Raw genomic sequence first — 62,511 nt, forward strand, 5'->3', positions numbered from 1 at the left:
AGAAGAGTCGAGATGTTTACTCTTTAGGATAGGTAGGCTAAACGATGTGGGTTCAAGCCCCCAAGTCTAGCTCTAGATGGATAGGGTCATAGGATTAAGCATTGGATATTCTTTGACTCGATCATGAATATGAATGTGGTGGCATCTCAATGTGAGGTTGCCTACGTACCCGTTCGGAATCAGGTCGAACGTAGGTCTAACCGAATTTTGAACAAATGTATGTACACCTCAAAGAGGTCTTTGAAGGGTTGTATTGTGGTTAAGTTGATGGTTTAAGGAAGAAAGGGGTGAAAGGCTCAAGACCCGAGAGAAGCCCCGCAAGATATGCAATTATGTATTGGACTTTGCAAGTTTTATTTTTCAACTTTTTTTTGTTTTGAGTTTATTATCTTTTTTTTTCATTCTTTTTTTTTCATTCTTTTTTTTTTCATTTTTTTGAATCAATGTAGGCAATCTCGGATCATGCGGTCCATCACTCACTTAGCATTCATGTTTCTCAGGTACGGTACTAAGCACTCGATGAGAGACGCAATTTGAGACATGTTCATATCGGAGACATTGGAACACTTGCCTTTAGACATTGTTTTTTTTTTTTTTAGTTGAACTTGCTTTTGAAATCTTACACAATTTGCACACCTTCCCATCCCAGGGTTAGGTGAATGTGGGTTGAATAAATAAGGCCAACCGTTAGACGAGGCTCAAAGTGGTAGATGAAGAAATGGATATGTGATTGAAAATGGTATAAAGGAATTGACATGGGTTGCAAAGGTGCCTCAAGTCATTGGTGTACCTTGTGTTTAGTTCAAAAATTGATTTTTTTATTATTATTTTTTTTAGAATGAGTGAATGAAAAATTCTATGATCAAGATGTAAAGGAAATTGCTCATTTTATTAATGGAATAAAGGTGAACGAAACACATGAAACATATAAAAAATTGAAATGAAAAACCTATGCTAGACATGAATGGGGGAATGGAGATGATTGATAAAAAAAATCATGAAATCTTGCACAAAGGATCTGTTGTGCGCCTTGTGTTCATTACTTCTTGCCGTCTGGAGGGACAGGAAGTTTGTTTGCATCCACCAAGTCTTGAATGACGTCATTCAAATTCCAACATTGCTCTGTAGTGTGGCCCCTTCCTTGATTGTACTTGCAATGGGAATTGGGATTCCATTTAGCGCTCCTTTCTTCAAGTTTTGGCTATGGAAATGGCCCAATAGGTGTGATCAATCCTTCCCGCAAAGGCGATCAAAGGTTGCATCATAAGTCATTCCTAAAGAAGTGTAAGTTCTTTTCTTCTTGGGCAATGGAGCATCAAGAGCTGACACTTCATTGAGATCAACTTGGCTTATATTGTTGGTAGTATTTTCGTGCTTAGAAGACGAAGAAGAAGGATGGTCGTTCTTCTTGTTTTTCCAAGTGTTATTATTGTTACTACCGACAGTCTTTATTAGATCATCCTTGATATTGATGCCAATGTCATATAAAGCTTCAAAAGTGTTCAAAGGAAGAAATTTGAGATGTTTCTTGTACTTGTGAAGCAAATTTTGGATGAAGAGGCGAATCATCTCTTTTTCTTTGGGAGTATCTACCAATAGTGCAGCTGTTTCCCTCCACCTGTTCAGATAAGCGATGAAGCCTTCATTCTCTTTTTGTTTGAGAATGGAGAGTTCACGTTCAGAAGTTTTATCTTGAATGTTACACTTGTAACGATTCATGAAACTTTCGGAGACATCTTGCCAAGTCGCAGTACACTTGGCATCTAGGGAATAGAACCATTGTTGGCAAGCATTGATGGGTGTCATAAATGGCAAGCATTGATGGGTGTCATAAATGGCACCCATTTGATGAGCATTTAGGTTGATTTCATCCTCTTTTCATAGCTTTCTTGCTCAATAAATGCTTAGTTTTATGCTTTGTTGCTTAGCTTTACCTTTCCTCTCTTAGTTTATAGTTTTTGTGTATTTCGTTGGATTTCTAGCCTTTTCTCCTTTATTTAGTCTATTTCCGTGGTTGTAGGTATTGTACGAGGTTCGGGTCTTGATATTGGTGATATAATAAGGAGGAGAAAGCCTTTGGATCAAGCTCACGACATTTTGAAAGCTCAAGATGCAAGGAAGTGGAAATTCCAAGTCCTAGCTCTTGCGCTCTCATGTCGTGCTACCTTGAAGAAGTGGTGAACCCACTAATCAAGAGAATTATCTACTTCCACTCCTAGTGTTCATCATCTTCATGGTCATGAAGACCTTAGCGAACGCACAAAGCCGCGAGAAGATCGAAGATACCGAGAATGGCGCGGGTGCGCTGCCCTGTTGCTCGGGCGCGCAGATCCCTTGCGCGGCCGCGCACCTGTGCTGCACGGGCGCTCCTCTGCGGGTTTCCGTCTTTGCTCTTCTTCGTTTTGCGCCTCTACAAATACCTTTTGGAACCCAATTTTTGTAAGAAAGTTTTATTTTAGATTTTGATCATATTCTTAGCTTATTTGAGAGCTTCCCTCTCTAGTTTTAGGGTTAGTTTTAGGAGTAGATTTTAGAAAGAGAAAGTGAGGAATTTCAATGGTAATTGAGAGATTGAAGATTCAATGGTGACAATTGTATTGGAGATCTTCTCTATTATCAATGAGCATTTCTAAACTCTATCTCATTTATTGCTTTGTTTAATATTCATGTTTGTTTGATTTGTTTTGGATTTTTTTGGATTTTGATGTTTGATCTTTGATTAAAGTAATTGATCTTGATAGATTGTTGATTCTTGTTTTCTATAGTTGTTTGTTGATTTGATGATGATGTTGTTAGAGTAGTTTTCTTGCTAAGGTTATGGTGAAGCTTATAGGATGTGATGGATTGATGTAAATTGGAGATAATTGATGGAGTTGATGATGTGATTAAATTGGTTGATTTATCATGTGCATGTGTGTAATTCTATGAAGAATGGCCAACGTTGATTGTTGCACTAGTTTGCTTTGTAAGTTCACATTGATACGGATAATTGATTTGTGGCTTGCATTTAACGATTGAGGTATCTTGTCACGTTCCTTGCTAGAGTTTATCGTAGTTGACGCTAGTTAGACCTCTAGGAAAATAGCTTGATATGCTCTTTTGGTTGCATTATTGGTTTTCCCTCGCATCACTTGACTTAGTCAACTTCCTATCCCAATTTGCTATGTTCATTGCTATTATATGTGAATCCTAATCCCTAGCACTTTATTTGTTCGGTTTCCTCGTTTAAGTAGTTGTTAGTGTCACCTCCTTTCCTTCGTCTTCGACCTAGCTTAGGCACCCAAATTGAAAGCTCTTAGACATTACTGTTCCTTTGGGTTCGACCCTTGACTTACCTCTATACTTGTATTTAGGTTAGTTAAGTGTTTATACATTTTGTTTGGCTTAGGGAAGATTAGTCCAACGACCTAGTTCACCCCACGTCAAGCATGTTCTAAGGAGAGAGGGAACACCGTAGGGAAGAGTGTTACGCCCAATCCCTTAAAAAGCATGGTAGTAGAGAACGCCTTCAAATGGAATATTGGATTGTAAGTAGGCTTGAACTTTGGAATATCAGCAGTGGAGAACTTTTAGGGACTCTGTCCTTCACATCCAAAGGAGTGGGAGGCCGTTCCACATAGGTGAAATCCTTAGAAATCTTGCTAATTTGTTCTTTGATCTTGTCCATTGCAGTGGCAGTAACATTGTTTTGCTCTACTGTGTTGCTTGTAACATGTTAGAAATTCTATCAATGGACTTGTTATTGTTCTCAATATCTTCCTTAGTGGCCATTGGGACAAACTGAAAGTAGTTTGAAGGTGAGGAGTCACGTGGAGATGGCAAAGTTCTCTTTAAACGCCTCTTAGGTCTGAGAGATTGATGTAGTAATGACTCGAACCGTACCAATTGACATGGGGGCAGAACTAGGTCGTTGAAACTTACCCTACCCTAGGCCAAACAAAATTTGTAATCTCTCAAAACATCCTTATACAAGTATAATGGTAAGTCGAGGGTCGAACCACTAAGGAATGGAGGGCGATCTTATATTGTCAAGTCAAGCTATTCCGGAAAGGTGAGGTAAGGGTGTGAATGCTAAACAACTAACGAGCTAGGTTGGGACAAATGTAATAAACACTAGAGCTCGGGATCCACATATACTTGTAACGGATTTCTCTAATTGGGTAAGAGTTGACTAAGTCGAGTGATGCGACGGAAAACCAATCATGCAACCAAAAGAGCATATCAAGCTATTTTCCTAGAGGTCTAACTAGCGTCAACTACGAAAAACTATAGCTAGGAATGTCACAAGACACCTCAATCGTTAAATGCAAGCCTCAAATCAATGGTTCGTATCAATGTGAACCTACAATGCAATCTAGTGTGAATAACTAGGGTGATCAAGCCTAAATCAAACACACACATGCACATAATCAATTAACCAATTTAATCACATCAACAACTCCATCAATTTCCCCAAATTAACATCAATCCATTACTCATATATGCTTCACCATTACCCTAGCAATCAAACCACTCACAATCCAAAGAAATCAAGATCAAAACAAAGCTAAACAACAAATTCATAATGATCAAATTAAACAAACTAAAATCAAATCACAATTCAATCAAACTTCAATCAAACTTGAACATTCCACATAACAATTGAAATCAAACTAAAGATCAAACTGAATATTGAATTAAAGAAAAGGAATCCTTACAAACTTGATCAAAGATTAAAGGAAATGGAGAAATCTTCAATCATCAACAATCCACCATGAAATTCTCTTACTAAAACCTAGAGTTTCTCTCTCTAAAAATCTCTTTAATTTGATCTAAAAGTAATTCTAATCCTATTATAATGATTCTCTCTCTAAAAATAGAAGGAACAACTATATATAGTAAAACTAACAAGAGAAAAGTTAGTTATATCATCCAAAAGAAACCCCAGAATGTGCGGTTGCAACAAGGGAGAGGCGCGACCTCGAGAAAAGGGGTACGGAATAGGGGCCCTAGCAGGCGCGACTACACCTGCATCAGACGCTCCCGCGCCACCAAGGTGCGCGGCCGCACCACCCTCGTGCGCGCCCGCACCTGGCAGCAGGGGAGCAATCCTCTTCTTCGTCCTAGCTCATCCTCGTGCGCTCGTCTTGGTGATGATGATGAACACTAAGGTAGGCAGTCTTGAAATGGCCATTTTGGTGGGTTCATGCCAATGATGATGCCCCCACCGCATGCATGCACCGATCTCATGAACTTGCTCCTTGCATTACTTAAAAATTGAACGTCAAATGACAATCAAGAGGCATCCAAAATGATGAGATATATGAAAAAAGGCCTCGGGAATCCTCAGAACACGATCATAACCTGAAAATACACGAAAATAAGCAAATAAAAGGGTAAAAGACCAAATAAACAAAGAAATGCACAAAGAAAGAAAAGTAACTAAGGAAAGAACAAACTAAAGAAATAAAGAACAAAACTAAGGAAAACTAAAGAAATGAGCTATAAAAGAGCATGAAAATCATCCTAAAAGAAGCCAAATGAGTGCCATAAATGACAATCATCAAATTCCCCCAAGCTAAACTTTTGCTCGTCCTCGAGCAAAACAAAGCAAGAAAGAACAAGGATGAAAGACTTATAAAAAAATAAAAAGAAGACTCAAGATGAGAATATACACTAAGACTCAATGTCGTAGGAATCACGGTTTTTTTTAGCTACAACAAGCCCTTTAATCCCCAAAGTCGCCTATGAGGACGAGTGAGGTCTTGTAAAGGTTTCCTAAGAGCTTGACCTATAACTCTCATAAAGAGAACACGAGGAAAAACAAAAAGGCAAAATCAAAACAAGATAAAAGAGAAAGATAGAAAGCTCTACGAGTTGGACTTTTTCATCATGACTACAATTCAAATGAATGAAGAACTTTCTCAAAAATAAAAAGAGGTGTGCACATTTCAAGATATCCAAGGTTGATAAAAGAATAAAACATGCTAAGCAAAGAGAACTAAGTATCACACTCCACTTTCATCCCATTCATTCTTACCGCGTTCTCCCTACTAGCTTCAAATCAACCTCTAGTGAGCATCCCAATGATTCCTCGAAGGAACCGAAAAAAGAAAAATTTAGGCTACTCGACATCTTGACTTTGCATCCCCTCTCTTTAGGCTAAAACTCACATTCCTCTCCTTCGATGAATGACTCGACTACTTAGGTCAAAAGGGCTTTCCTAAAGGTTGTAATGCAAGGGCGAGAAAGGGTGTAGGTAGGCTAAAAATTAGAAATTGGTGGTTTCCTAATCAATGAAGCAAAAGAATGGCCAATTCTTAGGATCACAATCAAGTAGTCACCAAACCAAACAAAAATACATACACCTTATACCCCCAAGCTTATTGAAAACTACATTCACAAACATATACACAAAAGGCGTAAACGCTCCTTCCCCAAGCTAAAATGAAGCATTGTCCTCAATGCTTAATTAGAAGGAGAAAAGAATACATCAAAATATTTTTGGATTTTCATTCTTCACTTTTTTTTTATTTTTTGTAATGCCTAGTCCTTGCCTCTATAACTTTCGATGGCTTTTGAACTTTGCACTTCCTTTGTCCTTGCCTTTTTATATTGGACGACTCTTTCATTTATTCACTTGCCATTATTCACAAAATATACACAATACACGAACTTGCTTTCATTTTGGACTAATAAACAAACTTATACACCACAATCTCAATAATATGACCATTTGCTTCACAAAAAACGAATATGGAACAAAAAGAAACAAAAGGCTCAAGAATCTAAAGATGTGGTTGTAAAAGAAGGGAAAAGGCTCAAATGGTTAGCAAGAAGGGAAATGCAAACCCAAAAGGAACAAGAATTGAAAAGAATTATCCTAGAAAAACAAAATTTACCACCCCGAAAAGATGCCTTTGTCCTACCTAAATGGCTCGGTCTCGGATTCAAGAACTATGAGTCAAGTTTCAAGATTAGGTTTGCAAAAGTCAAAGATCCATGCCGCTCATGCAAATATATGTAGAAGGCTTGAAAAACAATGAACCTCACACGGATGTAGCAAAAACTCACTATTAGCATCAAATCAACCATAGGGAGCAACTACCAACATGCCATAATCAAGTAGAATCCGGCTTCATGATCCTCTTAGTTCTAACAAACTACCTTAGCATAAATTATTTCTTAAATCAACTTAACATAATCTCAAAATGTGCAAACCTTTATTATTTAGGAAGTGAATCATTCAAAGGCAAAACTCAAGTGATATGGAGTCCAAATCATAAAAGAAAATAAAAGAAAAAGCCTCAAAACTATAAACAAAGCAAGAGGAAGATAAAGAAAAGAAAAATAAAGGAAAAGGGAAGAACAAAGAAATAGGAGAAGAGAGAAATGAAGAAAAGAACAAGAATGCACATGTAACACATAAATCCTAATCGTAATTCAAGTGATCTAATGGCAACAACACCAAAAGATCCCAAACACGCAAGGTGTTAAACACATACATCCTCGAACCTTTCATCTCCCCAATACTAATCCTAATCTAAGCAACCAAGAAAATAAAAGAAAGAAAAAGGAAAGGTCTCACCGGATAATCCATGCTTAGCCAAGAATAAAGAGTGAAAATAAGAGTCACCGAATAAAACTCCAAAATAGAAGCAGGACAATCATAGCCGGAAGAGAGAAATAAAGAAAACTATATACAAAGAAAATCGTTAATAACTTCCAAACAAAACTAAAAGTTAAGAAAAGAAAAGAAATCATAGAAAATAAAGGCGAAGAACAGAGATAGAGAAATCATCATCAGAAACAATCATCAATAACATAGACAGATATCACACATCATCGGCAGAATGACAGCAGAAATCATCAGGAAATCATCAGAAGAAAAACATCATCTTCAACAGATAGCAGCAGAAAGGAAATCCGAACACAAATCTATACGGAACCATCAAAGCAAGGGGGAATCATGTAAAGCACAAATAAATATAATAAAGTACCCCCAAGCTTACATGATCTACCCCCCCAAGCTAAACCTAACAATAAGGCATGAAAAAGCAAGACTGGAGAAAATCAAGCAAGAAGGGAGGGTAGCCGAGTCAGTCTCACTCGGCATTATGGAAAGGGGTAGACTGAGAACTCCCTTCACCATTATCAGAAACAACACGGCGGACCACATCATCCGCAACTAAAGCAATTTTTCTATTGGTCCTAAACTTCCTCATAAGCAAATCTAAAGCATAGAAATGCGACCAATCATCCAAAACAGGTGGACCCGAGAGTCTCCACCTCCCATCGATCTCAGGCAAGGGAAAATGGTTAGGGTTACCCAGATCGTAAGAAAAATCACACCCCCCTGACCTCTTATAATAATAGTCCCCTCGGGTAGTCCCCTGGATTGCACTAGGTGCCACATGGGGCCCCTCCCAATAGGGGTAACAAAGGCAGGGTCCGACGTTCATATCATAAGGTTCCCATTGAGGAATTGGTCCCTCTTGGAACGGTAAGTAGGGGTAGTTCAAATATGGTTCAATATCTCCTCTGGAAACATGAAAATCATAGATTCTCCTAGCATGGTAGTCATAACCCCGTCAAAATCATTACCTTAAGAAGGGGAAGATAAGGCGAGGGAAATAGCATCAATCTTAACATGTAAGCTAGACAAATCAATAGAAGGAGAAGAAGAAGAAGAAGGAGAGTTAGAAGTACCTCCCCGAGAACTCGGGGGAACACGACACTTAGGACGAGGGGTAGGCAAAGGAACCCTACGAATAGAATGATCAATGGCCATCTTGATTGGCCACCAAGGCAAATTCAAATTTAAATCATGGACCATAGCTTGGGGGTGAGGAATGAGACACCAATCCGTAGTCCGACAAATTTTCCAAACAAACAAATCCTTCTTGGTAGTGCGCTCCAAATAACTTTGATTGATCAAAGCATAGATGCTTAGAAGATGAGAAGAGGTCTTCTCCCTCTTACCATGTGTAGGCTCAAGGGAGTTAAGCATAGGCCCATATTTCTTGTAAAGTGAAAGCACTAAGATGGTGATCATGCCGCCTACTTGAATGCTACCCGAGAGGAAAATCCCATCACGAATATCGGTAAACCGATCAAGTAAATGAGAGGCAAAATCTATGACTTCCCATTCTTCTTTCCATGGCTTATCCGCGCCAAAGCCAACTTAACTCTTCTTGGGATATGGCACTAAGGGATTTCTTAGAGAAGAAAGCAGAGGTGAGGGTACGGCTAAAATACCTCATAGCCGCGTAAATAATCGAGGCCGACTTGGAGTATTGCGGCCGATAGGCCTCTTCATCAGCTATGTGACTCCACCATATATCCTCACAATACCTATGATCCTTTTGCAAAGTTTTGAAAGCCGAATGGATGTACGGTGTCCCATTAAATGGCTTTGGGAAATGAAATGCCTCATTGAGTTAAGAAAGTGGAATTGAGTGATCATTGTTAAAGACTTGGAAGGTTAGAATTAGAGGCGAATCACCATGCTCATCCTCGTGAACCTCAAGAGAAGCGAGGAACTCGAATGTAATGCGGTCAAATGTTGGTGCATTAAGATCAATGAAAGCCTCAAGCCCTAAGTTCCGAGCCAACATCCTAACGTCCTCATTAATTCCAAGAAAAGTTGTTGCCGCCCTATCATAAAATCTTGTGGAAAAGAGCTTTCGAGGTGACAAGTTGTAGAAGTTGTCCCAATGTTCTCACTTGGTGAACTCGATGCCATATGTCTCCTTGATGTAGGATGGAGGAGAAACCACATCCCTATGATTAGAGCACTTCTCCCTTTTTGCACGACGAAGGGGCGCCATCTACACACCACAAGCAAGATAAAGGTTCAATAACAAGGGAAAATGATGAGCAAAGACAATGCATGATAATGGCAAATCCCATAAGGACCAAAATAATCAAGGGAATAAGAAAGTATTCACAATCAACTGAAAAATGCACTTTTAAAACCACAATTATAAACCATAATCATGAATAGTGAGCTACAACATTTAATTTAACAATCCAAACCCTTATGGACATCATCATCACCAAATCAACAACACCTAATAAAAAATGCAACAATGGTACTGCCAAAATTTTCAATAAACTCAAATAAAATCAACACCACAAAGTCATATATTTATCAACAATTCATTAGCAACACAATCAAATGAAGCAAGTAGTAAGCAACATGGGTATGCTAATAAGGGTAGTACCAAACCAAATCAAATCTCCGTGAACAATAAAGGTAGAAAATTTATCATAAGAATAAAGAAATCATACCTTTAATTGATGAGAAATCACAAAGAAATGGAACAAGGAGCACTATTACACACTAACAATCCCAAATTGCAAACCTCAAAACTTCAATAAAAAAGTACCAAGAAAATCTCAATTAAGAGAGAGAAAATCATTATGGAAGTGCAAAAATTGAGACTAAGAGCAATAATAAACTAGATGATTATAAATTTGATGAATTTCCAATGACTAAATGATGATGGAGGTGAAGATGATGCTTGAGTAAAAACCAAAGAAAACATGAGTGAGAAAGTAAGGTAAGAGAGAGAAAATGAAAGAGAATCGGAGGGGTTTAAGAGGGGGAAGACGAGCAGGGGCGCGCCCGCGCCATAGGGCGGCGCGCCCGCACTGGGGGGGTGCGCAGCCGCACCTACCTCGTGCGTGCCCGCACCTCCTTGGGTATGAACTTCTCCTCTTTTTTTTCTATTTTTAGTGCGCACAACGGTGGGCACACAATTTATGATGACGATAAACACCAACATAGGCAGTAGCAAAACCCCATTTTAGTGGGTTCAAAACTAGAATTTCATGAACCCACCAATCTCCATACTTACACATTTTTCCAACTCATGAATTTGGACATTTCTACCTCAAAATTGGCACCAAAATTGTTGGATGTCAAATCAAAACCACCTACAACACAAAAGAAAACAAGATTAAAAGAGAATAATGGCATCAAAGGAAAAAGAAAAAAAATCAAAGAAAAATCAGAAAAGGGTGAGAAACTCGGGTTGCCTCCCGGTAAGCGCTTGTTTAACGTCATTAGCTTGACGTTCTCCACCCTTCAAGGTGGATCTTAGAGAGTCATATCATGAATGACCCCAACAAAAACTCCCTCATAGTAACGCTTAAGCCTATGACCGTTGACCTTGAAAGTCCTTCAGAGGTCCAATTGAGAAATTTTAATAGCACCATTCGGGAAGACCTCTTGAACAACAAATGGACCGGTCCAACGGGACATCAACTTTCCGTGAAAAAGTCTCATTCTTGAATTGTAAAGGAGCACCTTATCTCCGAAATTGAACTCCTTCTTCTCAATGAGCTTATCATGCACCTCTTTGGTTCTAGCTTTATACAAACTAGCACAATCATAAGAATCCAAACGAAGCTCTTCCAATTCATCGAGATCTAACCAACGTTGCTCACCCGCACTTGCCAAATCAAAATTGATCTTCTTTATAGCCCAATGAGTACGATGTTCAAGCTCAACCGGGAGATGGAAAAATTTACCATAAACCAAGTGGTAAGAAGTGGTACCAATAGGAGTTTTAAAGGCCGTTCTGTATGCCCACAAGGCATCATCAAGCTTATCTGACCAATCCTTCCTATTTCTTGCAACCGTCTTCTCAAGTATCAACTTGATTTAACGATTGGACACCTCAACTTGCCCACTAGTTTGAGGATGGTAAGGGAGCCCAAAATGTTGGTTTACCCCATGTTTCTTCAACATCTTTTGGAAAGCACTATGCACAAAATGAGACCCATTGTCCCTTATAACCGCCTTGGGAATGCCAAACCTTGGGAAGATTATATTTTTAAACAACTTCATTACCACCTTATGGTAATTTGTTCGAGAAGCAATGGCTTCAACCGATATTGACACATAATCAACGACAACAAGAATGTATTGATTCCCATATGAAGAAGGAAAAGGACCCATGAAAATTATTCCCCAAACATCGAAAATTTCCAACTTAAGGATGGGTTGTTGGGGCATCTCATTTCTCCTTGAAATGTTCCCGGTCCTTTGGCATCGGTCACAACTTTTAACAAATTCCTAAGTGTTCTTAAACAGGTATGGCCACCATAATCCACATTGAAGCACCTTAGAAGTCGTTCTAGAAACACCCATATGTCCACCACTAGGATCTGAGTGGCACATCTTCAACACATTTGGTATTTCCTCATTTGGCACACATCGACGTAACAAACCATCAACACCTCTCTTATACAAAATTGGCTCATCCCAAACATAGTGCCTAGCTTCTCTCTTAAGCTTCTTTCTACGATTCTTGGAAAAAGGAGGAAACTCCCCACAAGCAAGGTAATTAACCAAATCGGCAAACCATGGGAGTTCCTTCAAATTTATAGAATACAAGAAGTCGTCCAACATTCTATCTTCAATAGGGGACCCATCACCTTGGACTTGTAAATCCTCAAGTGTAGATAAATGGTCCGCAACCACATTTTTCGCTCCTTTCTTGTCTCGAATCTCAAGATCAAAAGATTAAAGTTCAAGAACCCAACGAATTAACCTTGGCTTAGATTCCTTTTTCCCAAAGAGGTATTTCAAAGCCGCATGATCGGTGAACACAATAGTCTTGGACCCCAACAAGTAACAACGAAACTTTTCAAAGGAATGGACAATTGCTAAGAATTCCTTTTCCGTTGTTGTGTAATTCCTTTAAGCACCATTGAGGGTCTTCGACATGTACTAGATGACATGGAGCTTCTTATCAATCCTTTAACCCAACACACCCCCAATAGCCGTATAACTAGCATCACACATAAGCTCGAAAGGCAAATCCCACCTAGGGGCTTGGACAATGGGAGTAGAAGTCAAAGCTTTCTTCAATTTGTTGAATGCCTCTAAATAATTGTCATCAAACACAAAATCAACATCTTTTTAGAGAAGGTCATTGAGGGGCTTTGCAATGAATGAGAAATCCTTGATGAATCTTCTATAAAAGCCAACATGCCCCAAAAAATGATCTCACTCCCTTTACATTCACCGGGGGTGGAAGCTTCTCAATAAACTCGATCTTGGTCATATCCACTTCTATTCCTTTATGAGAGATTTTGTGTCCAAGCACTATTCCTTCCTCCACCATGAAGTGGCATTTTTCTCAATTCAACACTAAGTTCACTTTCTCACGCCTTGCTAAGCATTTGCCAAGATTCTCAAGGCAATCCTCAAACGAAACCCCTCCTACGGAAAAATCGTCCATAAAAACCTCCATTTCTTCCTCCAACATATCTCCAAAAATGTTCATCATGCATCTTTGGAAAGTTGCGGGAGCATTACAAACACCAAAAGACATTCTCCTATAGGCAAAGGTCCCATAAGGGCATGTGAACGTTGTCTTCTCTTGATCATCGGGGTGAATTAGGATTTGGAAAAATCTCGAGTAACCATAAAGGAAGCAATAAAACTTGTGCCTTGTTAGTCTATCAAGCATTTGATCAATGAATGGAAGGGGAAAGTGATCCTTCTTGGTGGATGTGTCTAGAAGTCTATAGTCTATACACATACGCCAAGCGGTGACCGTCCTAGTCGGAATGAGCTCACGTTTCTAATTCTTGACTACGGTCATACCCCCGTTCTTTGGAACGACATGAACGGGAGAGACCCACCTAGAGATTAAGATGGGGAATATGATTCCCGCATCCAAAAGCTTGGTGATCTCTTTCTTCACTACCTCCCCCATTTGGGGATTTAGCTTACGTTGTCGTTCAATAGAGGGAAGGGTGCCTTCCTCAAGCGTTATATGATGCGTACACAAAACGGGGCTTATACCCTTTAGATCATCAATGGTATAGCCCAAAGCACCTTAGTGCTTTCTCAAAACATCACATAGCGCTTGAGCTTATCTCTCACTCAAGGATGCACTAACAATTACGAGATAAGTAGAATTTGGGCCTAAGAATTCATACCTAAGGTGTGATGGCAGAGGTTTGAGCTCTACCATAGGCAACCCTTTACCTTCTTTGGTCGAGGCCACTTGCAAAGCATCTTGACTTGAGATCCCCATGCAAATTTTTTCCTCACTTCCTTCAATGCTTCCATCAAGCAAATCTTCATACAATTTCACATCCTTGCTAGGAGCACCTATCTTTTCTTTTTTCAACAAAACACAATCAAGAGGATCATTAGATGTTAGCAAGTTCTCATGCATGGATTTCACAATATTATCAGGAACTTCAACACTCATGCAATTTTCAAAAGAAGAAGAGGGATATTTCATACCTTCATTCAAATCAAACTCAACTACCTCCTCTCTTATCTTAAGAGATATCTTATCACTCTTGACATCAATCATAGCCCCCGATGTAGCAAGGAATGGTCTACCAAAGATGATAGGGATAGTAGCATCTTCATCCATTAAAATACTACAAAATCTACCGAATTGACAAATTTCCCCACCCTCAAGGGAACATCTTCTACCTTACCCTTTGGGATCTTGATCGACCTATCGGCTAATTGCAATGTAATCTTGGAAGGTAAAAGTTCCCCTAGCTCTAGTCTTTGATAGACTGAATATGGCATAAGGCTAACACTAGCTCCTAAGTCACATAAGGCATTATCAATTTGAATCTTATTAATAGCACAAGGGATAGAGAAATTTCCGGGATCCTTCAACTTAGGTGGCATCTTATTCATTAGGATCGCACTACAATTCTCGGTTAGGGTAACTGCTTCCGCCATATCACATGTTCTCTTTCCACTCAAAATTTCTTTAAGGAACTTAGCATAGTTTGGCATTTGTTCTACCACATCGGTGAAAGGAAGAGTAAAATGAAGTTGCTTAAGCATCTCTATGAATTTCAAAAATTGCTCATCCAATTTGTGCCTATTATACTTTTGGGGATAAAAGAGCTTGGGCTTGTAAAGTTCTTTCTCTTTTTCTTTCACTCTTTCTACTTGTTCCTCATCAATTTTCTCAATTAAGGGACTCTCATCTCCCTCAATCTCAATCGGGCTCTTGCTAGTAATCTCTTTAGCATCACTCTTCTTAGGTACTCCACTCTCAAGGACACTACCACTCCTAGTAACAATTGTATCCATAGGGTATACTTAGAATATAAGCTCGATGAAGTCAAAGAAGAAGAAGAATTCTTAAATTCCTTAAAATCACTAGCCAATTGAGAAAGTCGGTTTCCTAACTCCTTATTTTGAGTCAACGTGTCATTAAACTTCTCATCATTCACGGCCATGTAGGATCCTAGCAAATTGGCTTGTTTCTCAAAAACCTCTTCCAAGAAAGTCCTAAAAGAAAATGGTTGATCATGAAAATTATAACTTGGGCCTTAAGTATTTGGAATGGATCCAGGTGGGGTACCTCTTTGAACATTAGGTTGAAAATTTTCCCTACTTTGATTATTCCAATTACCCCTAGCTTGATTTTGGACATGATGTTGACTATTGTTACCATAACCTAGGTTATGATCCCCATGCCCTCGACCATGACTTTGACCAGTATAACCATGATTGTTATAGCTACTACGAATCTCTTGGACTCTATGATTTCTACAACCACCACTTTGATTATAATTATCATAGCTTGCTTGGTTGTGATAATTCCTATTTCCAACATTTCTTTGACCCTCAAATCTAGGTTCAAAATTATGATTATCAACATAATTCACATGCTCATTTTCAATCCCATCACATTCATCACAAGGAACATTGGGGCACATAGAAGTATCATTATCATTCATTCCACATAAATCACAAGGACAACATTCTCTAATCATGCAACAAGAAGAAGGAAAAGTGTTAGGGTAAGAAGGTGTACCTCTCCCCTTATATTGGGAGGGAAGAATCGGAGCTTGCAAACAAGAACTCTCATGCTTGGCCTTGAGGGATACAACCTCTTTCCCTAAATCCGAAATTTGAGTGGTCAAATCTTTGATGGCATTGAGTTGTTCGATCGAGCACCCCTTGCTAGTTGGCTCTTTCTCCACCTCTTGCCAATTCATATAATATCTCACCACTTCATCTATTTCATCCACCACTTCTTCTTCCGTTTTGTTCATTATCGGGCCTCCGGCTCCGACATCTAAGCTTGCTCTTCCTTGAGAACTCAACCCACCAAAGAAGATTTGTATAATTTGGTAGGTAGGAATCCCATGATGTGTACACTGTCGTTAATACTCCTTATACCACTCCCATGCATCATAGAGACTCTGATTAGACCCTTTCTTGAACCTTTGGATCAAAACCATAGATTCCGCCGTTTTCTTTTGTGGGAAAAAGCGAGATAAGAAAGTCTTGGTAACTTCATCCCATGTCCTTAGGGACCTTGGTTTGACCTCCTTATCCAACCACTCTAAAGCTCTTCCAATGAGAGAGAAGGAAAACAACTTGAGCCTTATAAACTCTTGAGCAACTCCGGCTACCACAATTGTATTGCAATACTTCTCAAAATCCTTCAGATGATTGAGAGGATTTTCACTTTTTGTACCACCGAATTGTTTCCTTTTGATCAAGGTAATCATAGATGGTTTTATTTCAAAATCGTTATCCAAAACCAACAATGGAACAATCCCACTCTCATACTTGTAAGCACACGGAGTTCCCAACTCCTTCAATGTCACGCTATGAGCTTTTCCCTTGTTCACTTGCACACACAATCTCAAACAAAATTATTAGTAACACGGCTACAAATGTAGCCTAAAGAAATTTTTTTGTGTTTTTGAATAAGATGGAATAGACTCAACAACAATACAAAATCACAACACCATTCCCTGGCAACGGCGCCATTTTGACATGGGGGCAGAACTAGGTCGTTGAAACTAACCCTACCCTAGGCAAAACAAAATTTGTAATCTCTCAACACACCCTTATACAAGTATAATGGTAAGTCGAGGGTCGAACCACTAAGGAATGGAGGGCGATCTTATATTGTCAAGTCAAGCTATTCCGGAAAGGTGAGATAAGGGTGTGAATGCTAAATAACTAACGAGCTAGATTAGGACAAATGTAATAAATACTAGGGCTCGAGATCCACATATACTTGTAACGGATTCCGCTAATTGGGAAAGAATTGACTAAGTGGAGTGATGCGAGGGAAAACCAATCATGCAACCAAAAGAGCATATCAAGCTATTTTCCTAGAGGTCTAACCAGCTTAACTATGATAAACTCTACCTAGGAATGTCACAAGACACCTCAATCGTTAGATGCAAGCCACAAAGCAATGGTCCGTATCAATGTGAACCTACAATGTAATCTAGTGTGAATAACTAGGGTGATCAAGCCTAAATCAAACACACACATGCACATAATCAATTAACAAATTTAAATTAACATCAATCCATTACTTATATATGCTTCACCATTACCCTAGCAATCAAACTACTCACAATCCATAGAAATCAAGATCAAAACAAAGCTAAACAGAAAATTAATCATGATCAAATTAAACAATCTAAAATCAAATCACAAATAAATCAAACTTCAATCAAACTTGAACATTCAACAAAACAATTGAAATCAAACAAAAGATTGAATTAAAGAAAAGGAATCCTTACAAACTTGATCAAAGGAAATGGAGAAATCTTCAATCATCAACAATCCACCATGAAATTCTCTCACTAAAACCTAGAGTTTATCTCTTTAAAAATCTATATAATTTGATCTAAAACTAATTTTAATTTTATTCTAATGATTCTCTCTCTAAAAATAGAAGGAAAAACTATATATAGTAAAACTAACAAGAAAAAAGTTAGTTAGATCGTCCAAAAGAAACCTCGATATGTGCGGTCGCAACAAGGGAGAGGCGCGACCGCGAGAAAAGGGCTACGGAACAGGAGCCATGGCAGGCGCGCCCGCATCTGCATCAGGCGCTCCCGTGCCACCCAGGTGCGCGGCCGCACCACCCTCGTGCGCTCCCGCACCTGGAAACAGGGGAGCAATCCTCTTCTTTATCCTAGCTCATCATCGTGCGCTCGTCTTGGTGATGATGATGAACACTAAGGTAGGCAGTCTTGAAACGGCCATTTTGGTGGGTTCATGCCAAAGATGATGCCCCCACCTCATGCATGCACCGATCTCATGAACTTGCTCCTTGCATTCCTTCAAACTTGATCTCCAAATGACAAGCAAGAGGCATCCAAAATGATGAGAAATATGAAAGGAAGTCTCGGGAATCCTCGGAACACGATCACAACCTAAAATTACACGAAAACAAGCAAATAAAAGGGAAAAAGACAAAATAAACAAAGAAATGCACAAAGAATGAAAAATAACTAAGGAAAGAACAAACTAAAGAAATAAAGAACAAAACTATGGAAAACTAAAGAAAAGAGCTATAAAAGAGCTTGAAAATCATCCTAAAAGAAGCTAAATGAGTGCCATTAATGACACTCATCACCAATCTACCCCTGCTCATTGACCAAGTGCTGTGTAATGAAATAAATTCATTTAATTGTTTGACTCATTGATCAAGATAAGAAAGGAAGGAAAAAATAGACATTTGAAAATAGGTGAGAAAACTCCCCTCATTTTTTTATTATGACGAAAAAAGGGTGCATGAACCTTGTATACGATCATAAACGACCTGGTGCACGACTCTAGTCGGAACATAAAGAAAGTGTGTGGACTGTACTTGACTCGTGAGTGATTAAGTGATGCTATAAGACTCGTGGTATGATCGTATGGCTAGACATGAGGACGTTGTGAAAAACAAAGACCCAATGACCAAATAGCACGAAAGACTAAAAGACAAACTAACTTGATTAATTTTGTCCAATTTGAATGTTTATGCTATTTACTAGGTGAAAACGGTCCATTGGCAATCGTTAGTCATAAATAACATCAACAACCATCAAAGACAAAGAACACATGTTAAGGTTAGCACAAAAATCGATCAAAAGAAATTGAGAAGAGGACTAGAATTCTAGAAGAGTTATGACTCATGGGTATAAAAAAATAAAAATAAAAATAAAAATCTATAATCCTATGTTATACGAGTTGACACAGATTAAAGGACTTGTCTAAGACTAGCTTGACACTAAAAGATATAAAAAAAATTAAAAGAAAGAAAGTTGAAGCTAAAAAGACTACTAAACTGGACAGGCTGTAGTATATAAGTTACAACTTTAGATTTGTCACTCTGATTGAGACGAAACTAACTCTAAATCAAAGATAAAACTCATGGGTACAGATCCATAGGTGGCACGACACGTAACTCTTTCTAGAACTCCGGCTACTACCAAAACAAGTTGACTTTTGTTCAGGATACGAGAATAGGAATCCGGGTTAACTCAATTAAAAAAAATCTATGACTCGACTCTAAAAAAAAAAGGGTTTGATAAGAGAAAAAAAATAATTAAAAAAAAGTGAATAAAAAAAATGCACATATAAGCATATTGTAACGCATGATGCAATGAAGTACGCAACCTAAAGTCAAGTTCTATGTTCGACTATGGTCAAGCTTTTGGGTGTCAAAGGGTACCATGGTTAAGAGTGTGGACGCGTTAGCAAGGCAGCCTCCCTTGAGAGTGTATGCCAACGGGCGGCTCCGCGAGTTCGTGATGAAATCGAACTCGACTCCATTGTTTGAGTGGGTTTAAAAACTCGGATGAACCATTATTGCCATGAGCGTTTTCGGGTTGATAGAGCATAAATTCCCCGGGCTAGCCACATACGTAGAACACGTAATATTGTTGCAAAATAGGTAAGCTAAAATACATATGCATATGTGACAATGCCAATTAAATCATAGGAATATTTTTCAAGAATCTTTCAAGTCTCATCCCCTCATCTCAATTAAAAACCAAACACTCAAATGGATAATAACCAAGAATCCTCCTAGTGGAGTCGCCAAATTGTAGGCGTCGTTCGAAGTGCGCCTACGTTAAAAGCATGTGGTGAATATGCTTGGAACTCATAAGAAGTGGGAATTGACATAATAAAATTAAGGACAAGGAAAGTAGGGAGCCACTCAAAAGCATGTGTCGCAATGCTTAAATCCGTTCGGATCCTCCTAGCGATTGTTGCATATTAAAATTATGAAATATGGCAGATGGACGTTAAAACCGCCTTCCTAAATGATATTTTGGAAGAAACTGTGTATATGACACAGCCTGAAGATTTTGTCGACTAAAACAACGCTGGAAAGGTATGCAAGCTTAAAAAAAACCATTTATGGATTAAAGCAAGCAAGTAGAAGTTGGAATCTGCGATTTGATGTAGCCATTACTAAGTTTGGTTTTATCAAGAATCCAGTTGAGTCTTGTGTTTACAAGAAGGTCAGTGGGAGTTACATCGCCTTCCTAGTCTTATATGTCGATGACATTTTGCTCATTGGAAACAACATTTTATTGTTAGAGTCTGTAAAGGCTAAGCTTGAAAAATATATTTCAATGAAATACTTAGGGGAGGCTCAGTACATATTAGGCATCAAGATCTATAGGGATAGATCAAAAAGGATGATAGGATTGAGTCAAAGTACTTATATTGATAAGGTATTAACTCAATTCGGCATAGAAGGAGCCAAGAGAGGCCACCTATCCATGTCGCATGGCATAACCCTAAGTAAGAATTAGTGTCCAAAGACACCTAAAGTGCGAGAAAGGATGAATCAGATTCCATATGCTTCACTTATTTGATCGATCATGTATGCCATGATATGTACTAGGTCATATGTGTCGTATGCCATGAGCGCTGCGAGCCTATACCAATCAGATCCAGGAGAGGCGCATTGGACTGCGGCCAAAAATATCCTAAAGTACATGAAAAGGAATAACGATAAATTCCTAGTGTATGGTGGTAGAGATGAATTAGTATTTGAGGGTTATATCGACGCAAGCTTCCAGACAGACAAAGACGACTTCATGTCACAGTCTGGGCACATATTCAGTCTCAATGGAGGAGCGTTTAGTTGGAAGAGTGCTAAGCAAAGCACAACTGCAGATTCTACAACTGAAGCTGAATACCTGGCAGCATCTGAGGCAGCTAAGGAGCCAGTTTGGATTCACAAGTTCATTGGTGAACTTGGTGTTGTACCCTCCATCGAGGGACCGATAGACCTCTATTGTGACAACAATACAGCTATTGCTTTGGCCAGAGAGCCAAGAGAACATCATAAGGTCAAACATATCAAGCGAAGGTTTCACATGATTCGAGAATGGAAATAAGAAGGTGAAATCAGAATTTGTAAAGTTGGAACGGATGACAATGTAGCCAATCCACTGACTAAACCTTTGCTTCAAGTGAAGCACAACAAGCCCGTTGAGGCAATGGGAATCGGGGGACATTGGAGATTTGCTTTGATTTCCTTATTTTAGTGTTTTAATTAATTTTGGACAATTTTAATGTAAAGCACTATGATGAACCATCCAATTTTTAGAGTAATTAAATTTCTCATGAAATTTAAATCACTTCATTGACTATTTAATTGTGGTTTAGAATTAAATAATGAGTTCATTCGATTTTTGAAATATTCAAAATAGGGTATCAAGACCAGTCTTGGTAAGGAAACACCTATTAAGTGAACGTTGAATATTATAATCAAAAATTATCCCTAATCGAGGTCATTTAAACAATAGATGATTAATGACAAGTTGAGATTAGTGTGTATTTTGATTTATAGAACCGTTTCATGTGCTACAAGGACATGATTGTCATGAATCATTTACACAGGTATTAGTTTAGAACCATAGTGGATCGACCTATGAGAATACTTTAAGAGATTAAAAATTGTCATAAGTATACTTCACATTATTACTATCGAAACCTTTTTTCCTTGACCATGAGTATTGTGAGCTTTCTCGTTTGAGTACTAGTCCGCTTTGATGATTGTCAAACGTCTGCCGTAACAGGGGATTATAACGACATCACTTGGGCGGCTAGGTCCTCTATGTTAGAGAAGCTACATTACAAGACTGGAAATGTTCCCCAATAAAAAATAGGGAAGATGTCTTTGTTGCTTACAAGGTCTGTTTTAGAAATCATCTGTTTATTGATAGTCGGACTCGGAATCAAGAAACACTTCTAGACGTAATAAGGATGACAAAGGAAAAAATAAAAATATAATATTACCATAAAGTTCATGAAGAGTCATTAAGCAACAAAGGAAAAGGGCTATACACTAAAAGCACACTTGTACGGAAGGACAAGTGGCAGATTGAAAGGAATAGTGTCCTTCGAACAAGTATATTATTCTAATAGTGGGTTCAGAATTATTAGAAAGCTAATAAATTCAGTAAGGTCAAGTGATCGAAATGCCTGGGTGGAGGCTGCTTCCGATCAGTAATATTAATGCATAATTAATATTACAGCTTATTCTTGACTGAACCCTTCGAGTCACACGAAAGCAGACAACGAACACTAGTGGAAAAAATCTTATTCATAACAGGCTATTTGTAACGGGCAAAGCTTTGCCCGTTACAATTACGATATTCGTAATGGGCAAAATAGTGTCCGTTACGAATACTTATTTATTTGTAACGGGAAAAACAGTGTCCATTACGAATACGTATGTATTTGTAACGGACAAATTAGTGTCCGTTACGAATAAATAAGTATTCGTAACGGACAAATTAGTGCATGTTACGAATAAATAAGTATTTGTAACGAACACTATTTTTCCTGTTACGGATACTTATTACACGTAAATGCCCAAACTTGGCCCAACTGATGAGAGAAGCCCAAAACTTGACTTTTTAGGGTTTCACCTCTTTCTCAATCAACAGTCCCTCACTCCCTCTCTCTCTCTTTAATTGTCTTTTGGTTGTGTTATTTGACATGATTTTCTTGGGATTAGTTGATGGGATTTCTGGGTTTTTGAATTTGGTTCCGAAATTCGATATTTGGGAATTTTTGGATGTGGGGGTTGTGTTAATTGTCATTAGTTGTTCCGTTTGAGTTGATTTTATGATTTCGGGTATTAACTATTGTAATTCTTGTTGTATGTTGATATGTCCATTTTATATAGTGTTTTATCCCCGTCCCTTGGTCGTTATTAGTAGTGTTTTTGGCTCTTTCGGGCCACTTTTATTACTAATTTGTGTGTTCTAGTGTTTTCGTAGTTTTAGTTGTATTTTACAAGAAATTGCACTCTTAGAGCATTTTCCCGAGCTTTATGGATCGACAACGGAAGCTAGAAGGACACGACCACTCTTGAAGCCCAAGATCGGTGAGAGTCGGTGATTAAGGGCTCGGTATGTGATACCGGGGCTATTGGATCAATTAATCAAGACCCAATAAGGAAATCCAAATTGGGCCGAGGAATCGAGCCCAATCGAAATCGAAGTCTCAGAGAAGAAGTCGGGCCCGATTGGGCAAGCATACGCCCGATCGGGCGAGTGCACGCAAAAGTAAGCCTCAGGAAGAAGCGCGCCCGATCGGGTGAGCGTAGGCTCGATCGGGCGCAGCATACCAAGCAAGGGCAGAGTAAAAAGGCGGGCCCGATCGGGCGGCCCTTCGCTCGATCGGGCGCGTGTTTTTCTTAGTAGCTGATTAGTTTAGTTTTAATTTCTTTTTTTGGGAAAGCTTTAAATACGATTATGTACGGAATTATTAGCTTACCTTCTTTCTTAGACTTTCTCTCTCTACTTAGTATTTTCTCTCTCTTAAATTCTCTCTAAACTTTTGTTCTTAATACTTCCATTAATTCCAGATTTATTCTTAGTACAATTTCTTCCCTTTTAATTTCAGCTATTTTAATTGCTTTCTTGATTATGCTTTTAATTATTTACTTGATTGGCTTAGTTATGATGATTAGTGAGTAGTTCCATTCTAGGGTTTATGGGGATCCATAATTAATATAAAGGGATAGTTTGTTATTATTGATTATTGATATTCCATGATAATTTCCTATTGAATTGTTTTAATTCTTTGCAATTAGATTATGAATCGAGCAGATGTAATTTGATTGTGAATGTTTAGCAATATTGAATTGATGAATCGAGCAGATGTTAATTTAATGTTAAAGGCTATTTTTAATAGGAACTTAGGTCTAGTAAATTGCGAGAGCCTGTTAGATCTATGTTGATTAATAAATTGCGAGAGCCTGTTAATCATGTTATCAGTGCATTGTTAATTATTAATTATCTATCCCGGAATATTAATTATTGGTGAACCTGTGACCCTAGGCTTCCTTATTATTGTTTCTTTTCTCCCTAAACTTATTCTTCGTAGTATAGAATTCATACCTAAAATTATTGGTTACTTAGATAATTTAGATTATAATAATTAATTAGAATTAAAAAGACCTGTTTCCCTGTGGAGTTCGACCCTACTTCCCTATCTACTTTAGTTAGAGATTTAGGTAATTATTTTTTGATTAGGGGACACGACTTTACCCTGTCAAAATTTGGCGCCATTGCCGGGGAAACGGTTTTATTTTTATTTCTGATTGTTTTTGTAGTCTAGATTATTTCCCTTTTTGTCTCAGAGAGCGATAGTTCTCTGAGGCAAATCTCACATTTGATTCTAGTTTTTGTTTATGCTCAGGTGTTCCAGATCAGGTTACATCCCATTCGATCCTGAGATCGAAAGTTCCTTCCATAGACAGAAAAATTTCTACAAGCAAATCCTGGCGGATTCTGGTGATAATAATAATAATCACCGCGATCCTCCAACTGATTCTAGCGATTTAGAGACATCATCAGACGCAGAATCAGAGATGACAGCTCCAAAGAATCTTAGTGATTATTCACAACCAAAGCTTACGGATTTTCCACATCTCACCCCTCCTCCTTCTCTTGATGGGGTTCAATTCGAAATCAAACCTCAATTTATAACGATGATAGAGAGGAAGCAATTCAGTGGAGCCAAGGGTGAAGACCCGAATCTTCACATTGCCGACTATTGTCAATATTGCAACACCATCAGGCAAGCCGGGGTCACTCAAGACCAAATCAGGGAGGTTCTTTTTCCCTTCTCTTTAATTGGAAAAGCTAAATTGTGGTTTAATGGCTTAAATAGAACTACACTTGGTATAACTGACTGGGAAACTCTTGTTTTGAATTTCTATAACAAGTATTATCCTGCAGAGAGAACAGCAGTACTACGGAGTGCGATTCAAAACTTTGCCCAAGAAGCCGATGAATCTTTATATGAGGCTTGGGAGAGGTTCAAGGACTTACAAAGAGAATGCCCTCACCATAATTTAGCGCAATGGCAGTTAATCCAAGCCTTTTATAACGGCATTGGAAATTCCTCTAGAATAATTTTAGACTCTGCAGCTAGTGGGAGATTCATGAATCTTAATGTTGATGATGCAGGTCAGGTTATTGAAGATATGGCGATACACAATTCCTAATATGGGAATCCCAGAGGCTTTGCTAACAAGGGGAAGCATAGTGTCGACTCTGTATCCTTTTTGCAAGCTCAACTAACCTCTATTTGCCAAAAATTAGATAATCTGAGCACTGCTAATGTAGCTAATGTTTCTGCAATTAATAATAATTCTAATGAGGCTTTATGTGAAAATTGTGGTATTGTAGGTCATTGGGAGCAAGATTGCAGGAGTTCCGTGTATCAATTTAATGCCTTCCAAGCTTATAGGCAGAATAACCCATACTCCAACACCTAAAATCCTGGGTATCGGAATCATTCGTACCTTTCCTACCGGAGCACTAATGTTCAAAATCCACCACCACAAGAACCACAGGCGCCACAGCAGCAGAAATATTATCATCCCAATGCTAGCCAGAAGAACTAGCCACAACAACCCTCCCCATCTTCTGACCCTTCTCTTGTGGAAATTAGAGCAATGTTGGCTAATATGCAAAAGCACATGGAGAGCAGAGATGCGATAATTGATCAAATTATAGCGCATTATAAAATTATGGATAATCAAATTGCGCAACTCTCCGCTACTCTACAAGCCTGCCAACAGGGAGCCTTGCCGGCACAGCCTACTAGGCCTATGGATCAAGCATTTGCAATTACTCTAAGGAGTGGTTCAAACTATGAAGGGCCCTCTATGTCCAAAGTTGATGAACCTGTTTTATCAAATAATGCTAATCTTGATTCCATTAAACCAAACAATGTAGTTGATAGCCCTGCAGGGCTAAAGGATACAACTAACATATCTAATTTTACATTGCAGGGTACAACTCCAGAGAAGGTGGCTACTCCAGACAAGAATCCTAATGTTCCAAATCCAATTATCAAACTCCCTTTCCCCAATCGTCAATTGAAGACAAACGTGGATAAGCAGTTTGGTAAGTTCCTGGAGGTGGTAAAAGATTTGAAGGTAAAAGTTTCCTTTACTGAATTGATCACACAAATCCCCTCATATGCAAAATTTATGAAAGAAATATTGACGAGAAAAAGGTCTATTAGTGAGGTAGAGACAGTAGCTTTCACTGCAGAGTGTAGTGTCGTACTTCAGAATAAGTCTCCACCAAAATTAAAAGATCCGGGTAGTTTTTCTATCCCTTGTCATATTGGCAATCTCTTAATTGATAATGCATTATGTGATTTGGGTGCTAGTGTTAGCGTCATGCCATTATCTGTGTGTTCTAAGTTGAATATGGGTAAATTAAAAGCCACCCATATAACTCTACAAATGGTCGACCGCTCTTTCAAATACCCCTTAGGTGTTTTAGAGGATGTCCCCGTTAGAGTAGGTAAATTTTATATGCCTGTAGACTTTGTTGTTCTTGACATGGCTAAGGATATGCAAACCCCAATTATTTTGGGTAGACCATTCCTTAACACTGCAGGAGTAGTCATAGATGTACAAAGTGGTAAGTTAACACTATCAGTAGGGGATGATAAAGTTATTTTTAATCTGAATAATGCCCCTAAAAGCTCCATGACTGAGGAGAAATGTTTCAGTGTTAATGTGGTTGTAAATTATTCTAATAAGCCCCAAGTTCTTGAAAAAGATCCCTTGGAGGAGGTATCTTGTGTCGCATCCTTTTCAGATGAGATAGATAAATGGCAGAAGGAAGTCGATGCAATAGAAAGAGCACTCTACAATGTTGGTCTTGGTTTTGAGGGTGAAAAGGTGGAACCGTTAAAGCAAGTTGTGCGAATCGAGCCTGCGGTAAGTGCTCCGCCAGATCGAGTTGCAAGTGTTGAATGCAATGACAATTTGAAGCAACACTCGATCGAAGAAGGATTTTTAGTGCGTAGCATTGAAGATTCCCCAATCCAAGTCAAAGAGGATCCACCAGATAAGGTGGTTTGGCGTCCCATAGGGTATGTCAGAAAGTTGAATCACAACCTGAATACCGCTAGACCGGGTGAGAAACCACCCGATCAAGCGTTAGGCCAAGGGTCCTAGATATTGTACTTGGTAAGAAGGTCGTGTGGGACCTAGATAAACCAGCGCTTTGCGGGAGGCAACCCGTATTTCATGCTTTCTAGGCTAGTTTCCCTTTTCCTTATTTTTGATTTTTATTTTAGAGAGGCGAGGAGAGTGATATTTCACCAGTTATAAGTGTTGTTGTACAGGTATGAATTTGACAGGTATAAAGACTTAGAAAAATTTGAAGAAGAAAAGAAATCGGAGAAAAAGGAGTGCAGCCGAGTTGGGCGCGCAAGCAGGGTTGAATTCGGAGGTATTTTTGCCCGATCGGGCACATTTTTGTGGAAAATCGAGTGAAGGAAAAGAAATCTCGGGCGACGCTCGCCCGATCGGGTGAGCAAAGTGGAGAAATTTTTCTTCGTGTTCGCGCTCGATCGGGCGGAGCTCGCCCGATCGGGCGCGCAACTGGAGTTCTGGAAAATCGTTTGTTCGCCCGATCGGGCGCGACTTCAGCCACGACCCCTTTATTTTCTTTTCTCTTCTTTCTTTCCTCACTTTCTCCTTATTTCATCTTCTTCATTTCACTTTCTCTCTCTAAAACCTCCATTTTCAAACCTTCAACCTACACTTCAATTCAAGATCTCCTCCAATTCTTCCATCAAAACTCAAAAATTCTTACATATTCCAACTCCTCTCATCTTCCTCTACAATCTACACTAATTTTCCACTACTTTCTCACAAATTTTCTCAAACCCTAAGAGAGAGAAACCTTCAATTTACTATTATTTTACAAGAAGATGGCCTTAAAACGTTCTAGGAATCAAAGGGGTGAGAGTTCGAGGGCACCACAACCAACGATCAACCCGGATCTTCAAATTTCGGGATGGGAGGAGGTTGTCATTACCTCGGAGGAGCAACGGGTTAGAATGGTCAACCTCATCGATCGCCAGGTAATCTCTACCCGTTTTATTCATCATCCCACACTAGTTAGGTTAGGCCTAGATAAATATTTGGAAAAATTGTTCAAAGGTATAGGCATGAGTGGTTTCTTTCAAATGTGCCATGATACATATGACTACTTAACATTGGAATTTATTTCAAGTTTTAATGTTATTAAAATGAATGCACTAATTACTCATGTACAATTCCGATTATTAAACAACGATGTGAGACTAACTCTTAAAGAATTTGGAAAGTTGTTTGATTTAAAATCGGATAAACCAATTGAACCCTCTCAAGACCACACCGCCGTGGTCTATAAGAGGCTAACTGGGGAGGATTTAGTGAACCTCCAGCATGCCAAAGGGACGTGGATTCAACATCCCGTCCCAAAACTTTGGCAAAGATTTGCCGACCTCACTATTTTTAGGAGGCATGAACCGGCAAATGTTAGGAGAGATGAATTCGAACTATTGGCATCCTATGTAATTCCTACCGCTGAAAAATTGAACATACCCCATAGGATAGCCAATCACTTCCAAAGGGCGGCCAATGCGGCCGAGGCTAGTAGGTCTAGGGCACCTATTTATTTTGGGGGATTAGTGACCCACATTGCTAGGAAACACCTAGGTTGGAACCCGGATGGGCATAGGAAAGTTGTGGGATCGAACCTCATGGACCTACCCTATTTAGGGAGTTTGAACTGGGTGCAACCTGTGGGGAGTGATACTTGGTGGATAGTCCACCGACAATCGGGTAGGAGAGACCAAGCCTTTACCCTACCCAACCCCGCCTTGACCAAATTTGAGAGGGTAAAGCCCTCTTATACTTTCAAAATAAATGGTCAAGGTGAGGTTCAACCACCTCGCCCTTCACCACAACCCCACCATTCCCCCATTCACCATTCACCACACTACCAACCACCTCCACCCTTCACCTATGGCATACCCACTTCCTCGGTCGATTACAACGTCGACCCCAATGCCCCATATGACTTTTCGGCTTTTAGGAGCCAATTAGACCGCATCGAGACGGGGCAAGGGAGAGTTGAGGGTATGATGCAAAACCTAGACTCTAGGTTAAGCGTCTTAGATGGGCAGGTTGGTTACATAGAGAGGAACCTAGGGAGGGGCCTTTATCCCATGTATGATTATTACGCCCGTCGGGGGGCTATTCCTCCCGATTCACTTACTCCCGATTGGTTCCAATAACCCCAAGGAGGGTATTCTCACCCCGGTGCGTATGGTACTTATGTGGACTACTCTTCGGTCCACGGATATGGGGGTGATGCTCCTTTTGGGGGTATGGGTGGGAATGTGGACCCTAACTACTTTGCAGGTGGTTCGGGGTATGGAGGTGGTGGCTCTAGCAATGGAGGAGCCGGTTCTAGCCACGGCGGGGGCTATTCGAGGATGGATGAGGATGAGGAGTAGGCTACTCTCCCAAGTCAATGAGGGCATTGCTTGATTTGGCTTGGGGGGGTGTTCTTTCACTTGGTAATTCTCTTCCTTTTCTCTCTTTATTTGCTTTCTAGTATAGTTTTTATTTACTTTCCTAGTGTAGTTTTTATTGCTTTCTTATATATGAAAAATACAAAAAAATTGAAAAATAAAAAAATTCAAAAATACGTTCCAGTGAATTGTAAATCATGCTTCCCTGTGCCCCTTGATTAAAATTTTTCGAAATTGTTTTGATTCTTGGTTTTTGATGATAAATATTGTGGATTAGTTGATCATGATTTGATGTTTGATTGCCTTGGAACCTTAACATGCATCAATTTCGCCCAACTACTTGTTAATATAGTGCTTGACTAGTTGATTTGGTAAGGAATGTGTGATAGTTCCATAATTCCTGGTATGCCAATGAATTTTAGTATTGGTTTGCAACTATAAGTAATGTTTATATGATTCATTATTATGCACATTGAGGAGGACGAAGGCATTTGTTCTTTTAGGTAGCCTTCAGATTTATTTAGATACATTTGTTCCCTTCTTGCTACCCATGTTGTTGCCTTGACTTTTTATTGTTTATAGCCACATTACAAGACTTAATTGCCCCATTGGTTACTAGTCCCAAGCTTGGCTTGGGGGAGCTATTAGTGAGTGAGGTGAGGGAGTTTGTAGTGTGCACATTATTTGCACAATTTGGGTGGGTTTTGAAAAGTAATTTGTTCTTGATCATATTTTTGTTTTGATGAGTTTAAAAGTTGTATATATTTGAGAAAAATAAAAGTGTGATGAAAAAAAGAAGTTCAAAAAAAAAAAAGTGAGAAATTTGAAGAAAAAAAGAAAGTGAACTTCTAAGAAAAAAAAAAAGAAAAAGTGTTTGATGTTCAAATGTTCTAAGTGAAGGTTAATCAAAAGAAAAGAAGGAAAAAAAAGTTGAGTTTCAATGTAAATATTTCAAGTTATGAGTTCAAAGTTTGTTATTCACTCTTGTTCCATATTATCATATTTTTATGAGTGAAATTGTAAGTGTTGGGATTGTTTATATTGTTTGGAGTATATTTGGTGGATTGTTGTTGGAGTTGGTTATGTTGGAGATGTGTATGATCATTATTTTTTATCATGGGTTTATCAGGATTTGGCTCCCTTTTAGCATAGCTTTTCTCTCACATAATCCCAAATTTATCCTACCTTTACCCTAGCCTTACATTACAAGCTTAAAAGACCTTCCGACCTTGTGCATAGAAGTAATGTAAATGTGAAAGTGTTGTTTATCAATGCAAGTTATGACTTGGCATATTTCGAGTCGACTAGTAGGATGAGCGTTCATTGTTTTTATACACACGAGAGTGTGAGTTGGGAGGGCATTGTTCACATTAAAGGGGTTGGTTGGAGAGCGATCGAGTACATTCTTTACTCGCCACATAAATGAGAGTTGAGTGTGTGAGCACTAGTCTTGAATTCTATATGCTCTTGTGGTTTGCTCTACTTGACAATTGTTGGGGAGGAAGGGTGATTAGATGAATAAGATTGATTGATGTTGAAGCGTGTTCATTAGATTTGCCTTGAATCGTCGGTTTTGGATTTGATTATTGGGGTGAAGTATGTTTTATATGTTCATTGATGAGCTCTTTGCTTAGGGACAAGCAAAGGTTTGGCTTGGGGGAGTTTCATATGTCCATTTTATATAGTGTTTTACCCCCGTCCCTTGGTCGTTATTAGTAGTGTTTTTTGCTCTTTCGGGCCACTTTTATTACTAATTTGTGTGTTCTAGTGTTTTCGTAGTTTTAGTTGTATTTTACAGGAAATTGCACTCTTAGAGCATTTTCCCGGGCTTTATGGATCGACTACGGAAGCTAGAAGGACACGACCACTCTTGAAGCCCAGGATCGGTGAGAGCCGGTGATTAAGGGCTCGGTATGTGATACCGGGGCTATTGGATCAATTAATCAAGACCCAATGAGGAAATCCATATTGGGCCGAGGAATCGAGCCCAATCGAAATCCAAGCCTCAGAGAAGAAGTCGGGCCCGGTCGGGCAAGCATACGCCCGATCAGGCGAGTGCACCCAAAAGCAAGCCTCAGGAAGAAGCGCGCCCGATCGGGTGAGCGTAGGCTCGATCAGGCGCAGCATACCAAGCAAGGGAAGAGTAAAAAGGCGGGCCCGATCAGGCGGCCCTTCGCCCGATCGGGCGCGTGTTTTTTTTAGTAGCTGATTAGTTTAGTTTTAATTCTTGTTTTAGGAAAGGTTTAAATACGATTATGTACGGAATTATTAGCTTACCTTCTTTCTTAGACTTTCTCTCTCTACTTAGTATTTTCTCTCTCTTAAATTCTCTCTAAACTTTTGTTCTTAATACTTCCTTTAATTCCAGATTTATTCTTGGTACAATTTCTTCCCTTTTAATTTCAGCTATTTTAATTGCTTTCTTGATTATGCTTTTAATTATTTACTTGATTGGCTTAGTTATGATGATTAGTGAGTAGTTCCATTCTAGGGTTTATGGGGATCCATAATTAATATGAAGGGATAGTTTGTTATTATTGATTATTGATATTGTATGATAATTTCCTATTGAATTGTTTTAATTCTTTGCAATTAAATTATGAATCGAGCAGATGTAATTTGATTGTGAATGTTTAGCAATATTGAATTGATGAATCGAGCAGATGTTAATTTAATGTTAAAGGCTATTTTTAATAGGAACTTAGGTCTAGTAAATTGCGAGAGCCTGTTAGATCTATGTTGATTAATAAATTGCGAGAGCCTGTTAATCATGTTATCAGTGCATTGTTAATTATTAATTATCTATCCCGGAATATTAATTATTGGTGAACCTGTGACCCTAGGCTTCCTTATTATTGTTTCTTTTCTCCCTAAACTTATTCTTCGTAGTATAGAATTCATACCTAAAATTATTGGTTACTTAGATAATTTAGATTATAATAATTAATTAGAATTAAAAAGACCTGTTTCCCTGTGGAGTTCGACCCTACTTCCCTATCTACTTTAGTTAGAGATTTAGGTAATTTTTTTTTTATTAGGGGATACGACTTTACCCTGTCATATGTGTTTTGTTTTGGGGCAAGTGTTGTGGTAGAAATAACGCTTGTTCTTTGTGTTTTCACTTCCTTTGTTATTCTCAGAGGTTATTTATTTATTTATTATAAAATCCTGTGATTCCTACTGAGTGAAAAACTGAAAATATTATTGTTATTTGTAACTTCACTACTAATTATTTTCTTCATGGCTAATTGGTTTGTTGTTTAATAATGGCTTTCCTGTGTGGCTGCGAGATATTCCTGGTATTGAATTTCGAACAAATAATGCACTTTTTAAGGTAAGCGTTAATGTGTTATGTAGTCTCTCTCACCTCTCAAAGAAAAATGGGGTAAATATGCTCATTAATAGTCATCTGCTGCATTTCAGATTTCCTCAATAATTTTGATTGAATGTTTCTTCAGGAGAAGATGCAAAGATTTGTTACAATGATTGTAAACTTAATGCGGGAGAAGAGTTTGTTCTCTTCGTAAGGAGGGCCACTAGTACTATTACAGGTTGAGTGATTTTTAGTTTCGTATTGAAGTAGGATACTAGTTTTCTTATCTATGTTTACATACTTCTGCACAAAGACCCCCTTCCCCCAAATAGCAGCAACAATAAAGCTTTAATCCCAAAATGATTTGGGGTCGGCTAACATGAGTAATAGACTTAGCTCCTGCTATATATGCTTTAAAGTTTCCTTAGTTATTTATGAATATGATCTAGTTCCATGCTGTTACCTTTAGTTTTTTCAAGTATCAGATCCTGAAATTTGGAACTGTTGCTATTATTTGACCTACATGATCAGTTAATATGTTTCACATCATTGCTAAATTTGGTATACAATATGCTTAATATTGTTTTGCAATTACACAACTTTACAGGTTTCTCTAGGGGCCTGAAACTGATCTGGAAACAGTACGTAAAATCAGAGATGCAATTAATAATGAAACAAATGTTACAATTCAGCTGATTAACTACACAAAAACTGGTATTCTTTACTTTGTGAACTTTGCTCAACTATACCCCCACCCTCATCCCCTTACATTAGGGTTGGGAATTGATTAGGTGGAATTTGCTTGGGATTTCCTAGTGCTTCTATGTACTAAAACACTGATTTTATGTCAATGAAGTTTAAGAGGCTCAATAAGGATATTACTCTATATTACTTGTGCTATAATAGTTAGTTACTTTCCTTCCTTCAGGTGACTAATAATATTGCTAAAATGTCTGTATAGTCGTGATACCTTCTCCTGCATATAATCCTTTTAAATGAATCATGTAATTGCAAGATTCCATTTGTTTCCTGTATTGAAGCATCTTTGCCATATTGATTCAAATACTTGCATGATGTTAACTCTTCCATACTCTAGAAATAAAGTACTGAAGGGAAAAGGCATGGATTTACCAGTGTTACTATGTAGCAGTGTATGTTTAATCACTAAATCAGTTTTTATTATCTAAAATCTACAAGTATAAACCTTGGAACAAGCTTCTGTTTCCGAATCTATGGGTAAATAAGTTGCAGATGACTGTGATTTACTGAATTTAGGGAAAAAATTCTGGAATGTGTTCCATTAACAGCTCATGCGTGACCAAAAGATATAACTTTATTTACTGCCTTCAATAATTGTTTGTAAATTGTCTCCTACTGATTATTAATTTATATTGTCTTAAGCCCATGTCATGATTTGATTCAATGTTATTCTCTTAACTATTCCTTGTGTGTTTGTCTGTGAGTAGGGAGAAGTCCAGTACTTTATTGGGTACAATTTGATGGTACTCAGCATGTCGAACCACTTTAAAACAGCATTCCGGTAGCTACTGTAACTGAGAGTGAGAAGCTGGTAAGTAATTTAAATCAATTCACCCCTTCTTTTCTAACAATGTTTAAATTTTGATTGCTCTTTTATGACTTTTAGCTATAAGCACAATCCTCGGATTTAAGGGATTGCCCGTGCTTGCCAACTGAGGATATGGCCTGTACATATTTAATATGCATTTTTATATCTGTTATTAGAAACTGTACACTAATATCAATTATGCATAAATGGCCCAAAATTTAACATGCTCACTACATTCAATTCAGGTGAAAGAAACTGCACAAAGTGTTGATGTTGTAGTCAGAGAACTTCCCGATGCCAACAAGGTGAGCAATAGGATTACATAGCAAGATAAATAGTTCATTTTTCTTCAACTCAAACGGTAAGTTTGACTTTATAATTTTATTCAATGTCATCTGCAGAAACATAAGTACTTGTGTGTGGGCAAATCATTCAAATTTTGTACGAGCTAAACCACATAGGAAGGAATGTGCCTCATGGAAATCTATTCAAAAGGTGAGATGTAAAGGATATAATGTTTTTTTTGAAGTTTATATCATCCATCCATTTGTATATAGTTCATACTTGCAATATTACAAAGCATATAATAATATACAAACATAATTTTTCTATTATATGTTTTTTTATATAATGGACTTATAATGGGCTTCTTTATGCTTGATGTTTATTTATGAATATGATTGAATCATTGTTTCTAGGGCGTTTGGCATGATATTAGATTGTTCCAATAGAATATTAATACGGGGTTCAACTTCCCATGTACTTCGTGTAGCATTTATAGCAAAGATTTCATTGTGATAAAGTATGATTTATTGGCTCATTCAAGAAATTCGCTCCATATTTTTTGATCAAGTACTATACTATATACTTTAGTTGTGGTCCAATTATTCTACATCATTTTTGCACGTACTTTATAAATTCTGTTTTTTTTTGTTATTAAGTTAGCCTGAACACTTAATTTAATTTCCAAGATTGTTTGATTTATTAAGTTAGCTTGAACTGTTTTACTACTAGCGTTTTGCTTAAAAACTCGTGAATATCAATGCCTAGTGTCGTTGATTGCGCTTCTCTTTTCTAACTTGTTTGTCAACTTGATTCCTAAATTTTATAGACAACAGTTTTGCGTGGGGTACCTAAGAAGGCGGTTGGCCCTGATGGGGTACCGATAGAGGTGTGGAGGTGTTTGGGTAAGATTGGTATTGATTGGTTAACAAACCTTTTCAACAAGATATGGACGGCTACAAGGATCCCACAAGATTGGAGGAAGAGCACCTTGGTCCCGGTTTATAAAAACAAAGGAGACGCTCAAGATTGTTCTAACTATCGAGGAATTAAGCTTATGAGCCATACTATGAAGTTGTGGGAAAGGGTGATTGAACAAAGGTTGAGGGCATGCACAAGCATTTCAGATAACCAATTTGGTTTTATGCCTGGGAGATCTACTATGGAGGCAATCCATTTGATAAGACAAATGATGGAGTTTTATAGGGTAAAGAAGAAAGATCTTCATATGGTCTTTATTGATTTAGAGAAGGCATATGACAAGGTGCCAAGAGAGATACTTTGGTGGGCAATGTTGAAGAAAGGTATCCCACGAAGGTATGTAGACCTAGTTAAGGATATGTATCGGGATGTGTCAACAAATGTGAGGACATGCGGAGGGTTGACAAAAGATTTCCCTATTACAATCGGATTGCATCAAGGGTCTGCATTAAGCCCTTTTCTTTTTGCAACGGTTCTAGATGAAGTAACTAGACCAATTCAAGATGAGGTTCCATGGTGTATGTTGTTTGCAGATGATATCGTTTTGGTGGATGAGACTAAGGATGGGGTTAATGTCAAGTTGGAGCAATGGAGGCAAAGGTTGGAATCTAGAGGGTTTAAGCTAAGTCGGAGTAAGACTGAATATTTGGTATGTCGTTTTGGCACTCAGAGGGGGACAAGCAATGAAGTGGTGAGTTTGGATGGAAAGGATTTGACCATGAGTGAATGTTTTAAGTACCTAGGGTCGATCATCCAGAAGAATGGTGACATTGATCAAGACGTGACCCACAGGATTAAGTCAGGGTGGCTTAAATGGAGAGCGGCCACGGGAGTGTTATGCGACCGCAGCATTCCCTTAAAGTTGAAGGGAAAATTCTACAGGACTGCCATAAGACCAGTGTTGCTCTATGGTACAGAATGTTGGGCTTCTAAGAAAGAGCATATTAAAAAGATGGAGGTTACGGAAATGCGCATGTTAAGGTGGATGTGTGGAAACACTTTAAGAGATAGAATCAGAAATGAGGTTATTCGCAAGAAAGTAGGTGTGGCGGGCATTGTAGATAAATTAAGGGAAAATCGTCTGCGTTGGTTTGGACATGTAAGACGGAGACCCGAGGGTGCACCGGTGCGAAGAGTGGAAGAGTGGGACCATGGAGGGATTAAACGAGGAAGAGGGAGACCAAAGATGACTTGGTTGGAAGGAGTGAGGAAGGATATGAAGTGCATGGATTTACGTGAGGATGAAGTTTTGGATCGTAAGGGATGGAGGAGAAAGATTTATGTTGATGACTACACGGAATAATCAAATTTGGTTCATGTTAGCCGACCCCACTTTTGGGATTAAGGCTTTGATTGATTGATTGATAGTTTTGCGTGGCTCAATTAATTTGCATTGTGTATATAGTCCCCTTCGAGTGAGTCGCTTCTTATTATCTTGAAAAGTCTAATACTACGTATTTTACTTGTATCATTATCATTAATCATTATGTAGTTAAATGGAGACAATGGATTATGTCAAACATACTCTGTTTTTTAAGAAGAAGTCAGGCTCATTCGGATGACAATCAGTCTTGTTCAGACTGTCTATTGTGTATTCAGGAAAAAGATACCTTAGTTGAAACTAACAATTACTGTGCTCATATGTGATAAATAATGGATGGATCAATTTCTTTTATTGATTTTGTTTACTGTTTTATTTTTCTCCTTTACTGAAGTTTACTGTTCTTATTGAGTAATTTATCATTCTACTCTTGTGAAGTGTAGTGCTAGTAATAATGTTGCTGATAACTTGTTAAGTACATGCCTTATGCCTGATTGGGTCTTACTGATAAAGAAATCAGATCTTTCTGTTGGTCTATTTTGTTGCTTATAGTTGCTGGAATTCTGCAGGGTCAAGATCAATGCGAGCAAAACCTCTTCATTGGACATCTTGTTTACATCCACCAAGCATCCAAGCTCAACCATGGCAAAGTTCGAAGAGCTATGTTCAGACTTGCTTGACATAAATTCTTTCTTCTGTCTTAGAAGCAAAAGCAATGGTTGAAGAAGCGGAACGAGCTTTGGAGGAGAAGGGTGAGATCACCCCAAATGAAGAGAGGTTGGAATCAGTGAAAGCAGCTGCAGTTTGTGCCTTGGTTGGAACCCTTGATGCTGTCCCAATTGTAATAATTATAAATTTTTGGTTGGAAAAAAAAATTTTGTTTCTTTTTTTTAATTTTTTTTTAGTTTTGTGGCCAACTGTAATAATTAAAACTTGTGGAATAAACAAAAATTTACATTGACTAATAAACTGCCAATAGCCCAGCAAATTATGTTGGGATTTTTTTTTAAAACCCGTTATTCGTAACGGGCAGTTGAAATGTCCGTTACGAAAAACCCGCTATTCATAACGAGCCGTTGAAATGCCCGTTACGAATAACCCGTTATCCATAACGGGCAGTTGAAATGCCCGTTACGAATAACCCGTTATTCGTAACAGGCATTTCAACTGCCCGTTACGGATAACGGGTTATTCGTAACGGACACTGCACGTTACAAATAACATTAGCTATCCGTAACGGTGGCATACGTAACGCCCGTTGCCCGTTACAAATAGGCCTTTTTTGCCCGTTACGGATAGCTATTTTTCCACTAGTGGAACCAAAGCGACGAATTAATTCGGAATGAATTAATGAGTCGACTGAGTAATATTTGTTTGGACGTCGAAACCGAGCGTCGAAAGTTGAGTCGGAATAAATTAAAGACAAGACGTGCAAATAGTAATAAATCAACATAATTCCTAAAATACCCCTAGCATCGGAGTGCCCCGAGCAATCCGAGTGCTAGTGGCATAATGCACAAGCATGGTGGCTAGCATGCGCACCAAGTTGAGCTAAGGCTGGCTGGTGCGTGCTAGCGCACCATTGCTAGCAGCCACGACGTCCAAGGGCAGAAAGCTGTAGCAGCAAGCAGTCGGAGTGCGTGGCATGCTCGCAGCGTGAAGAAACTGCCTGCACTCGAAGTTTGTGGCTTGCTAGCCACAAGCAGCATCCCGCATCTCCAAGTGCGGGTAGCTGGTCTATAGCTGGTCTATGGTCCTCACTTGATCTCTCATGAATAATTGACACTTGTTGATTTATTACTAGCTTGCTTAAATAATTTTATTTTGCTTTTAAAATAAAATGTGAAAATCCCACTATCCCACATTGGTGGGAGAGACAATCATACTCTCATCATTTCCTATAAATACCCAAGTAAGAGCATTGTAAATGATGCTTGGGTAAGAGTTGTAAAGGGCATCACAAGTAAGTGAAAACCCTTGAACTTAAGAGTTGGAAAAGGTATCACATTTAGTGAAAGCCTTTGAACTCAATTACTCCGTTTTTATTGGTCGAGTCTTGCTAACCCCAAGACATTAGGCCTTGTCGGTATGCTTTGGTGCGGGTGGATTAACGTTGGAGGCTTCGTGTTTTTGGAGCTAGCATTCAAGTACGAGCCCATTCGGTTGGGCGAAGCACGCTCCAAAAGGTAATCGTTTTATCTTAATCTTGTGATTAATTTAATTATGTTTATGGTTTTATTTATTGCGAGTGATGTCTTGTTTTTTGCTTTGTTTTCACGGTGTGTCGGACTCACTTAACCCCAACAATTACAAGTATTGTAGTCAATCTATTAAGTACCCAATTCACAATACATTACGAAATTAGATAATCGGCTCATCTATCACATATCAAACTCAAAATTCGTATACGACCAACATATCACTTCCTCAGTCCCAACATTAAAAATTTAAGTGTGCATGTGACGGGAGGGCGAATTATAAAATTGAACTAGGAATTTAATTTAGTTACGAAGTGAATAAGTCATCGATCATTACTACGCTTTAAAATCGTATTAAATAATAAAATATATTTCATTGTGGTGAAAATTTCTTAGTTAACTACTCTTGATTTCAAGTAATCATTTGTGAAAAGTGAAGTACCAACTGTCAATTCCAAAAAAACTAGCTAGTACATGTTGGTTGATTAAAAGATTATCCAAGACTCTTCGTAATGGTTATGCCATTATAATATGTGTTTTAGATGGATTTTAATGAGTATTGCCTATAAATGATTCATATCAAACTATTTGTTACTAAATTAGGGAAGTTTAAAATAAATTCTTTTATCACGTCTGATTTAGTAAGCATATGTCTTTCACATTAGGTGATCATTTCAGTTAAATAAATTATTTTTAATTTATTTGACTGCAGAACAGTTTGATCTGGAATTATTATCAAGCCAAATAAAATGGGATATGTTTTAGTTCAATACAATTGACATTACTTTGTCATTATATCTTATAGCGTGTAGTGATGTTGTGCTAAAATTTAGGATATTGGCTTGGCCCTTCAAAGTAAACTAAACACAATTATTGTATGAGTTTGTTGTTGTAATGGGTATTAAAATGTAGTTAATAACTTATATATTATCACATTAAAATCCAATTTGAAATTAATTGATCAACTCTGCAGATACTATGTTTTATCGGATCTTTAAACGAAGGGCATCCTTAGTTAAGTGAAAGGTCATCTGTTTATACATTACGTACACATAAGTGGAGTGTTTAAAGCTTCAATTTTTTTATGGCTAACACATTGAAGGTTAAAGACAGATCCCTTACATTAGATTGTAATTAGTACGTACAAATTTGTTATTATTCACAAGTAAGGTTCTCAAAGAGTCTGACCAAGCATGAAGCTGTGTAAAGGGGAAAATGGTCTTACAAATCAAACAAAAAGATTTGCAAACCCTCACAAAATCCCAACTTTCGCAATGAATGCTAAGTTTAATACTCTTGACATTCGGCAATACAAGAGAATAGACTTCTTTGGTGTTTACTTGGGCAACTAAGCAAAAATGACTTTTCTAATCAATTAAATATTTAAAGACCATTTTTTATAATAAGTCTAAGAGGCATATTTTTTTTTTACACATTACACTTGCATTCTGTATTCGCCACAAGGTGTTTAGGAAGATAATACAAATAATGTTACCCAACTCCTTGAGTTATAAGTTGTAATGCAAGAGTATGTAGTTAGATATATTATTGAAGTGCTACTCTTGGATGTACTCATACAATTTTGTTGATTTAAAAGATTGGAATATTTAAGAATGTCTTAGAATCCTTGAAGTGATCTTATGTGTAAGATCTACTGAAGTTAATACACCAAATCTAATAGCTGACATTGTATGTATTAATATACTTTGTAAAAAGTACATCAACAAGGCGGTGTCTACATGATTTATAACCGAGGCAAATTATTACCTTATTATGATAATAAATTTTTAAAACTAGACAGCAAAGCAAACTACTAATTACAATCTGGTACCTAAGTGGTTTACGACCTTAACTTGATTAGGCGATACAGTTTTAAGAGAAAAAGAGACATCACGAGTCTATATTACAGTTATCGTCCTTGTCTTTAGTATAACTAGTAGATAGCTAGATTACAGATAGTGTTTAACTATAATACTCTACTATAGTTAGTAATTTTTGTGTTATTAATATACTCAAATTCATTCCCATCCCTATACAATTATTATTTAATCTTTGTTGTCTGTATAATCACGTATGTGGCTATTATTGTGTATGATGTATCAGGAAAATAAAAAAGATTTATAATGTTTGGTGAACAAAGTTATCCAGTATTGAAAGCACAATCGGTAGCAATTTTTTTAAAATAACTTTAGCAGTGTATATAGTTACTAGCGGACATGTGATATTGGTTATTGTCATGGTCAACAAATTTTTATAAACTTTATTATGTCTATCTTAATTTCTACAAATATGTTTACATTAGCTTACACTGACTAATCAATTGTGGTTTACTAAAATTAATGATGAAACCCCTTTAGAGTTCATTTACACATAACCTTGCATATAAACTACTTCCTCCGTTTTTTTAATATTGCACCACTTGCCTTTTAAGGAAGTATCACAAATATTGCACCATTTCTATTTTAGGAAAATAAATTATTTTGTTCACACTACAAATACCAAATATACCCTTACTTTTCAACACATGATTATTTAGTTTATGTATACCATCACATGGGCAATCTTGTATTTTTACATTTCTCTCTCATCCTTTTTTCCACTACCAATAATCTTGTGCCAACCTCCTATGGTGCAATAAAAAAATAACGGAGGAAGTATAAAAGTATAAAACCTTCAAGCTGGGCTCTAAAAAAAATTTTGGGCAAAATAGTCAAATAAATTAAGGTTACACTCTCTTAGATTTCCCTAACTACCCAATGAATGCTCTTACACAAACCTATTATTCGGCTATAGCAGACTTTGTGTCAAACTCTGCTTGTGCCACCCCTTGGAAAAGACACCATTTATTGGGAACCTTCAACATTTTCATCACCCTATCACACACAATTCATATTTTTTGCAAATTGTGTTTTTTGATGAATTTTTTGTCTTTCAAAAGTTAAGGGATTATTCACTTTGATTACTAAGAGGTAAAATTACAAAATATTGTGAGTATTAAAATGTATTAGATAATTATTAGACCTTAATATAAAAATTAATAAAGGTCTTCCTTACAATAAAATAATAATCATTGTTTAATTATTAGATAATAATACGCGATCCAGGTGATTTTGTGTATTAATACATCAAACAAACATGTCGTCAAATCGTGTTATAAGATGACTGCTATAGTTATATATTTGAATAAGGATATATGTATCGTGTATGGTAACCTTGAATATGTGTTAAACTAATCGCGCTTGATGTGGTGACATTCACAAGTACAATGCAAGTCGCCATGGTAAAACTTATTGTATCTCAGAGCGATTAACAATACAACACTGATGTGGTTTATATGAATAAGCACAATGTTTAATATATGTGCAAGAAATTATTTCACTCGACAATCAGTTACTAGTAACTTCACTGTCTTATCATCAAATAATTGTATGCACCTTAATTGGTTTATCCATAATAGCCCCTAATACTTAACCTGTTACTTATACAAATATCAAAGAATGAATAGTGAGACATTGATACAATTGAAAGTTGTTATAAATGTTTGAAAAACATCAAACTACTCAAAGCTTTAGCACTAAATCTTATATCTGTCATGAGTACATCAGTATAACTATGTGTAATGTTGAGGTTTTAAGGTTGTTGATGATGAGGCCATGGAAAACCGTGTACTGAAATTGTGAATTATACTTTGCCACAAAACCCGTAACATGGAGGAGCAACTAATACTTGACAGACCATGTTGAGAAGTCACCTAATCTTTATTTAGATAAACAATAAATAACATCACATCATCCTTCCTCAGCCTAAAACTCTTTGGAAAAAAAATTGAAAAATTAAATAAACATTGTATCCATTAAACTATGGCAAAACATAAAAGTAAAACATTTAACATTAAGATAGTAATGGCTCCAAAATTTAGTGTTCAAATTGCCCTTTGGGTGTCCTTTTTGCCTACACACAAGAGAGCTCGACCTTTAGGTACCCTTTTGTGTAGCTCATTGTCTATGAGCACATATTGGGAAGTCAAAAGTCTTAAGGCTAGTTTTTCTCTTTTGTCAGCGTGGAGTGGGTATTCTCTTTTGGTGACATAGTTGAGGATGTTTGTATACCAAGGTTCTTCTTCTTCCTTTTCTTGTATCGTCTTTTATGGTTTAAACATAAGCAGGTTTATGCCTCTTTTCTATTATCCAAGGCATTTGCTCAATTTCCATGGTAACTCTAACCATTGAGGCTAGCCTTGCCAAAGCATCAGCGAATTGATTTTCTTCTCTTAATACATATGTGTATTTTACCTTTTGTAATTGATAAGTGAGAGTTTCTAGATATGTTAGGTAAGGGCCAAGCTTTCCCTCCTTATTTTTCACATTTTGGAAATTTGGTTGATGATTAAAGAAGAATCTCCGAATATTCGAAGTTTCTTTACTCCCAATGCCAATGATGTTTAGAGGCCTACCACACATGCTTCATATTTCGCAGCGTTGTAGGTAACATCTAAATCTAATTGTATGGATATTGGGAGATGTTCCTCTTTAGGTGATACTAATAATACTCCTACACCACAACCTTTTTTGTTTGATGCCCCATCGAAGTATAACGTCAAAGTATCATCTTTTGTAAGCATTAAGTCTTTGTCTGGGAATTCATTTTCATGTATCGGTGTCAAATCTTCTATTGGAAAATCTACTAAGAAGTCCGAGACTACTAATCCTTTGATAGCCTTTTGTGGCATAAATTTTACATTAAATTGGGCTAAGTTGACTATCCATCATGATATTCACCCATTAAGTGTAGATTTCTCGAAGAGATACTCTAGTTGATCCATCTGAGATACTAAATAGACTGTATGAACGAGCATGTAGTGTCTTAACTTGGTCGTGGCCCACACTAACGTAAGGCACAATTTTTTAAGTGTTGTGTAGCGTACTTCATACTTGAGCATCTTTTTTCTTAAGTAGTATATGACGTTTTATTTTCCTTCTACTTCTTTTGTGAACATAGCTCCCATTATCTCTTTGGTGACTATTAAATACAACCTAAGAGGGATTATCGGGAGGGCAGGTGCTAGTACGGGAGGATTAACGAGATAGGCTTTGATCTTCTCAAAGGCTTTTTGGCACGCAACGTCCCATATTACTAGCACATAATTCTTTAGTTTCTTGAATATTGGTTCAAATATCGTGGTTAACTTAGATATGAAACAACTTATGTATTGCAACCGGCTAATGAATCCTTGAATTTGTTACTCGGTTTTGGGCGACGACATCGACATGATTGCTTTAATCTTGGTTGGGTCTATCTCTATTCCTCTAGAGCTAATGACATATCCCAAGAGCTTTCCTTAGGTAACTCCAAAGGCACACTTAGATGGGTTTAATTTAACCTCATGTTGTATTTCCTCATTCTTTAAAAGAATCTTCTTAAGGTTATTGTCGACACCCAAATGTGTCACTCCAAAACCAAACCCAATGATGAATACCTTTCACATCATTTGATCATTGAACGAAGTGAAAGTGTGAAAATTCTAGTGATGACGATGTTTTTATTAAAATATCTATTCTTTCTGTTTTTGAAAATATTTCTTTTCTTATCCTTTTTATGATAAACGTGCATTTCAGTTTAGTTTGGTCCATGATATGGGTCCAATAATAGTGTTGTTGTATGGGACTTGAAAAAACCTTTTCTACGATATATTATAAGCCAAATTTCGATGAATAATGAGGAAGTTATGGCCAAAATACTAAACTAGGCTCAAACCGGATCTTACCTACGACCGAATGATCATGTGGAGGGTCCAAAGGTTTAATCCTATTCTTATAAAAATTAATATTTATTAGAAGCTTCTATGAATTTCTAAAAGATCTTAATCATCCTTTTTAAAAAGATAAAATCAAAGAGTTTGAAAATGAATAAAACTTTCCTTTTTTTAAATCCTAATTTTATTTGAATTAAAAGATGTTCAAAGACAGTCAGATATTATTTTTGTGCCTCAAAATCTTTATCCAAATATTATATGGTTAGATAGTTCTTGAAAATATTTTTCCAATGATATATTATATTATTAATTCCGGTCTATAATGAAGAAGATATGGATGGAATACGAAACTCTATCAAAAACTGATACCCTTCTACTATTTCGGCCTTATAGTTTTATCTACAAAAGATTTAAATCTGATTCTAATTGGGATGGAAATTAGACTTCAAGAGTTTTCCAACAACATATTATATGACTTTTTTGGACTTCTGAATCAAAATATATGATAAAAACAATATCCTAAAAAAAGAAGTCCCAGAGCCAAACAACAGGTCTGTCGCCTGGCGACGAGCTTGTCGTCTGGCGCTGCTTTTTTCATTGGCGATAGGAGGTCTTTTATTCCGAATAGGACTCAAACTCTTTTCAATCGTTTCCGTGCTATTTTTTATATAAATAAGGGTCGTATCTCCCCATTTTCAATCATTCACAACTATCTATCATCTCTCTCTCTCTCTAAAAGCTAGAAGCTTTCTCTCTCTCTCTCTTTCTCTCTCTCTCTCTCTCTTCTTTTTCTAAATCTTCCCCTTTACAAAATTCCTCATGCATTACCTTTAGAAACACCTAGATAAATTCAAAGTTACACTACTAAAAAATAGGCCAAAGAGACCTGTCCAAATTAGCAAAAGAGACTGCCTTAGAGGCGGTCTCTAGCTAAGCGGTCTCTTTGGCAAAGAGACTGCTTGACTAAAAGCGGTCTCTAGAATGACAAAACTAAGACCACTTATTGAAGATAGGCAGTCTCTTTTTTATGAAAAAGAGAGACTACTTATTGAAGATAGGCAGTCTCTTTTTTTAGAAAGTTGAGACCGCTTATTTAACTTAACGGGTGTCTCGGGTCTTATTTTAAAAAAAGCAGAAATTTTGCAAAAAAACCATCTTTTAAATCTTTTTTTTTTTTTGCATTTCACCACCTTTTAAAAAAATGTAGCAAAAAACAACCAATTTTAAAAATTTTGTTGCAACTTACAATCAATTCGCTAAAAAAGTGGTATTTTGCAAAAAAAAAAAAAAAAAAAAAAAAAAAAAAAAAAAAAAAAAAAAAAAAAATAAATTTGGTGGTATTTTGAAATTTTTTTTTTAAAAGTTGGTTATTTGCAAAAAAACAAGATTCAAAGGGTGGTTTTTTTGCAAATTTTTTGTTATTTAAAAAAATAGCTTATTCAATTTGATTTTAAAAATTATAATAACAATTTATCAATGTTACTTATTTAAATTTTTTTGCATTGTTAAATACGGAGTACAAAAATAATTGTTGAATATCATATACCCCAAAAATTGCGAACATAGTACAGATAACAATGAAATTCCAATACACAAAAATTAAAAAAAAAATGTGTAAATGATAACTTCTAGCTTCAATGATCTTCAATCGCCAATTTCTCCCTTCAAACTTGTAGACATTTACCTGTAACCAAAAATATAGATATAGTAATAAAAAAAACAAAAATTAGATTCTTGAAAAATAAATCAGAGAAATTATACCAATAGAAATAAAAGATAAAATATCAAGGTTTAAAAAAAAGATAAAAAAATCAACCAAAGGAAGAAATAAGCCACAACTTAACCAAAAAAAAAGTTAAAACATATGAAAAAAAAGAGATCTTAAATTTTAATAGAAAAAATTATAAAATACGGATCTAAACTAAATGATGATTAAACACAAAGCAAGAAAAATAGAAGGATAAATTTTAAAAACGAGGCACGAATGGTAGGAGATGCAAAAGTATAAATTTTAAAAACGATCAAAATGCAAGAACAAATGTTTGAAGAACTATTAAAATGATGTTGAAAATGAAAATAAACAATAAAATACATCAACATATCAGATCTGACAATCATATAAGAAGTGAAAAAAAAGGAGTAAAAGGAAAAATAGTATTAAAAAATGAGCGAAAAATAAACTAAAGAAATTACAAACTAGATCTGACTCTCTGTACAAGAACTAAGGTTAAAAAATGTAAAAAAATAGGAAATAATATCAATAAACCGATTAAAAAAAACATCAAAGAAAAATCAGAAAACACTTCACATTCAAACCTTATAAACAAATTTTTGTTCGAAAATTAGTTAAAAACAAACATATTAACAAGAAAACTAAATTAAAAATCAATTATAATAACCAGGGGATAAATCGTAAAAAAATTTAAAAAATGAACAAAATTTATATACAGTTATAAGAAAATAATATTTTCAGTAAGAAAAATCAAAAATATGAAGATCAACCCTTAAATACGGAAAAGAAAAAAAAAATACAAACTAAACTTGACAATAGATCTTGAAATTATGATATGATGGAGAGAAGATCACTACTTGAAGTTGATAAAAAAAATGGGATGAGAAAGAAGAGAGAATTAAGGAAGAGGGAGGAGGGAGAAGAGAGAGATATGAGAGGAGGGAGATGAGAAATAGATCAGGGGGCATGCAAGCGGCGGAGTAAGAAGTAAAGAAAGTGAAAAGTTTAATTTCAATTGACCTACAAAATGACAGGTCATTCGGACATCTTATATTAAAAAAATAAGGCCAAGAGACCTGTTATATAAAAGGACGGGTCTCTCTTTGTACCTTGATTTTTTTTTTTTTAAACACGGAGAGATCGGTTATCTTAAATAGCCGGTCTCATGGATATTTCGAGAGACCTGTTATGTAAGATAATCGGTCTCTCTTTTAAAAGAGACCTGTTATGTAGTTAACGTGTCTCTTATGTTGGTTCTCTTTGAGCATTGTTATAGTAGTGTTGCCTTCGCCCTAGACGTGAAAGGTTGAATATTTCTGAGGGTTTTTATCCCAAGTCTCTATTTCAATTATTTGATTTAATTGTTTTATTTGTTATTTTACCTTGAAGTTACTAACATGTGTATTTTGTTAATAGAAAGAGGTACAAGACGTCAAAGTAAGTAATATAATTGTTTCATTGATCTTTTGCTAGGCGAAAATATGAATTGGCCACCGGTTCAAAATCCCCAAAGGCCACCGGTTTTGAAGCGGTGGTCATTTGGGGGGTGGCAATAAACCGAAGCAAGGCCACCGGTTCAAAACCGGTGGCAAAAAGACTTATTGCCACCGGTTAACCGGTGGCAATAACACTTCCCGCATTTTATTTATTTTGGTATTAATAAGTATTGCCACCGGTTTGTAGGTGGAACCGGTGGCAATAATGCCCAAAAAAAACAAATTTTTTTTTTTTTTTTTGTCAATTTTTTCACTTAAAAATCAAGAGACAATTACATATAATCATAATAAACATCTTTTTTTTTACAAAAAATTTAAACACAATTAAAAATCAAAATCTGCAAAAAAAAATCTGCCAAAATATATTGAACCCAGATATATATTATAATCACTTGAAATATATTATTGCATGCAAAAGAACAAAAATTACAACATAAAAATAAAAAGAAAAATTACAAAATCAAAAAAGAAAATTACAACATCAAAATCAAAAATCAACATCTTCAATCTTCACAATCATAAACTAATACCTGCATGAATAAATACACCAAATTAAAATTAATAAAATCACATAAGAAACTGCAAAGAAAAAAAAAAAAGAACACTTAACCCAGAAATTAAACCCATAACCCACGACCTACAACCTACCACCCACGACCCACAACCCAACACCCACAACCCACAACTTTACCACCTAAAACCACCCACCTCCCACAAACCTCCCACCTAAAACCATCAACCCTGACCATACCCCCACCAAACCCATTCAAACCCAGATCTACCCACCTAAACAACCAACCTTGACCGAACCCACACTCCTCCAACCCACCCACCTAAAACCCTCAACACATAAGACCACCACCACTGAACCAACAATCAAACCCACAAACCTAACACCATCCAAAAATTTAATAAAAAAATCAAAAGCAAAAATATTAAAACGAACCTTAAAAGTAAAAAAACCTTCGAAATTCCCTCGAACTTGGTTTAATAAGGTGAAATTCGGCCATAAAAACGCTAGATCTAGCATTTTCATGGTGGAATTTGACCTTGAAAACCATTAATTTGCCTAAAACCATCACCACAAATGGTGAGAAAATATGGATGCTGTTGTTGAAGGTCTTCGACGGTGGTTGGTGGCGGTGGTGGTAGTGGCCGTTGAGGGGAAATAAGAGGAGGGCAACGAGAGAGAAGGAGAGAGGGGGGTGAGTTCACAGGAGAGATAGAGAAGGAGAGGAGAGAGAAAGAGATAGGTGAAAGGATGAGAGGAGGATCGCAGGAGAGAGAGAAAGAGACAGGAGAGAGAAGGAGGAGAGGGGAGAGTGAAGGAGAGAGGATGAGTGAGAGGAGAGTGTTAGGGTTAGGGGTTTATAAAGGGGGCGTTTTTTTTTTAAAAAACTAAGCCGCCGGTTTTGAACCGGTGGGTTTAATATTTTCCCCACCGGTTCGGTTTGAACCGGTGGCAATACTAATCCCTCAAAATCCCGCCCATTTTTCCCTTACTTTTTCCCACCGGTTTTCGAAAATCGGTAGCCATTGAGCGGTGCCTTTTTGCATTTTTCTACTAGTGTTTTGATATAGAAATCATGCTTAAATTGTTTTATTGATCCCTAGTAACATGTTAGGATGTTTTATTACTTCCTAGTATCATGTTTAGGGTTAATTAATATTTCTAATATCAAGTATGATTAAAATAATGCTTCCTATTTCTTTCGAATATCATTTTGTATCATGTTAAGGCTAATAAGTCCTTCACTATTTCCCGTGCGTTTTCTCGTGTCTTTTACGCGTAAGTCCTTCACGCGTTTTCACTTCTCGTAGGTCAAATATTTCCCGCGTCACTCCAGTTTCCACCGCGTCACGGGATTTTCCCCCGTCTGACGGTGCCTGCCACCATGTCACGGTGTTTTCTGTCGTGTCGCGGTGTTATTTTTTAGGGTTTTATCTTTTTAGGGTTCCGTGTGTTCCCTCTACTCATTTTCCCTATAAATAGGACCCCCCTTTCTACAGTTCGGGGCACCAATAATCATTCTCTCTCACCTTACACCAAAAATCATTCTCTTCTTCCTTTTTAACCTAATTTCTAGCCTCCTTATTCTTCCATAATAATTCCCCTAAGCTCTCAAAGGAGTCCATACAATACCTGAAGTTCTATACTTAAACCAAGGCGTGAAAGGTATAATTAACTCAGGGTTTGGACCAAATTAACTCTACTTTTATTTAGTTTAATTGTTTCAATTTTATTTATATTTTTATTGAAGTTACTAACACTTTATTCATGATGTAGCAATTCAAGAAAACGTGGAAAGTGAGTAATTAATCACTTAATTAATCGTATTTTTATTCTTATTGCTAGTATCATGATTAGGTTTATTTATATTTGATTTGATTAACGCTATTATTGTTAAGTTGCTTCCAATAATGTTTATTCTATTATTTATTATGATCACCATATAGCATATTTAAAGGGAATATGTAATTGAAAATCACGCCTAATAAGATAATTTGGACAACCGGTTTAGGTTCCTTTATAATCTTGTTGTTTAATCAAGTGATCACAAATATTTTAGAGTTATATGTTGCATTAATATCAAACCAATTTAGCTTAACAATATTTTGGAGCAAATTGAATATTTTGTTTGTATGCCTTTAAGATCGCGGGAATCACTTTTCACTGTAAGAGTCAAGTAGAGGCTAATACGGGCGAATGTGATTCCATGACTCACTTTGTACCTTCATCCCCGATCCTCCTTTCGTGGTTCCGAACCATATGGAGTTAGTAATCTCATGGATTATGAATGGGGTGTAACCTTCAAGGGTCAATCGTTGTTGCCTATCGTTGTCCCTTAATCGTGGTTGCCTTTTATGATCCGTGAACGGTTTACAAGTTCCTTAAAAACTTGTTGGCGGCTCCCTACTTTCCTTGTCCCTAATTGTATTATGTCAATTCCCACTTCCTATGAGTGTCAAGCATATTCACACATGCTTTAATATAGGCGCACTTCAAACGACGCCTACAATAGTTAAAGATTTTGAAGACTTGACAGGGGAAGACTCAAATTCAGACTCTGACTCAGACGACTCTTCGAACATAGGCCCTTGTCCTGTTGTTATGGAGATCTTTCGTCCACTTGGTGTAGTTACCTTCATAGTCTTTCGCCATCCTTGAAGTAATCCCTCTGCAGGAGTGATAAGCTTTGAGGGGTTAAAGCTCTCACTTTGTAGTGCTGTCTAAATGAGCGCGGAGTTGTCTTCACCATATTTTAGCTTACTCTTCTGGTGCCAAAAACAATGTCCCATCTCAATAAAGTCAAATAAAGGAGGTGCTTTCTCCTTATAGACAGGAGTTGGGATGTCATCTAAGAAGTGGCAATCCAGGAAGATTTCAAACCCCGGTTGTCTAATTCCATCTTTGACAAAGGGGGCTAGGGAAAATCAAAGAATGGATAGTCTTCACCCTCTATTATAAATTTCCCATTTAGGGTGAGGGGATATTGATCCATTGGAATTTCTTTCTTTTTGGTAAGAGCATTTCTCCGCGCATTAGTCTTTTCCCATGCTTGCTTATAGTCTTTTGAAGTCGGTTCAAAACAAAGTCTAGTCTTTCCTACAGTCATTCTAGGAAAGTGTCCCTATTTTTGGAGTATACCATTACCTATCATATTTGAATGGAGGTCATAAAAAAGAGGGGTCCTTTCATCTTCCTCGATTAAGGAGACGTCCTTTTCGTTAAAGCCCCATAGGTCTTCATCGTTATCATCGTGCTCCACATTTATGAGAGGCTTATCAATCGCCTTGATTCTCATTGGGGAAGCGTCGATGGTAATAGGAATTCCTCCAACTATGGCCTACACTTGTTTATGAAAGGATAAAGGGATGGCCTTAAGGTAATGTAGCCAAGGTCGTCCCAACAATAAATTGAAAGAAGCTTTGATATCATCCACTTGGAAAGTTGTAGCATGTTATATAACTCCTACGGTGACGTTTATAGTAATAGTCTTAAGAGCTTGGCGACGAGTGTTGTCATAAGCTCTTATTCCTTGTGTTGATGGAGACAAGTCTTCATACCTTATTCCTAAAATCCTCGTAGTTCGTAGTGGGCAAACATTAATAGCTGACCTATTGTCTACAAGAATCATTAGGACTTTCATTCTCTTGAAGATCACCGTGAGGTTTGAGGCCTTATTGTGTTTGTCACCCTCAAGAGGTAGGTCCTTGTCGGAAAAGGTGATTAGATTGATAGGACTTGGAAGATCACTCGTGAGAAAATTAGCTAATCCCTCAGGAGTGGTTTCTGAATCTATCCCTACTTTAGCCAAAGCATCCATTACTAACACTTTATGTTCACACGATGTGGCTTGTAGTTTCTATACGTTCATTTTGACCTTAGTCTTTTTATGTTGTTTGGCAACATCGTTATCTTTTATGATTGTTATGGAAACTTGTTGGGTAGTAGGAATAGGTTGTGTAGTGATTAGAGGTTGCACTCTCCCTAATCTTGTGAGGACATCTATGGGTGAATCTTCTTCATCCCAAATGTCATCTATTGGGTATATTTGGAAAGTGGGGTTTCATCCACATATTTGAGGTAGACATCCTCATCATAACTTTCCCAGACTCCGTTGATGCTAACATCCCGTTCTGGTGGGATTTGGACCAACTTTTTACTATTAATCAACCCCTGGATTAGATCTTTGAATTTAAAACAGTGTTCTATGGTATGTCCTCCAACTTGATGGTATAGGCAATAGAACCTACATGTCCTTTTTAAATATTCTAATGGTCTTTGCTTGAGAGGTTTCATCTTCCAACTCTCGAAGAGCATTTTGAACATGTTTGCATAAGAAGTTCCAATTGGAGTGTCTAGCTTGTTACTCCTTTCGAGTGCTTCGAATACTTGGACAGAAAATGGCTTTCTTCTAGTAATCTCAGCTTTGTTGGTGTCACCTCTTAAATGTCCTGTTTATTTTGAGTCATATTTATGTGATCGAGGGCCTCGTGACATATATCTATTGCTTCGCTCACCATTTGTGTGAGGACCCATACTTCTTTTCTAGCAAGTTGTCAACATGTAGGAAGATCACTGATGGCATCGAAAAAGGTTTCCTCTTCTTCCTTGATGGCATAAGCTTCTTTGACTTGTTTAATGAGGGATGATGGGTCAATATTATTTTTCTCATCAGAAATAGCCAAAGAATCTGGAAGTGGGGCGCTATTGACGCTTGACATCTTGCTTACAGAAGGTAATGGAAGTTTGTGTAGGGATTTATATACTTTAAGCGGAATTTCATGAATCATATTCAGAAGCATATAATTACCAAGATCATTACGTAACAAATAAAAAAACATATAATTGTACCTTTGAAGCCTGATTCCACGTGCGATCGAGCAAGAACAATGGGAGATAAAGAACCTAAAGCGTGATTCCTCTACTTGGTCCAAAGGCACATATTAAACATCCACTAATGCTAGTTAGTCATGATTGAACCCTTCAATCAACCTTATACGGAGAGGAGAGGAACAAAACAACAAAGAACCACCACCACGAACACCACCCGCCACATAGGTTTGCCAGCCATACGGAGGGGTCAGAGGAGAGGGCGTGAATGAGAGAGAGAAAGCTTTAGGGTTTGGGGATTGGTTGCTTCAAAATTCACTGTATGGGTTAATTATGACTTCATGAAATTCTAGGCATGGATCTTATTTATAGATCATATCTCTAAATAAAAGTCCATGTCAAGCATAAATACCTAACTATAATATAACTACTCTAGCCAAACTCCATTCATGGTATGTCATGTCCTCATGAGGCCCAAAAATGGGCCTCTTACTTGTTTAACCCAATACCCTTGTTATGTGACCTCCTAGAATCCATTCTAGAGGGCTTTAGGCTATTTGACTAGCCCAAAGATCATTTATCATAATCTAGCAATAGACAATGACGACCCAAAAGAACAAACTTATTATCTCCATAAAGTGATCCTTGATATATCTAGTAATTGCACTTATCGAAGACATAATTCCTTCAATCTCCAACTTGTCTGAGACAAGTGCGCAATATTCAAATTCCTTAAGTCAATATGTGTTGATTTGATAATATGATTGCATCTCATGTCGTGATCATATTAATCTACAAATCTTTTCTTAAAATCTAAGTTAGAATTACAAAAGAAATGATTACTATGTAATCCTTTTAAGCACGGCCATGCATTTTCTGAAGTCTCCCTCTTCAAGGGGCCAAGACACATTCCTAATTAAATGGGTAGACTCAATCCCATCTTGTGGCAACAAAAGCTCCTACTCAACTCTTGAAATGGCCAGGAAACATCCTTTATAATCTCCAATTACGGGAGACGTTTGAATGTACCACAGTCAAATCATTTATTGGATGGAATCAGTGTTCCACTCATGTTAGAGGAATCCACTTATATATTCGGAAGCTCTATACTTAAACATCAAAGTAGGTCTATAGTTCGATCATGCATCATACATGCATATCCATGTGATTGACCGAGTTTCACTACGCTCCTATAGTCCATGAAACTGTGCTATCTGTAGACAAGTAATTGTGTCTCCCCAAAAACCAAACCCAGTGATGAATACTTTTCATGTCGATTGATTATCGAATAAGGTTAATGTGTGAAAAGTCTAGTGATGTGTTAGTTTTAATAAAAAAAATCTTTCTTTCTATTTTAAAAAAGAACTCTATTTTATGAAAATAGCCAGTCCAATTTAGCTTGGTCCATGATAAGGGTCCATTATAAGTGTAGTTGGGTTGGGCGCGTAATGAGCTTTCCAATGATATATTATAAGCCCAATTCTAATGAATAATGAGAAAGTAATGGTCTAAATACTAATTTGGGTATGAAATGGTTTTATGGCCCAATCATCTAGTGGAGGGCCTGTTAATTATTATTCCTAAAATTATTAGGATTGATTATAGTCTTCTAGAATAGTCTAGAAGGTTATTTTAAGTTCTAATGGCATTAGGATTGATAATTAATATTTTTAGAAAAATACTGAATTTGGTGTGAAATAAAATAATTGTTTTATTATGATAAAATCTTATTTAAATTGATTAAATGGAGTCATAAATGCTTAATTATATTAACAAAAAGGATTTCGTACAAAATGCGTTTATCTTTTATTTGTCACGTAATGACAAGCCCGTCGCCAAACGACATGGCTTGTCACCATGCGTGATTCATGTCGCATAGCGACTGTTATTTTCCGATTCAAATTCTTATTTGTTTCTATTTGATTCCGGACTATTTCTTATAAATTGGGGTTGTATCTCCCCGTTTTTAATCATTCACAATCATCAACAATCTCTATTCTCTCTCTCTAAAAGCTAGAAGCTTGTTCTTTCTCCCTCTATCTAAACCTCCCATTTCACAAAATTCCACATTCACAAGTTCTAGACACACATAGCCAACTTCGAAGTTGCCTTCACCCTAGACGTGAAAGGTTGATAATTTCTGAGGGTTTGGTCCCAAAGCTATATTTCAATTATCTAATCTAATTGTTTTGTTTAATAATTTCCTTGAAGTTACTAATGTGTGTATTTTGTTATTACAAAGAAATACGAGGCATCCAAGTAAGTAATTTAATTACTTTTCTTTGGATATAAAATCATGCTTTACTTATTTTAATTCCTAGTATCATGTTAGGATGTCTTTATGATTCCTAGTATCATTTTTAAGGTATTAACTAAGATTTCTAATATCATGTATGTTTCTAGCATCATGTTTAGGTTGCTTCCTATTCTTTCTAATATCTTGTTAGTATCATGTTAGGGCTAAAGCTTTAATCTTTATTGTTTAGTGACATGCTAGGATTTGTTGTTAATCTTGTGCGTATCATGCCTAGAATCTTGCTAATATTATTATGATTTATTGAGATTATTATTATGATGATTGTTATTTATTATGTTTCTTGATATATATTATTGTTGTTATTTCTAGATCACGCCTTTTATACATTTTTAAAGGTAATTTGTACTTGTAATCACACTTAATAAGAAAATTAATAATCTTGTTTAGGCTCATATGATTATAATTTAAGTTATCACCAATAATAGATTTGTTTGTGCATTAATATTCAACAAACATAGATTAAACAGGTTTAGGATTAACCTATTGATTTTATGCCAGTCAGAAAGCGCACATGAATATGAGAAAAAAATAGTAGAGGCCTATTATTAGAGCAGGTTCAATCACTTTTAGGTTGGATTTGTACCTTCATCCCCAATATCCAGTCAGGGTTCAAGGCCTCTATGGAGTTAGGGATCTCATGGATCGTGAAGGGGTGTAACCTTCACACTTTGAACGATTTACAAGTTCCTAAAACTTGTTGGCGACTCTTTTACTCTAGCTTCCTTCCTTTTGAACGCCACCATGCTTAAGTGTATGATCAAAGTGGGGCTCAAGTGTGGGACGCTTGAAATATTCCCTACGGTTTTTTGGCGACTCCACTAGGGCGGATTTCTATTTTAATTCCTAAAATTTATTTTGGCAATAATTTAGAATGAGTGTGTGAGACTCGAAAAGTTCTAAGTATTCATGTGCGTAATTTTGATTGACATTATTGGCATAAGAATAAAAAAGGTCCACATTTGATAGACCATCCATAATGCGTATAAAACATAGGATTTTTAAACGTAGGAACTTTGGGAAATATCTTTCACAACTACGATTGGAAAAACGCTGATAAAAATCAGAAAATTCAAAGAACAGAAAGCTACTAAGGGATGTAGGAACCGACACCGAGAAAACAGAGCCAGCGCCATGCGAGGGTTATGTCGCTGCGCGACAGCAATGTCGTTTGATGACAGAGCTATATTTTAGCGCCAGGCTCTGTTGTCTCGAACCATGTTCTACCAATACCAAGCAAGAACTCTACCTTCTTTGTTTCAACCGTAACTAGTACTGTTCGCTGGGTTCTACTTCCTGATTGAGTTTTTCTCGCTTTCCTGAACCCATATGTGTTTTACATATGGTCATAACCCCTTGGGAATTCACGCTCCATCTACCTAATCGAACTCTCATGGAAAAAAGGGTACATCCGAGTTTGTTGAATTCACCAAACCGTGGAAGCGAGTTTAACTCGCGGGGACCTATCCACTTGCGCCAACCCTTCCAAAGGTAAGGCTTTCGCGGTGCATCCGGACTCATAACCATGGAGCCTTTTTTTACTATCCCATATCCTTGAACTTTAGATAACTAGAGCCATGGTTAGGTTGCAAGCTCAGTGCATCATATTGTGCTTACTTTACCACTTGTGCATTCTTACTTGTACATGGCCTATGTGTGTTTACACTAACCATTTGTTTAACTTGTGAATGAGTCTAAATAAACGAATTAATGACTAAAGGACTTTGCTTTATTGATTAATTAATTAATATATGTAATTAAAGTCTAAATAAATTAATCAAACCTAACTTAGTACGACTATAAGCTTGTCCTTTTACAGTAAAATATTGGAAATAGACCCAAACTGATGCTTCAGCAATGGCGCAAAGGTTTGTATTGTGGTGCAACACACTAGTGTTTGGTGCGATGCGATAGCTTTGTCGTTTCGCGCTGGGTTTTGTTGTGTGGCGACAGTTCTATTGTTTCGGTGACAATCCAGCTTTCTGCTCGAGTCTTCATGTCGAGTCTAATTAATCAGTTTATTAATAACAAGTTTAATCAGTTTATTAACGGCAGAAGCTATGATTAGTCCTTAGTTAACAATAGTCACATAGTCTAGCCCCATGGTCATGACACGAGTAAAGCATTTCACCTAAACTCACCAGTCTTAGCGCACACTTTGTATATATGTTACCATGACCGCGTCTTAGGTTCATGCATGGGTCGTTCTTCCGTCATTTGAGTTAGGGGCTTATTCTATTCCTAATTCTCCCATATTTCTCTATCAACATCGTATTTTCACTCATATCATTCTCCTTTTTCTTCCATGATGTCTTCTCATTTATTGCATATTGAATAGAGCTTGAGTTAAAAATAAAATTTACCCCCAATTTTCCTTTCCGCACTTGGTCAAGGCGAGAAGGGCGTTTAATCAAGGACAACACTTTTATTCAAATATCCCTTTTTGATAAACCGATCCGTCAAAAGAGAAAGGATAAGAGAATAATGACAACTGAAGAAGAAGTCAATCAACTCAGGCAAGACTTAGATAATGCAACTGAAATGATGAATACTATGGCTCTTCAAGACAATGACCCTGCGAGACAAATACAAATGAAATGAATGGAGGAAACCTTGAACAAGATCTCCAATGACTACAAGTTCCAGGGCATTAGCTCACAAGGGGTCTTAGTGGACAAGGAGCTTCTTTCGCAGAAGTTCAATGGCAATGACATCCCAAGGTTCAAACCTACTGACAATCCTTATTTCCACTCAAGAGCTTTTGAAACCATAATGAACATTAAGAGGATTGATAGGCTGGTCTTTCACTCATTGTTTTCACTTTCTCTTGAACCCGTTTATCAACAATGATTCTTTTCTCTTGATAAATGGAAGATCTCTACTTGGGATGGAATAGTAAGCGCTTTCATTGATAGTTACAAATGTAACATTAAGTTGAAATAGATCATAGATAACTTGAGATGCTAAAGCAAAAAGAAAATGAAGGGTTCACCTCTTTCTTCGACATGTGAAGGAAAATTTCCGCTAATATGGTTGAGGTCCCTACTAAAAAGGAGCCCTTAAGGATGTTCATTAAGAACCTTCAAGTTAAGTATTCAAAGCACTTGAAATATCAACACAACTTGAATACTTTCAAGGCAATTTATGATATAGGAATTGCCATCAAAGACGATCTTTTGAAAGTTGATAGTGCGAAAGGAAAGAAGAACAACCATCCTTTTTCTTCCTCTCCATCTAATGAAATACATGCTACGAACACTTCTAAACAACGAATCCAACGGTCGAAAAGAGTGTTCACTCCACTTGGTATGAGTTACGAGACAGCCTTCGACAAGTCATGCTAATAGGACCTATCAAAGACCCAATTCCAAAAGCCAGGCCACCTAAGTGGGATCCTAATAAACACTACGAATATCACCAAGGAAAGGGTCACGACACTAAGAAGTGTTGGAAACTCAAAGAAGCTATAAAAGACTTGATCAAGAGTAATAGCACTTCCGAAATTCTAGCCATCGCAGAAGATCAAATATCCTTCGATCCTTCGCTCCTTATCACACCTGTAGGAGAGCCCACGATCGAGACAGCCTATATAACCTCTATTGATGAAGTAACCATGATTGAGGAAGATGAAGGGGTTTTCTTAGATGATACCAATGAAAATTTGTCAAGTCTAAGAGAAGACATTAGAAAACTGCAAGATCTCATTGCCATGATCTTAAATATGGTAGAAGGACTAGCAACTCGGGTAATGGTTATCGAACAAAATTCTCAACAATGAATTTATTGAAGAACTCAATGCTCCTAATCCACGGGAAAAATGGACCATTGAAGAATATACATCAATAGGAATGACTTATAATGAAGCTTTTGACTATTTTCACAGTCAAAACCCTATCCTTCTCTTTGGACGCCACCATGCTTAAGTGTATGATCACAGTGGGGCTCAAGTGTGGGATGCTTGAAATATTCCCTACACTATATAATCAATCTTTCATGCTAGTCCTTTTATTGAAATCATTTATGGTCACTTTAATGATTTCAAACTAGGAACTTGAATATCATATGGCTTTTATTCACCTGTGGGGTTTCATTCACCAGGTCATCAACTTGATGAGCCCATCTACTCCCTCCCACATGTTGATACTTGTCATTTGAATATTACTTTGCTAAATTAATTAAATTTGGAATTAAATTAATAGCTTTTTTTCTCACCATATCATTTCTCCAACATGGAAAGATGATGGGAATTTTTGAGAGCCTTTGCCTGTAAATACCAACCTTTGGAGTTGGGATTCTTCACTTGAGTAAGTGTTGAAAAAGGCATCACAGTGTGATAACCTTTGAACTACTCGGGTTTTGAGGTCGGGCCTTGCTAACTCCAAGGCAATAGACCGAGTTCGGTGCTTCTGTTGCAGGTGGACTTCGAAGGAGGTCTTCGTGTGAGCTGAGCTAAGGGGCTTTCGAAGTAAGAGCTCAATTAAGTAAGCGAAGCACGCTACAAAAGTAATAATCTCTTACTTAGTCTTGTCTTTATTTTAGTTATGCATTATGGTTATAATTATTGTGAGTTTAGTTTTGGGGTTGGGTTTCTTTCCGAGGTGCGTCGGACTCACCGAAACTCAACAGTGGTATCAGAGCCTTGCTCATTTATTATTATAATCATATTTTACAAGGCGTTTTATGGCTTAATTTTTCCATTTTCAATTTGCTAATTAGATTAGTAGCTTGATTTTAATAATTTTAAACCCGTATTAGAGGTGATTTCAGCCCCAAACCTAGATTTTCCCCCAAAAATATTGAATTTTGGGTGGAAAAGACGTTTTGGAAATGGTTTTTTAGAGAAATTTTTTGTTTTAACGAGAAATTTTAAGTCTTTCTAACCTTGAAAATTCATTGCATATTTATGGTGGTTATGTATTTGGTTCATTACTTAATTTATATGTAATTTTATACCTCTTTAAGCATGGTTACTTGGTAGTAAATTGTTCTTGAAAGTTTGGTTTTATTTTTTACATAATTGCAAATTAATTGCATTAAGTGTGAAAAGTTTGTTCTTTGTTGCTTCCAAAAACTAAAGATTCAATCATTAATTCTTTTAAGTGATTGAAACTTTGAGTTACTAAATTCCATGAATTTTTAGTTGAACTTTTGATTTAATCATTTATTAAGTTGATTGGAATCATAAAGTTTGAATCTTGATATAGAAATTTCATTTATCTTCATACTGAAAAATATAATTTTTCAAGGATTCACAAGTGTTAAAGTTAGAATTTTTATTGAACTTGTGTTCATGTTTCCAACTCCCATTTAACTTGTCAAAATCTCATGATTAATTTAAATGAATTAAATTAATAGTGAGTTATTGCCCTTATTATTTAATTGCACCAAGTTAAACCAATTATATTAAAGAATGGTTCTTGGAATAATTTTTGTTGTATGCACCTTTTATGAATTTTAACTAAAGTTAGACTTGTTTAATTTTACATTTTTGCTCAATTTTATTAATTCCAAAATTAATTTGGAACTAATTAATTATCACGCAAAAACAGGGTTAAAACCCGTGACACCCCCCCAAGCCCCAAAAGACCTTGACAAGAAAAGACATTAAAACTTCATTCTACTGCACTCTTTCGTGTTCTAGGATATCTCAGTCAATTCCACAATCTAGTAAGGTAAAGCAAAGTCTCCTTCAATTGCCAAGTTCCAGATTTTGCCAACATATTTCAAACTATTCATATCATCTCCACACAAGATGAAAGATCATCAAAGTAATCCATATATATTAGAAATTTACATATTACACATCCATTTTCAGAAGATACTAATGGTGTGAGCTCTTCTTAATGCAAACTATAATTCACATTTAATTTGTAGCAAACTAAAAAAAAAAAAAAAAAAAACTAGACAGGATAAAGGAATTCCCAAAATAATGTAAGCACCCATTTTATCAAGGATTTATTTCAGAATTATTCTAATCAAAATTGCAAGTTTGAGAGTAAAGGTATTACTTATATACTATAAAGAGCGAGACAGTTAGGCTATAAGAAAGTGGTTTTGATTGCAATGTCAAAATGCAAATACTATAAAGAGCGAGACTGTAAAAGTGTCTAGACCTCAATTATTACTTATATTCAGGTCCTTGAGTGGGAATTTCTTCAGGAACATTTGCAATAGTTCTTTCTTGTATAGACTGGATTACTTCTATCTCATTAGTAGTTTATGGTGTCTCTGGCACCTCAGGGATAGAACACTTTTCTCGGCATTCCTATGCATACTCACGTTGTTTATCTCTCTTATTTTCAAAATCGCTAGAAGCTTCCATGCTAGCCTTCATACAATCAACACCTTTTGCCAAAGCAAGCTCTTGATCCTTTTTTTCCGGAGGAACTTTCCTCACTTTCTTCTGAAAGTAGTCTGATATATTGCCAAGAGTCACAAGTAGTAACAAAAATTATAAGAGATTATAAAGTAAAAGGCATGCATTAATACTTAAAGAAGCTGTAATAATTTTCATTCAAAGCTAAGAAACACATATGACTAAATTAAAAAAAGAAAAAAAAATATTAGAAAATGATATAACTATCAAGCTCATATCCATATTACCAA

At 36.9% G+C, this 62,511-nt stretch overlaps 1 long non-coding RNA gene and 1 other non-coding gene across 3 annotated transcripts; one reads left to right on the top strand and one right to left on the bottom strand.

The window, feature by feature from the left end:
• Window positions 1–25,022: 25,022 nt before the first annotated feature.
• On the bottom strand, window positions 25,023–25,129 carry LOC145629545 (small nucleolar RNA R71). The gene has a single exon (XR_014111711.1). It is a non-coding gene; the product is annotated as a small nucleolar RNA R71 (small nucleolar RNA).
• A 7,543-nt stretch (window positions 25,130–32,672) lies between these two features.
• Window positions 32,673–37,976, top strand: LOC145626965 (uncharacterized). Of its 2 annotated transcripts, XR_014111218.1 has the most exons (4): window positions 32,673–33,638; window positions 34,391–34,796; window positions 34,893–34,986; window positions 37,645–37,976. It is a non-coding gene; the product is annotated as an uncharacterized LOC145626965 (long non-coding RNA). The 2 variants fall into 2 exon arrangements; XR_014111217.1 differs by having other exon boundaries at window positions 32,673–34,796; window positions 37,645–37,973.
• Window positions 37,977–62,511: the final 24,535 nt, after the last annotated feature.

Source organism: Chenopodium album, chromosome 4, assembly GCF_948465745.1.
Source record: "Chenopodium album chromosome 4, dcCheAlbu1.1, whole genome shotgun sequence".
NCBI classification, from domain to species: domain Eukaryota; kingdom Viridiplantae; phylum Streptophyta; class Magnoliopsida; order Caryophyllales; family Amaranthaceae; genus Chenopodium; species Chenopodium album.